Here is a 72,089-nt window from a genome sequence, read left to right on the forward strand (position 1 = left end):
GTAGTATGAATGGAATTCGGACGTACTACATCCGCCATATTGATGTTGTCACGTGTCATGCGTCGTCACAACACCGCGAAAATTTAAAGAGACCGCTCCACTGCACGAACACCGGCACCGGCAATGTACGGCGTTTTAACGTTGATTGGACAGACAGCTCAGAGAAGCCGTCAGTCAAATAATTAATAGTCAATAGTCAAATCAGTGGCGTTGCGAGGGGGGCTTAAGCCCCTGATGCTTTGCCTAAAGCCCCTGATCTTTTTAAAGATGGACCATTCACTTCACTAATAAAATATGTTTTATACATTTTAAGTATTAGATATCCAACTGTCCATGATGAAAAGCAGTCTTTAGTAGGTAGCTTACCGCTTACCATACGTTTTCATTCGCATAAACACAGCTTTGAAGCCATCGTTTGATGTTTTTCGATTCAATCACCCATGCAATCTTGTATTGCTGTTTCTGTGTTTCAAACATCCAAATAATCACAAAAGTACTGGAATAAAAGTTTATAGTTTGGATATAAACACTGTAGTCTACAGTAGCGAACAAAATAGAATAAATCACCTTTTGAACAGATTCCAAGTGACGCTTCAAAATTAAGATTGTATCAATTACAACACAATGCCAGCAGGTGGCGACTGACTGATAAAAAAGAAATTCGTTCACAAAACGTTGATTCATTCAAGAATTTATCTACATGTAATGTAAACAAATTACTTAAATTTTAAATAAAACATCAAAGATCTGGTCAGTGAGTTTTAGCATCCAGAACATATACATTTATTTTTTGCTAAGTATTCGACAAATACATCAAAAATCAAAATTATAGATTTTTCTTTTATGCCAAAAAGCATTAGGAAATTTAGTAAAGATCATGTTCCATGAAGATTTTTTTGTAAAATTCCTACTATAAATATATCAAAATGTAATTTTTGATTAGTAATATGCATTGTTAAGAACTTAATTTGGACAACTTTAAAGGTGATTTTCTCAGTATTTTGATTTTTTTGCACCCTCAGATTCCAGATTTTCAAATAGTTGTATCTCAAAAAAATATTGTCCTATCCTAACAAGCCATACATTAATAGAAAGCTTATTCATATGTTGTATACACCTCAGTTTTGTAAAATTTAACCTTATGACTGGTTTTGTGGTCCAGGGTCACATATTTGATTGTGTCAAAGTCGAACTATACTGCAAGTATACTTCAGGTCCACTTTAAATATCTTGCAATAACAAAATACTCCAAAAGAAGCTAAATAATAATTTTATATCAGTAAGTGATACGTCAATATTTATATATTATTTAAGCTAAGCCCCTTATCTCTCCCAACCCTAGCAACGCCCTGAGTCAAATATCAAATAACGTAAGTATAATTACTTATTTAGCTAGCAAATTTTACCTCAGAATAAAAAAACACCTCTGTGAACACCACGACAGAGGCTGACTTGAAGCAACAATAAAGTAATTTATTTTTATGAATGAATACACAGGACAAAAAAACAAGAATCAATGAATAAATTTGAATGAATATATACACACTTTATTTATATATATGTAACATTATGAAAAGTTGCTCTATCAGGGTTGCCTAGTTCCCCTCAACAGGTATGTTAAAGGATCAAGGAAGACAAAGGCTGGTATACAAAAAAAATTATATCTTACTTTATTATCACAAATAGTATCATTAAAACATTGAAGGTTGGCAAATAGCACTGTCCATAGGCACACAAATGGCCAATAGCAAAACCTCACTATCACACAGTGTATCAAATACCTCAATCTTAGTTAACACAGCACCCCAAATATGGAAATCCGGTACACAACAAGCTCAAACTGATTAGTACATAAGAAACCACCCCAATTCTACGCTAGAAGCTAGCTTTGGGTAAGTGTTGCACAATGTTAGTTTACTGTTTGCCAGACCATTCATCAAAAACCATCCCTTCAACAAAAAAAACAAAAACAAAGAAAACCACAAACAAAATATAAAATACACCTTGGAGGTACAATACAATGCTCACATTTATAATAGGGGAAAGCGGCAATTACACCCCGAAACACTCCATTTCTGCAATAAATCACAAACATACCATAAGCACACATAGCATAAGACCAACTGCAACAGTTTCCTCTTAACTGTATTATCCTTCCTTGGTTTACACAATAGTGTTTCACACAGTATAAGATCTCACTTACAACATACCACACAAAATAAATATATAAAATCTATTTCTACTCACAGCAATAGTGCAACACATTTAAGCAAGGAAAGGACAAACAATTGACACAGTACATCCCACGTTAATAGATTAACTCCTTACCAACTTATATCAGTGAATCACTACCTTACCCTTAGGATCCCCGCTCCTAGTTGTATTAATTACTGGTATTCCACTCGACCCCTCGGTATCCGGCTTAATCCCTAAAAAGCTAAGAGCAAGGATGATAGCTCTATTAAAGGGTGATCTCGTTAACCGAGCTCTCTGAGTTACACACAACAGTCAAAAACAGCTGCTTACCGTTACTGTTTACAGCTGCAACAGAAGTTCGCCCGTACGCATGAACAGCTCTTATTGCTTCAACTCGCCACGTCCCTGCTTTTAATTGCGAACAACGGCAATGCGCCAATCAGTTACTGAGGTGGTTTTCCCCTCGTCCCTTTCAAAGATCACACAAGTCTTGGGGTTTTGAAGCCAGAAGATCAGACTTTATTAACAAAGTAACAAAGCCGAGAGACCCTGCAGGAGAATCTACCCGATCTCTATTGGTGTCCTCTTTTATATATTTTTCTTCAAGGCGTGTTCTGTACATTTCATACATATGGTTAATGTTCCCATTTTAGGCCGTGCCTCCAGTTGACTTGTCATTAGCCATTTACGTTAAGGTCAAACCAGGAATGTGCAGCTTAGTTAAGGTGGAGGCCCCCCTCCTATAGCTTGTGTCTAAGGTCGAACCAGGGATGTGCAGCTTAAGCATTTTAGGTGTATCTGCACATTCACAGAGGCAATGCATGATTTTAATAGTGAAATAACTTGATGTATAAATGGGCATCGTCACATTGATTATACTTGATTTTAATCAATAAAAATCTTCCTCATTTCCCCCTTTGAGACGTTTTATGTCTCACTTTTCCCATAGTGCTGTTTCATGATTCAGCTTTTTTTATTTTTCAGTTACTACTACTCAGTGACTAACCAAAGTCAATATGTTTTGTCACCAAAGGGCTAAATCATGCCACGACACTCTGAAGGGGTATCAGGCCAAACGTCTCCCTTCACATTTGACTAGAAAGGAGTAAAAGACCCTGATGCCTTAATTTATCTTTTCCTACTGAATATAAAAGGATAATTGTTTAAAGCCTGTACGCGCAAATGGTTGAGCCTTCTGTCACAGTTATGTAGAATGTATGCAAATCCAGAGTAAATATAAAAGAAATTCAAATTTGTAACATATGAAACAAAATAACATCATAATACAAAGGTTCGGATTACAGATACATTCCTAATCTTCATCGGAGGTATTTAAAACCTCATCTGCCAGTTGCAAACTTAATGCTGTCTTGTAAAGCAAGTCCTGATAACGTTCGTGTTAAATCAGATTCATTTTTCATCACCTTGTTACTTTATCATTTCCATTTGTTTAACTGTGGCTTTGATTATTGGGGATTTGAATAAAATAATCCTCATACCATTATAGCAATTCCTAAGAACATTCCCATTTTGGCAAACCCTGCTCCCCATGCTCCTAATTTCAAATCAAGCCAATCCCATGTTTAACTGTCTCTTCCGGCATTTGTTTTAACTTCTGTTCTTAAATTTTTTAACTTAACCATAACTTCACTAAATGTTCCTCCAGGTGCAGTATTATTTGTTATGTAAGTCCAACATTGCTTTGATTTCATCTATAGCTTTAAACTCATTGGGTATTCCTCTAGGTTGACCAATTGAATCAATATAAACAGAAGGATCTGTTTCATGAGCTCTTCTGAGTTTGCTTTTTTTTTTTCTCTTCTAGAGCGATGTAACTCATTTTATGTGATAGCATAACCCTAGTACATAATCCTGACCAGTTTTATAGTAATGTTGACAAGAGGCCATATTCTGGTCCACACATCCACCATATGTCTGCCAATGCAATATCAATTTCATCAAAAATAGATGGTCCTTCCTTTATCTCTAAATACCCCACTTTACATTACAATATTTTCCATATTTTCCATACATTTTCCTTTGAATCTTCCTACATCAATATTCCCCTTCTTTTTCTAACATTCAAATTCTTGATATGCCATTAATTGTATTTTTCCTTTTGGCTGTCATTCGTTGGCCTGTACTGACCTAAGATCATTCCCACACAGTGAAGTTGCTGCGTGTTCAGCTCCCATACACCACTGTATGTTCATTTACCTAGGTCAGCCAGACGTCCCCCTTGGCATGGGGCAGCTGGTCAATCACTTTACTGTTCTTCTTCTTCCTCTCTCTTCTCTCTCTTCGCTTCTCGGCATGCAAAGCATGTTGTTTGATTTTCTCCAGTTTGACCAATAAAAATCTTCAACCTTCCCCCTTTGAGACTTATTAAGTCTCACCTTTTCATGTCTTTACTCAGAGTGCAGCTTCATAATTCGGTATCACTATCTGGTGACTAAGGTAGGTCACAATGCTTTATACCAATAACCAGATTATGGAACAGCACTCTGGCGCTGCTGCAGGACCAAAACTTTTCTCCCCCACATATACTTCACTTCAGGGAAGAAGTAAAAAGATCCTGTCTCTCTAATCTTTATACTATTAAAAGTTCTTTCATGACACAATTTTACATGTCTGCATCATTCTCTGTCTTTGTCTTTCCTTCTCGCATTCTCTGTCTTTGTCTTCTCTTCTTGCATTCTCTTTCATTGTCTGTTCCAAGTTTCATTCTTTTCCCACTTCCTCCTTTCCATTTGTTGGCCTACATCTGCTCCAATGTATCTTGATAATTTCATTAGCAATTCTATTGATAAATCCATCTTCACCAGGGTGACTCTTTGCGAGCCGTTGCAATGGTCTTTCCTTCGTTGGCAAGGGAGTATCGTTGCTAGCACGCCCCGAATCCCCCACTTCATGCAGTGTAGGGTTGTTGACGCTGGTTGGCGTATTTTAAGGTGGGAGATTTGGATCCAGGTGTCACTCTGCAACCATGTTGCTGCTGTAAGATTCTCCTTTGAGATGATAACTGCTCACTCGCTGCTGAGGCAAACCTTTCCCTGGCCTTTATAGAACTGCTGTTGCCTGTAAATAAAGACCTTCAGAGATTTTTGTTAGTGATATCATGCATGCTCATTTTTCCATCTGGCCAGTCGTCATTCTTGGTGTGACCTGTGGAACTGTCATGTGGGTTAAGGGCTGTCCTGGCCCCTGGGCTCTCATATTCATTGCTATCAATATAATGAGCTGGGCTAATACCCCCTTTTATACTAAAGATTGTAATTTATATTACATTAATTGCATTGTTACTAGTTTTAATTAATTTCCAATTTATTCTCAACAATTTTGCAAATTCAGTTTTCACTTTGTTATACAACTATCATTGTCCTACTATAATTGGATAATTTCTTAGGCCTATCTTGCTCAGTAGCATAGGCCTTTCAACCTGGAAAACACTCAACCCACTTTATTCATGTTAACAGTCACAAAAACAATATTTTTCATTTTGAAACAGAATCAGCTGTATCATGATATGCTGAAAAGAAAGTAAGCTGTGGGGTGGACAGAGCAAGCTTTACTTGCTTTGCCTTCCCATATAATACGCTGCGCATGTGTGGCATTTCTCTTTCCTTGCCACAACAATAACCTAGGTGCTGACCAGGAAACTTGACCAAATTCATCCATGGTCATTATTTTACTGGGCATAATTTGCCCTGTGGGCCCACATTTCAATATTTGCATACAGCTGTTTTGGCAAAATAATTGATATGCTCCAGTGTCTCGTCAGACACATCTTTCACCCTACATCACACAATCGCTCACCATCATTCATACTTGTTCACATCCATTCACACATCCCCCTATTTGGCTAAAACCAATTCTTATTTTTGTGCAACCTCAGCACATTGTGAACTGAATGATTTTTCAAATTATATTTGTTTACTTTAAATTTTTGTCATATAATATATATATTTTTTTTTTCATGAGCTTCTTTGAAAAGAGCATAAGAGATCTCTGCCTAATCTAGGATCCATGGATATCAGCATTTCTATCTCTTTTTCCCCAGTATTGACAGCCTTTGTGATTTTAATGATTTTGGAACTTTGTAGTTATTATTATTTGTTTATTTTTGTTCAATCTAGCCCCAAAATGTCCCTTAAACAAAATGGAGTGACCAACTTTTTATTTTATCAGCCCTATTTTTCCTATTAGACATCTTGTCTGCCCCCCTTTTCCATACAGGCTCAGCATGGTTATCGATAATTCAGTTCTACATTTCCTCTAGTTGGTTAATAAAATAGCCCTCTCTATGCCAAATCCAGCTCCATTTTTATCTGATTGATTTCTTTTTCAAGGCATAAGGCTGGATTGGTACCTAATGAAAAGCAGATTAAGAATGTTAGTTAAGACACAGAATTCAAAGAACTGCTGTGAGACCAGTGAATAGTCAATATTAAGTTCCTAAATTAATTAACCAAATTTGAAGCAGTCTCTGTAGTGATCATTAGATATGCAGCACCTGTGCACACGATGGGAAGTGATGGAAGTTCTTTTCTGTAGATCATCAGTCTGTTGAAGCTGTTTAGCTGTTGCACTGTGTCGTCAGTCTGTAATGGCAGCCAAAGGCCTGATGTTGGGTTGTATGGTCTCTGTTGTTTCTCTGCTTCTCCTCAATCTGGCTTTTGCTTGATCCTGCCAGAGTTTTGCATTTCCGGATGTTCTCTTCATCCTCAGGAAAAGTCTCAAGTGAAAGATTCACCTTTTCCTGCAATAAGTCAGCCTTTCTCCATACAGGAGTGTGCGCTCCTCTTTCAGGAGGAGGTTGAAAGTCCATCAGCCCCTCCCCCTTCTTCTCTCGGCAGCCTTGTCTTTGCCTCTTGCCACAGTGTTAGACAGACTCCAGTTCTTTGCTTTCCATTGTCAAGGCACTGTTCCCGACTTCATCTGAAATTTTAACACTCAGAGACCACATTAATCAATTTGAACCTTAGGAAACTATGACATCAATTGTGTCTGAGCAATCAGCTCTAACTAAATTTCACATTTCAGCCAAATCTTTCTTAAATGGTCAGTTTCATCTGGTTGAAAACAGCAGTTCCCTTATTCTATTTTAGTAAAGCAAGTTCTTCATTGCGAAAATAGCAAGCAGTTTCTTCTTTGCAAAATGCAGAAAACAGCTACCTCCATTATCTATATAATAAACAAAAATAATCCTTCTTTCTACAACAGCAAGGCATGCGTTGTAAATTAAAGATTTCCATCCTCATTTTTTTAATTCACATAGATTGTTCAGAATAATCTAGTAATGCTGAATTCATTTTTCCCAACCAACATATATTTAATCACCAAGTTCCCTTATATTGTAAAATATATGTGGCCTTTAGCTAATATATATGGTTCTATTAACTTGGTCACCCAATCTTATTCTTATTCAACATTGCAGTACACAAGTTATCTTTTAGTTAATTCAACCCCAAATCTCTGAAACTCTGTAATGGATTAACTTCCATACTGTCTCCCAGGGAAAACAAGATACAAATTTTAGCCATCTTCAGAATAAAATATTAAGTTCTTAAGCACGTGCAATCTTATTTATTCATCTATTAAGATAAATCTTTAAATAATAAATCTTATTTTAATTAATCTCTTACTATAATACTTTGCAAAGTCTATTGCTTTTATCATTTTTAAACCAACATTTTCTTTATTTATTATTATCTATTACTCCCTATTATTAGGGGCTCTCTCTGCAATCCGACCACACTAGTGTTGGTCCGGAAAGGGTACGCACATCTGGTTCCCCCTTTTATGGAGTTTTTATTTTTCAGTAAGTTCTCTCCTTCTTTTTTGAAGAGTGCTAACACTTCTATTTCTCTTTCTCTTTTTTCTTCTCTTTTTTTTCTTTTGTTTTTGACCCATACCTGTGGTTTTATAATTTTTTATCAAAGTTTCCATTTCCTCACACAGTGCCAAGTTGAGTCCCACCTGTAGGCCATTGTGTCACCATATTCTTTGTTCTCTTCTGCCATTTTTTAGAGAGTTTATTTATAAGTTCTTTACACAAGGGATACTTTGAACTCAAAAGGTCTTCGGGTGTTGCTGCCATAATTGTTTGGTACAGAAAGCCTTTATCTTTTAATTGCTTCCCACTCAAGACTCAAATTTACAAATGTTTTCCCTTTTAAATATATTTATGAAAATGTTAAATAATCAATTCACCATAGATTCTCTGAATGATGATTTAAACAGTTTATATTTAAATAATACCAAACAGCAATATCAGCAACTTTTTCTTGATACAAAATTTTACCTCTCAGCCTTTTTAACCCTTCCTAAATAATTTTAAACAAGTAATATTCATACCAATCCCTTTATTCGCATGGGGCTCATGTCCACATTCACTCATGTCCCTTTATCATCAACAGGGCTCATGCACACTCAGACTTTAAATAATGTCCCTTTAATAATAGGGCTCATATATATTTAAACTATGTCCCTTTATTTTACAGGGCTCACTTACTTTTCTCAAGCGAAACACTAACTACGTTCTCTCTGTGTAACACAGGAGGGTCACGCAGTCACTGTTCACAAGATACAGAGTTTATTATCTCACACAGCTGCAATCACTCAGACCTTACAATCACGCAGACACAGACCTTAACACACACGCACACCCACACACACACCCACACACACACACACACAGACTACTCTACACTCCTCTTGAGTGACCTGTCAGTTCTACTCGCTCTTTCACTGAAACTTTTCTTCAAACAGTAAAAAAGCAGTACCCTGCAGGATTTTTTGCCTACCCGTGCAGCCCTCTGTAACTTCCCAACTCCTCTACAGAGCGGTATCCATAGGACTTTATTTGCCTATCCGTGCAGACCTCTATAAAAGAGCGGTATCCATAGGACTTTATTTGCCTATCCGTGCAGACCTCTATAAAAGAGCGGTATCCATAGGACTTTCTTTGTTTTCACTTTACTTTATCTGCTTCACATTTATTGCTATCCTCAAGGCCCACTTAACAATAAACACAGATCTTATTCAACTCTTAAATACACTTAAAAACACAACTTAATATTCCCTGATACACTTCCTCAACACAAGGATCAACCTGGCAAGTTTGCACTCTGTCTCATTGATTCACTTCCTCTACACAATGAAGGCAACCCTCGCAGGATTTTGGTGCCTACCTATAGTAGGTCTTTAGCCTAGGACTTCCAGCGCTTCTCTTTCTGCTCTTTATCACATAACATAAACTCTACACTTATAATAATATTAAAATCTGGATTCTCTATTCTTCTCAAAACCAACTCAACAGAAAACACAGATCAATGCATGCATTTAGTGCTTTTGGAATCAAAACCCCTTTTTGTTTTAAATTTTGCTCTATTCAATTTAGTTCGCTATATTTAGAAGAACTTAAAATGTCTCACCACGAGCAACTCTGGCAAACAACACAACCTAACTAAATAAGCAAAAACTGCTTACCTTGGCCAAGTTGTTGTGTTGCTCGTCCAGAGGCCGCCCGTCGCGATCCACTCCACAGCTCTTTTCTATCCTGCCGACTACGCCAATATGAGGTGGTTTTCCCCTCGTCCCTTTCAAAGATCACACAAGTCTTGGGGTTTTGAAGCCAGAAGATCAGACTTTATTAACAAAGTAACAAAGCCGAGAGACCCTGCAGGAGAATCTACCCGATCTCTATTGGTGTCCTCTTTTATATATTTTTCTTCAAGGCGTGTTCTGTACATTTCATACATATGGTTAATGTTCCCATTTTAGGCCGTGCCTCCAGTTGACTTGTCATTAGCCATTTACGTTAAGGTCAAACCAGGAATGTGCAGCTTAGTTAAGGTGGAGGCCCCCCTCCTATAGCTTGTGTCTAAGGTCGAACCAGGGATGTGCAGCTTAAGCATTTTAGGTGTATCTGCACATTCACAGAGGCAATGCATGATTTTAATAGTGAAATAACTTGATGTATAAATGGGCATCGTCACATTGATTATACTTGATTTTAATCAATAAAAATCTTCCTCATTACTCGTCCCACTTTTAACAATCCGCGCCTGACGCGAAGATCAAGTTCTATTATAACTAACTTTTCAGCTCGCGCTTAACGCACGCTGACCGGGCCGACCACAAACAATTCCTCCACCCTGTACACTGCTTTTATCTACTTCCTAGGAAACTGAACACCGGACGTTGGCCTGCAACCAACTCCCTCTATAGGGCTGGAGTAAATGTAGATAGCCTACATCGGTGTCTACTTCCCCACTAACGCACTTAATCTGGTCACATCCACCCCAGCTTTGAGAACTCACCGTCTCGGTGAGAATATCCCCCGTTCTACTTATACCCAAGGTCTAAATTTTACTAACAAGGGAGTAGGGGTTGTGCGTCTACCCTCAATTGAGTTAGTTTGGCCCACATTACTATGGGCATTTCTAGGCAGATGGAATGGATTACTATGCTGGCCTGCAGTAGCCCTTACTGAGCGCCTTACGACCATGTTGGAGTCTGTGGGGAAGTCTTGCTCCACCTCCATGGTAGGGGTGACATAGCCATCCAGGCACGTGTGGTCCTCTGTCTCATTAGGCACGGGTATCGTCAGACCTGGGGGGCTAGGTGGATTTAGGTGGTGAGATTCGGGCGGTGTACCACTGTTATTCTCCATGTTAGTCGATGGTTCCATCAGCACAATTCCGTCCTCCGCCTCACTATCCTCTGCCGATTGCCCCCTACTTATTCCAGACTTCTCCGGCTGTTGCCGATCCGGTACTTTGTGAAGTATTGTGGAGTGGTTCAGGTCTGTCCGTGCCTTAGTTGGAATCACTCGAAGCTCTGATCTATGAATGTTCTTTTCCGGTCCAGTCCCTTCCACTGGGCAGATTTTGTACACTCTTCCATCCTGGTCCAAGGCCTCTTGCACTCGATACACTGTAGCATCCCAAACGTCTTGAATCTTATGACGGCCCAAAGGGTGGCTCTTCCTGTGGACTAATGTGCCAGGGGCCAGTGGCTGGTTCGCTGACGGAGTGACCTGCTGGTTTCGACGCTCTGCTGCAAGCATTAACCGGTCCCGTGCATGTGTGTAAATTGCCTTGAGATTATGCTGGTGTTGTAGCATCCAATCGTGAGGATGCCCAGGTCCAGTTTCCTCCTCAGTACTGCCCAAAAGAAAATCCACTGGCAGTCGAACTTTCTGTCCAAACATAAGTTCAAAGGGTGAGTGGCCAGTTGATGCATGCTGAGTGGTGTTGTACGCAAACAGAATATGGGGAAGTGCTTGGGGCCATTTACGTTTCTGATCCGGAGGTAACGAGCGGAGTAGGTCGTGTAACGTGCGATTAAATCTTTCACACTGCCCGTTACCCTCCGGATGGTACGCTGTCGTTCTGCTCTTGGCAATATTGTACAACTGGCACAACTGTTTCATGAGGTCTCCCTCAAAACTTCTACCTTGGTCACTGTGTAGCCGCTTGGGCACCCCATACAGATAAAACCAACCCTCCGTGAGTAGTTTAGCTACTGTGCTGGCCTTCTGATCACGGGCTGGGTATGCCTGCGTGAACTTTGAGAATACGTCCGTCACAATCAAAACATGTTCACGCCCATCTGTTGATTTCTCTAAAGTAGTGAAATCGATGGCTACAACCTCCAGGGGTCTGGACGCGGTCAGGTTCCCTGGAAAAGTTCTCACTTGTGGGCGGACCGCTTTTGCTACAATGCAACGGCCACACTCCTGACAATAGTTCTCGATCTCTTGAGACATACCCGGCCAAAAACATCTTTCTCTAATAAGGCGAGTTGTACGTTCTATACCTTGATGTCCGTGATCATCATGAAGACCTCTCAAGACTTCCTGTTTTAGGCATTGTGGCAAGATGAGCTGAAACATCTCTCTACTGTACCCTGGCAGCCGAACGCTGCGGTACAACACCCCATCCCGACACCGAATCCTTAGCCAATGCTTCAGCAATTTCTGAGTCTCTGAGGGCAGCAGTATCCGTTCTGCTTTTGTTGGAACTGCTCCTCGTTTCCAGAGCTGAATGAATGGTCCAATAGCAGGGTCCTCCATCTGTAAGGCTTGCAAGTCGGCCTTCTGTCGGATTGGTAAGGCACTGGTCTCTTGGCACAGGGTTTGGGTCTTCCGATCACTAGCACTCGAAGTGACTAAGGGGACCTCTATGCCTGGGGCCACCGTGGAGATAGAAACAGGGGCTGGCAGCCTGGAAAGTGCATCCACATTTCTGTTCGCCGAGCCTGGGCGGTATCTGATTTCAAAATCGAACATAGCTAGCTCTGAAGCCCAGCGATGTTCGGTAGCCCCTAACTTAGCCGTCCGCAAATAACTTAATGGGTTATTGTCGGTAAAGACTACAAACTTTGTACCTAGAAGATACTCTCTAAACTTGCTGGTTATGGCCCATTTAAGGGCCAGAAGCTCTAGCTTACGGGAGCTATAGTTGGGCATGTGTCTCTCGGTTGGTCGTAAACCTCTACTGGCAAAAGCAATGGGCTTCCTACGTCCATCTTGCTCTTGAGCTAGGACGGCACCCAGCCCAGCATGACTTGCATCGACTTCCAAAACGAACGGTTTTGTGAAATCGGCGTACGCTAATACGGGGGCGCTAATCAGGCGGGTTTTTAGAGTCTGAAAACTCTGTTGGCACTCTGGGGTCCATCCATTTCCCAATACGTTAACTCGGGACTTAGACCTATTAGTACCTGACTCCACCTGGGCAACCAGCCTATGCAATGGCGTGGCGATCTTTGCGAAGCCCTCAACAAAACGACGGTAATATGATGCAAACCCTAGAAAGGATCTTAGTTCCTTTGTGGTGGCCGGCTCTTTCCATTCTGCTACTGCTTTGACTTTGTCCGGATCCGTAGCTACCCCATCGGCAGAAACGACATGTCCCAGGTATTTTACCTCTCTTTGAAAGAAATGGCATTTAGATGGTTTTAACTTGAGGTGATTATTGTGTAGACGGTTAAAGACGAGATCCAAGCGCATCAGGTGTTCGTCAAAAAATGTTGAAAAGATGATTATGTCATCTAAATAAAGTAGAAGTGATTGAAAGCTTTGATCTCCAAAAATTCTCTCCATCAACCTCTGGAAAGTGCTCGGTGAGTTACAAAGGCCAAAGGGCATACGATTAAACTCAAAGAGTCCAAATGGTGTACAAAATGCTGTCTTGGCCTTATCTGCTTCCGCAACTGGCACTTGGTTGTAACCACTAGCAAGGTCTAAAGTTGAAAACCATTTTGCTCCAGTCAGTGCATCCAAGGACTCGTCTATCCGGGGGAGTGGGTAAGCATCCTTCCTCGTCTTTGCATTCAGGAGCCGATAATCAACACAAAGTCTAAGGTCCCCCCCTTTCTTTTGTACAATAACTATAGGCGACGAGTAGGGACTAGAGCTAGGTTTCACAACCCCTGTCTCCAACAACTGCTGAATGTGGGCTTTGACTTGGTCGTATTGGGAAGGAGGCAATCGCCGGTATCTCTGTCTAATGGGGACATCATCATTAAGGTGGATATGATGCTCTACCAAAGTAGCACAACCTATATCACCCTCCCCTTGACTGAAAACATTACTGTGTTTCTGCAATAGTACTTTTACTTGATGTTCCTGATCTACAGATAGGGTTGGCCAAGACATGTTAGAGAAATCAATTGCAGGAGTTGTTTTAATCTCGGCTGACTGGACTACGGCCACCTGTTCCCCACTACACCCTTCCACAATGTTCACTGAACATCCTGAAGACATAACCTGAGCCATATGGAGTACACCCAAGATGGTGTGCGGTCGCAGCCACACCTCTTGTGAACTCACATTAGTGACCGGTATTTCTACCAGCCCGTTCTTCACTGATAGTAACGCCTTAGAGATCAAAATACCCACTGGTAACTGGGTTTCTTCTATGGGTGGTTCCATTAGCACAGAGTGGAGAGAGAGGTTAGCAGCGCTGGGACAAACTATGGGAATAAGCTTTAGAGACCCGGCAGGAATGCGAACTGCAGAGCTCTGAACTCTAGCCTTACCTAAGCACCCTTTACTATGAAGTTTCTCAATGGACTGGCATGTGGTAAAAGCCTGTCGCCATGCTCTGCCATCTTTATCCATCAGAGAGACCTGGGCTAAGGTTGGCAATGTGTCGGCAAACAATTCTTTATAAAAGCTCTGGATTATATTCATACCTAGTAGACCAGGGACCACCCGCTTCTGTTGTTGAGTAAAAGGATCGGTTGGATCCCGCACTACTAAAATGCCCATGTTAGGGGAGGTTTTACCCAATACGGTCACATCTAATTCAAGATAACCTGAGTATGGGATTTCGTACCCATTCGCTGCTCGTAATTGGAGCCAACTGCATGGTTTAAGGGACTCCTCATGGGATTGAAAATTTTCCCAAAAGAAAGTTTCTGTTATTGTGGAAACCATAGAGCCTGTGTCCAGTAAACATGTAATTGCCTTTCCTCCCATCCAAACGTGAACTACTGGACACTGACCTATGAGATGGGGATTGGTATCTAAAGCCGAGTAACAAGAGTCTAATTGAGCCCCCCTTGGTGTTTGACTCTCCACACCAGAGGGCACTAGTTTTCCTGCGGCTGTGGAGGAGCGGACGATTCCACTACCTGATTATGAGCTGCAGCCCTCTGCCCCACCCCCGGGGTTGCTAAACTACTAGAGTTTGGATCGATACGACAGTATTTGGCAATGTGCCCTGCTCTGCTGCAGCGATTGCAAATTGGCCTGCCATCCGGATGAAACCGATATGTTTTGGACTGACCTCCTACACTCCTGAAGTTAGCTTGTGGACGAGATGAATTTAATTGTGACAAAATGGCATCTAGTTGAACCTGCTGACGCCGTAGGCATTCCTTTAGCTCTATCATTTCTGTGTTGGTTGCCAATATTGCGTTAGAATCTACACCGTGACCACCCCCAATGGTATCGAAAGAGAAAGCTCTGGGTCTAGTCCTCATTCCTTGCTTTCCCTCGTCCACCCATTTAATAGCTATGCCACGGAGTGTAACAAAACTCATGTCAGGGTCTAGTGCAAGCCGTCTTTTTAGCTCCCTTCTCAACATGTCATCCTTTACATTTTCGGCAAACTGGTCGCGTAGCACTAAGTCATGATTTGAAATACCCCCAGGTGTCTTTTTAATTACAGCGTCCATTAAAGATTTTAACACATGGGAAAAATCACGTAGGGACTCCCCCTCTTTCTGGTGTCGCTGAAAAAAACACAACTGTGCCGTCACATAGGACTGAGAACAACTGAAATTTTCAGTAAGAATCTTAAAAATCTTTTCGGCTGTATCCCTATCTGAAGCTTCATGAAACTCCACTTCAGCTTTTGCCCCCCCATCCAGATGATCATACAGAAACAACACTTGTTCAGCATTAGGCATAGGCCTAGCCTCGAGGCATCTACGGACCTCCGTGATCCATTGATCTAAAGTAATTAGGTCAACAGACAATTTACCAGTAAATTTAGAACATTTGCGCTCTCGTGGGACATAAACATACCGTGCATGAATCGAAGCAGACCCAGATGCATTACTAGATGTAGACTGTTCAGAATCAGTAGAGGCAGGTGTTATACGAGACTCACTGTTAGAAGTAGAAGCATCAGTATCCCTGTTTCTGTCCTGTCCCTGTGCCTGTGCTTTCAATTGTTCATTTTCAGCCTGAAGTTGTCGAATTTGGTCCATTAGCTCCCGTAGTTCCGTCATGCCTTGTGGAGAAGACATTGTCTCGGTTGATCTTCGATAAGCACTGGCTGCCGAATCTCGGACCACGTTCTTCCTAAAGATGGTGAACTGCCGCTTCCCCCCCTAACAAACCAACCTTGTACCTCCAAGTACCACAACGATACAATAATGAAGAAGGAAAAAAAAAAAAAAAAAAAAAAAAACCACAAACAAAATATAAAATACACCTTGGAGGTACAATACAATGCTCACATTTATAATAGGGGAAAGCGGCAATTACACCCCGAAACACTCCATTTCTGCAATAAATCACAAACATACCATAAGCACACATAGCATAAGACCAACTGCAACAGTTTCCTCTTAACTGTATTATCCTTCCTTGGTTTACACAATAGTGTTTCACACAGTATAAGATCTCACTTACAACATACCACACAAAATAAATATATAAAATCTATTTCTACTCACAGCAATAGTGCAACACATTTAAGCAAGGAAAGGACAAACAATTGACACAGTACATCCCACGTTAATAGATTAACTCCTTACCAACTTATATCAGTGAATCACTACCTTACCCTTAGGATCCCCGCTACTAGTTGTATTAATTACTGGTATTCCACTCGACCCCTCGGTATCCGGCTTAATCCCTAAAAAGCTAAGAGCAAGGATGATAGCTCTATTAAAGGGTGATCTCGTTAACCGAGCTCTCTGAGTTACACACAACAGTCAAAAACAGCTGCTTACCGTTACTGTTTACAGCTGCAACAGAAGTTCGCCCGTACGCATGAACAGCTCTTATTGCTTCAACTCGCCACGTCCCTGCTTTTAATTGCGAACAACGGCAATGCGCCAATCAGTTACTCGTCCCACTTTTAACAATCCGCGCCTGACGCGAAGATCAAGTTCTATTATAACTAACTTTTCAGCTCGCGCTTAACGCACGCTGACCGGGCCGACCACAAACAATTCCTCCACCCTGTACACTGCTTTTATCTACTTCCTAGGAAACTGAACACCGGACGTTGGCCTGCAACCAACTCCCTCTATAGGGCTGGAGTAAATGTAGATAGCCTACATCGGTGTCTACTTCCCCACTAACGCACTTAATCTGGTCACATATATGTGTGTGTGTATTTATATAAATGGATAAATACAATATATACAGTTAAAATGAATATATTATACATAGATACATTTAAATAAATAATATATACATATTCTAAAAAAACATCTAAAGATGGTGAGCTGTGTGTGTATATAAATAGAAAAAAATGAATATATTATGCATAGATACACAAATAAATAATATACATATTCTTTAAAAAAACTATATACATATTTACAGATGGTGGGCTGTGTGTGTGTATGTATGTATATATATACAGTCCACGGTGCATGACATTGTGCACAGAATCAGCAGGGTAATCATCTGTATTTTGAAGAGGGTGATCACTTTCCCAACCCCGGATGATCTGGAGGAAGTGGGGGCAGGTTTTGCCCAACTGGCTGGGTCTCCAGCTTTCTGCATGGTAGCTGGTGCAATAGACGGCTGCCACATCCGGATCAAAGCACCTGCAAGTGACGCCCCATGCTATTTTAATAGGAAGCATCACCGACCACAAGGGGAAGTTCATTGATGTCTTTGTTGGGTATCCTGGGTCGTTGCATGATGGTGCTTAAGAACAGCCCTGTTTACACTGGCCGCTTATATCCACCTGCAGGAAAATGCATCCTCGGAGATGGTGGGTATCCCTGTTTGAGCGCGCCCATCTGCCTCATCACCCCGTACAGAGAGCCTGTACAGAATCCGCACCAAACATTTGTGTGCCGGCTCTTCATGAGCATGATTACCTGTAAGACAATTTAAGAGGTTAAGACTTTGCAAATCAGTTCTTGTTCTCAGATTGACATTGTTTAAGCTTGTCTTTAGCTAGTTAATATGTAAATAGTTAGGTGTGTGTGGGTGGGCACAGCCCACAGGGTGTTGTGATGCTTAAAAAAATGCAGTAGTAGTTAGAGAGAGGTGGAACTGAGTGCATAGCTTCTGTGTGCATCCCTCTTGCTTACTGCCACTGGCAATGTGATGAAAAAGCAGTTTTATGAAAGTAACTTTATGAAAAGTTAAAGGGAAAACTAATCAGTGCTTAGTGTAGAGCCCTACTAAAAATAGGATCTGTTAACTAAGTATTTCATTTTTGTTATTTAATTTTATTATTGTTTGACCTCAAATTCATATTTGTTGTTTACATAAAAAAGTTTAAAATTAATGTGATCTTTAAAATCTGAGTTTGTATTTTATTTTAGAAGAAATGTTATCGATTAACCAATGACATGTCTTGAGAATGACCCTGAGAGTTGAAGGGGCGGGGTTAGAGGAAAGAGGAAAAAAATGAGGTGATGCAACCGGGGAAGGAAGCTAATAAAAAAACTGCGTTTGTTTAATCATATAAAAAAAGTTAAAAATACTCGCGATCTTTTGTTTGAAAGATTAGAACTGAAAGCTGTTTTATTTTCTACATCTACAAATTGACGAACAGTTGGTAGCGTTTACGAGTTAAGTGAGAGCGAGGGAGTGACGCGGATGGAACGCACGGAGACGGGGAGATGGACTGAGAGATCAAGGCCGTTCTGATACTGTGGACCAGGCCTATGTGCGTCACGAACGGAGGATTCGCGTGGACATGATATTCAGGTTCCACTTTGCAAGTTACGTTTCACAAGAAGATATTGGTGGCGATCGGATTTGCTTATCGTTTCATCTTGTCTCCTAAACGGTACTGTGTACTTGAACTTCGTGATTTCACTGGAATTTGTGAGTACTCATAACTGTTGCATATTCACGTGAGCTCCAACATTGCGCGCCAACGAAAGACTAAAATCCCAGCTGGGTTATAATTTTATTTTGGGTATTTTTCATATATTGTTTTGTTGTGAATCTTTGTTTATTACAATTCGTTTGAATTGAGGTTGATTGTGTTTATAATTTGAAAATTGGGTCATATGCCCTAAAGGGATTTAAATCCAAAGGAAAAAAATAACAAAAGAGTCAATATTTAATAAATGTAAAAGTTTATTTAATACCCGTTTCTTTCTTTTGTGATTTTCATGTGAAGGAAATATTTGTAATTTCAGTGACATTTTAATTTACTTTAGGTAACAGAAGCCATTAAGAAATCACTTTGACACTCAATTTAATTCTAAAAGAAAACTATATACTGATATCTGATACCCTGGGTTGTAATTTAATGTCTTTTACTGCTTCGTTGTAAACAGTCCTTTACAATTTAAAGTTAATTTTTATGTAACTCTCCTTTGAAATTCTATTTTATTTGTATTGAATTTTCCCTAGACATATTTATTATTTGAGCTGTTCAACAGGAGAGGGCTACATTTGTGGGGGCATCGTCCGGGATTATTCAGATTATTCAGATTGTGTTTTCAGAAGCTGTGTAGTTCTGTGGAAAGAAAATTGAAAGTGATTTTTGGGAATTCTGTCTATTTAGATATTTCTGTCTAGAGAGCTGTAAATGCTTTAAAGCTGTTTTATTTCTTTTCTCTGAGCACATATTTTTAGTTGCACAAATGGATAAAATGGAGACTAGTGAAGTTATTGCATGGTGCAGGGAAAAAGATGTTGAGCTGGACAGAGTTTTTATTTTGAGAAATGTCCCTACAGACTGTGAAGACAGAGTAGTCTATAATGTGCTGGATACTGTTCCAGGGATTGGAAAATGCAAAGTGCTTGATCGCCGCTCTGATAAAACTAAACGATGTCAGTTTGTTTTGATTGAAGTAGTTAGTAGCATTTCCAAAATGTCTATTCCTGCTGAGATCGGAGGACCTGAAGAGGGTCCCTGGTACACACAGGTTGTTCGTGTTACAGCTGAAACCCCTAAACAGAGTACGGAAGAAGAGTTCCAGACTAAGTTGATCTCTTTTCTCCAAAAAGAGGGAAAATCATTAGCTGACATTCCAAGTCCGGTTCCCCCTACACCTGACCTCAACACTAAGCTAGTTGATGCTATAAATTCCCTGGTCCAAACATGTCATGTGGCTTCATCTGAAGAAAGGGTTGCATATAGAAAGCTGCGTCCTTTCTCAGGGTTTATACCGACTCCTCCTGGGGAAGACGAGTATGAGGTCTGGGTGGAGCAGACTACTCACATTCTGGAAGAATGGCAGTGTTCTGATAATGTCAAGAAGCAGAGACTAGTAGAGTGTCTCAGAGGTCCTGCAGCAGATATTGTAAGGTTTGAGAAGACTGGTAACCCATCTGCTACGTTCAGTGACTATCTTAGTGTGCTAGAGTCAGCATTTGGCACTACTGAAGATGCTGCAGATTTGATGTTAAAGTTTCGGAGCACCTACCAGAATGAAGGAGAGAAGCTCTCAGCCTACATACTGAGGTTGGACAGGATGCTGCACAGTATGCTGAGAAAAAAAGGCATTGAGTATTCTGCCCTGAATCATCTTCGAATGCAGCAGATAGTCAGAGGTGCCCTTTCAAGTGACCTGGTGGCTATGCGTTTAAGGATGACCCATAAACTGTGTGCCCCTCCCTCTTTCAATGAGCTAATGAAGGAGGTAAGAGAAGAGGAAAATATGGTTAACAATAGGAGCTCATTACAAGCTAATGTAGCCATGTCGGTATTGCCCTCAGCCAAGAAGGAATCATCTGTAAACACTAGTCTTCCCGACTCAGATGTGGAAAAGCTGAAAAGGGAGATTAGGGCACTAAAAAATGAGGTATCGCGCTTGTCAGCTGCAGCAAAAGAACCTGTAACCCATGATCGTCCTGCCATGCACAGTCTAGCTGCAACTGCAGAGAGTAAAACACCAACCAGACCAGTGAACAAAGCAAGTGTCTTCTGTTACAGATGCGGAAAAGATGGGCATCTAAAGCGTGACTGTACAAACGAAGAAAATCTCAGGAGAGTAAATCAGCGACTTATCAGAATGAGACAGTCGTCGGGAAACTTCTCCGGGGCTCAGTAGAGGAACGGCCTGAAGCTCCGGGAAAGACACGTTCCACAAAGTGCAAAAGAGTCAAAGTCGAGCCAGCAGTTCTTCCGAGCGGGTTGGTGGGACCTAGCTCTGTTCTTCCTATTCAGGTGGAAGGGATCTATGCAAAGGCTTTGCTGGATAGTGGATCGCAAGTGACTCTGCTATACAGATCTTTCTATGAGAAACACTTGAAGCATCTGCCATTGATACCAATAGAGAATTTGGAGATATGGGGATTGAGCATGCAGCGGTACCCCTACGATGGCTGTTTGTCTCTAAGGCTTGAGTTTCCTGGATCTGTGGCAGGAGTGGCGGAATCCATAGATGCACTTGTGCTGGTCTGTCCCGATCCAGTCATGAAAGGAGATGTCAGCATTCTGGTAGGAACAAATACAGCTGTGGTGAAGAAGCTGGTAGAAGCATGTAAAGAGAAGGTGGGAGATGATTTTCTTCATACCTTGTCAGTCCACCCTGAGATCCGAAATGCTTATGAACGGGTCATTGCTGTTGAAAAGTGTGTCGATGACAACAGAAGAGGGACAGTCTGGTATCTTCATCCTAAGCCATTGAAATTGCCTCCAGGGGAGAGTGCTAGAGTGTATGGAATCCTGAAGTACCCTGCTGCTTTTTCAGATAAGACTCTGCTAGTGGATAAGCCAGAAGAATCGTCCTTTCCTGAAGAACTGCTTGTAGCAGCAGAAGTACAGTCTACCACTGTTGTCCACTCAAGAAGGATTGGAGTAACAATCAGAAATGTCTCTTCTCGGCCAGTGTTGATTAAAAGAGGAATGCCCATTGCTCATGTGTTCCCAGTTGAGGTGGTGTCGACAGTCTCTAAACCCTGTGACAGTAGTGGTCGGACTAAACTCGACAAGAATTCATTTAACTTTGCAGATTCCCCTGTTTCAGAGGAATGGAAACAACGACTGGTTAAAAAGATGCTGGAGAGGAAGGATGTGTTTTCTTCTGATGAATTTGATGTGGGATGTTCTAGGAGTACCCAGCATAACATTCGACTGACAGAGGATAAGCCTTTTCGTGAGAGGTCACGACGGCTTGCACCAGCTGACCTGGAAGATGTCAGGCAACATTTGGAGAAGTTGAAAGGGGCAGGGATTATCACTGAGTCCAGGAGTCCTTATGCTTCTCCAATTGTCGTAGTACGGAAGAAGAATGGGCAGATCAGGATGTGCGTGGATTATAGGACGTTAAATCGACGTACTGTCCCAGACCAATATACTGTTCCACGCATAGAAGATGCATTGGCCTGCTTGAACGGAAGTAAGTGGTTCAGTGTATTGGATCTCAGAAGTGGATATTATCAGATCCCTCTGAGTGAAGCTGATCAAGAAAAGACAGCATTCATCTGCCCGGTGGGGTTTTATGAGTTCCAGAGAATGCCACAAGGGATTTGTGGAGCTCCATCGACCTTTCAAAGAGTTATGGAAAAGACGGTGAGGGACATGAATTTGTTGGAGGTGTTAGTCTATCTGGACGACCTCATCATTTTCGGAAGAACGTTGGAGGAGCACGAAGAGAGGCTAATCAAGGTGTTGGACCGGTTGCAGAGTGAAGGATTGAAGTTATCCTTAGACAAGTGCACCTTCTGTCAGACCTCTGTCAACTATGTTGGACACATTGTGTCTCAGGATGGTGTCTCAACCGACCCATCAAAGATTGATGCTGTAAAGTCTTGGCCTCGACCCCAGAACGTGTCAGAGCTACGTTCCTTCTTAGGTTTCTGTGGATACTACAGAAGATTCGTGAAAGACTATTCGAAAGTGTCCTACCCATTGAATCAGTTGTTGCAAGGGTGTCTGCCTACAACGAGTCTGAAGAAGATCAAAGCAGGACTCCTTCCAGAACGAGTAGTATACAAAGCTTCTGACCCATTTGGAAGTAGATGGACTGACACTTGTGAAGCTGCTTTTAATGAGTTAAAGGTGAGGCTTACTCAGGCTCCTGTGTTGGTTTTTGCCAATCCTCAGCTCCCGTACGTCCTACATGTCGATGCCTGCTGTGAAGGGTTGGGCGGAGTGCTATATCAGGACCAAGGACAGGGGTTACGACCTGTAGCGTTTGTCAGCAGAAGTTTGACGCCTTCTGAAAAGAACTACCCAGTCCATAAACTTGAGTTCTTGGCGTTAAAGTGGGCGGTTGTTGACAAGCTACACGATTACCTGTACGGAGCTAAGTTTGAGGTACAGACTGACAACAACCCGCTAACTTATGTTTTAACAACAGCCAAGCTAGATGCTGTAGGGCATAGGTGGCTGGCAGCCCTCTCAGCATATGACTTCAGTCTCAAGTACAGGCCTGGGAGACAAAATGTCGATGCTGACGCCTTGTCGCGTCGTCCTCATGGCAAAGTAAAAGGCCAGAAATGGACAAATATCCCATCCTCTGGAGTGAGATCTCTGTGTAATCTAACAGGTCAGGAAAAGTCGGGCTATCTTGCAAATGCCAGCAGAGTTGTCACATCGCTAGGAGGATCTCCTAAGTCAGTCCCCAAAGCGTATTGTAGCTTAGCTGCGCTGGAGGCCTTCAAAATCCCAAGGCTGAGTTCTATGGATTTGTCCTGTGCTCAGCAAGATGATCCATGTCTTGGAGAGATATGGAGAGCTTTGAGAGAGAGAGATCTTTCCACAGTCAAGAAAGAAGTTCATCAGGACCTTCCATTGATCATAAGAGAATGGGACAGATTAATGCTGAATAATGGAGTGATGTTTCGGTGCACTCAAACCCCCAATGGATCTCGTCGAAAACAGTTGTGTCTGCCCAAGAAGTTCCATGAAGTAGTTCTAAAATCACTTCATGATGACTCTGGTCATTTGGGGTTTGACAAGACCTTTGGGTTTGTGAAGGAGAGATTTTACTGGCCCAGAATGAAAGTTGATGTGGAAAAGTATTGCCAGACATGTGCCAGATGTGTAAAAAAGGAAGACTCTGCCCAAGAGAGTTGCGCCTTTGTCACATTTGTCAAGTAGTGGACCGATGGATCTTGTGTGCATGGATTTTCTATCCATTGAGCCAGATTCCAAGAACATCTGCAATGTCCTTGTCATCACGGACCATTACACAAGGTATGCACAGGCGTTTCCGACTAAGGACCAGAAGGCGTCCACAGTTGCAAAAGTTCTGTGGGAGAAATACTTCATTCACTATGGACTGCCTAGACGGATGCACTCGGACCAGGGTCGGGATTTCGAGAGCAGGCTCGTACATGAGTTGTTTGACCTGTTAGGAGTGGAGAAATCTCGGACAACACCGTACCATCCCCAGGGTGATCCACAGCCCGAACGGTTCAACCGGACACTCTTGGACATGTTGGGGACCCTGGATCCGAGGCAGAAACAACAGTGGAGCCGTCACATTGGACATCTTGTGCATGTGTACAACAGCAGTCAGAATGAAGCCACAGGGTATTCGCCTTACTTCCTTATGTTTGGCAGGGAAGCCAGGTTGCCTATTGACCTGAGTTTTGGTGTGTCAGGTGATGGTACTTCCAAAAAGTCTTATCAGCGCTTCATAAAGACAATGCAGCAAGAACTGAAGTCCGCTTACGAGCTGGCAGAGGAAAAGGCTGGGAAGAAAAATGCAGGAAATAAGAGGAGGTATGATCAGAGACTGCATTACTCTCACCTGGTTCCTGGAGATAGAGTCCTGATTAGAAATCTTGGACTACAAGGAAAGCATAAGTTGGCAGACAGATGGAGTGCTGAGCCTTATGTTGTCCAGAGCCAGATGCCCAACTTGCCTGTGTTCCGACTTAAGCCAGAGAGTGACACTGGACCAGTCAAGATCCTGCATAGGAATCACATTCTTCCTATTGGACAAGAGTTGAGACAACAAGTTCCTCACAGTGTCCCGAAACCTAGAAAGATGGTTCTGCGACGAAGGAAGAATGTTAAAAAGAGTCAGAGTCCAGAACAGGAAGTTCAGGATGTACCTGAGATGCAGAAAGTAGAAACCAGAGCTGATCAAAATGCTGAGAGTTCTGACAGTGAGGATGAAACATATGGAGTATGGTTTCCAGAACCTGAAGACTGTCAGTTGACTCTTAGGAGAATAGAAACGTCTCAGAATGATGCAGTGGTTTCAGAGAAAGATGTCACAAAGAATGTGGAACACTCAGACGTAAGAGTTGAGAGTTCTCAAGAAATTGAGATCGTTGAATCTATAGAGTCTGGTTCAAGACAAGAGAACGATTCTGACAATGCAGAAAATGTGTGCCAAGTGTCAGATCACTGTGATACTGTTACAAGTCAGGTGCAAGATCTAGTGAGTGTAGATCAAAGTGATGCAAACCAGACTATCTCTGATAACGTACCTGAAACTGGTAGAAGGTCTCAGAGAATGAGAACTGTGCCTAAGAGGTTTACATATGATACTCTTGGGATGCCGAAAGTTGAGCCTGTTCTTGCTCAAACAAAAGCTGTAAATCCTGGTAGATACCAGTCTACTGCATATTTGTGGTTGAATGTGTCCCCAAGAAAGTTGAGTACCTGTTCAGTTACTTTAAGCCCAAGACAGTAATTTGAGTCATTTGTCTCATATGTGCTTTTATTGTACTAAATTATCTGAAGAGATATGTATTGTGCATATGTGAGTAGGATACTGGGATGTAACTGTAAAAAAAAAAAGGAGTTACTGTGGTGATACACATTTCATCCTTGGGATGATTGGTGTATTATCTCTTATGTTCTTCCTCGTTATGAGGGCATAACGATTCTTGGTGGGGGGAGAATGTAGAGCCCTACTAAAAATAGGATCTGTTAACTAAGTATTTCATTTTTGTTATTTAATTTTATTATTGTTTGACCTCAAATTCATATTTGTTGTTTACATAAAAAAGTTTAAAATTAATGTGATCTTTAAAATCTGAGTTTGTATTTTATTTTAGAAGAAATGTTATCGATTAACCAATGACATGTCTTGAGAATGACCCTGAGAGTTGAAGGGGCGGGGTTAGAGGAAAGAGGAAAAAAATGAGGTGATGCAACCGGGGAAGGAAGCTAATAAAAAAACTGCGTTTGTTTAATCATATAAAAAAAGTTAAAAATACTCGCGATCTTTTGTTTGAAAGATTAGAACTGAAAGCTGTTTTATTTTCTACATCTACAAATTGACGAACAGTTGGTAGCGTTTACGAGTTAAGTGAGAGCGAGGGAGTGACGCGGATGGAACGCACGGAGACGGGGAGATGGACTGAGAGATCAAGGCCGTTCTGATACTGTGGACCAGGCCTATGTGCGTCACGAACGGAGGATTCGCGTGGACATGATATTCAGGTTCCACTTTGCAAGTTACGTTTCACAAGAAGATATTGGTGGCGATCGGATTTGCTTATCGTTTCATCTTGTCTCCTAAACGGTACTGTGTACTTGAACTTCGTGATTTCACTGGAATTTGTGAGTACTCATAACTGTTGCATATTCACGTGAGCTCCAACATTGCGCGCCAACGAAAGACTAAAATCCCAGCTGGGTTATAATTTTATTTTGGGTATTTTTCATATATTGTTTTGTTGTGAATCTTTGTTTATTACAATTCGTTTGAATTGAGGTTGATTGTGTTTATAATTTGAAAATTGGGTCATATGCCCTAAAGGGATTTAAATCCAAAGGAAAAAAAATAACAAAAGAGTCAATATTTAATAAATGTAAAAGTTTATTTAATACCCGTTTCTTTCTTTTGTGATTTTCATGTGAAGGAAATATTTGTAATTTCAGTGACATTTTAATTTACTTTAGGTAACAGAAGCCATTAAGAAATCACTTTGACACTCAATTTAATTCTAAAAGAAAACTATATACTGATATCTGATACCCTGGGTTGTAATTTAATGTCTTTTACTGCTTCGTTGTAAACAGTCCTTTACAATTTAAAGTTAATTTTTATGTAACTCTCCTTTGAAATTCTATTTTATTTGTATTGAATTTTCCCTAGACATATTTATTATTTGAGCTGTTCAACAGGAGAGGGCTACATTAGGATGCAAAATTATGATACATTTACATTTAATCATAGCTTAATGCAGTATATATACAAGGATTTTTAAATTATATAGTAAATAAAAAAGATAGAAAATCAATAAGAAATCCACGATAAATCAATAAATCCACAGAAATCAAGCATTAAATGTAATGCAGTAAAACCTTTGCTTGAAGTGTTAGTGTGTAAGTTACTACATTCAGTGTCAACAGCACCTGCATTTAAGGACATTTTACGTAATTTGTTTACTTACTCAAAACCTTTGACGGCAGCATTTCTCCTTCCAATGAAGAGGGTTTCATTCGCCACTCTCCACTGAATAAGGAGCCGAGTGTGTTCATCAGTCCCTGTAATGTCAAAACAGTAATCATTAGCAATGATCAATCTAACTTGCATTGACAAGCTGAAGCATAACGTTACTTATTACTAGCTTGATATGCAACCAACAAAATATAAACTAAAAATGAACACTAGTAAAAAGGAAACAAATCGTTTTAATTTCGTTTAATTTTCTAATCTCATTAAACTGCTTAACAACTAATGTCTACGTAAAAAAGCTGTTAACAAGCTGATGTACAAAACAACTTCTTACAGCCGATTCACGAACTCACCTCATCGATTTACAATGTTTAAACTTTCAATAAGTCATCCGTTTATTTAGATTGTGTTAAACAAGTGTAATTTAATCACAATAAACAACGTTTTATCCTGAGGTACTTACACTTGAAAAGAGCCGCGTCTCCACTTTCCGCCATTTTTCGAATATGACGCCTCCTCTCGCGGAGCCTCATGGGATAGGAAAGTGTCCATGGTGTGCGTACTACAGAATTCGGCTGGAAGCAGTAGGTCATCCGGGTACTTCTCGCCTACTGAATTTCGAATACTATGAATTCGGACATACTACTCGCCTCGCATACTGTTTTTCGCGTACTATATAGTAGGGTAGTATGCGATTTCGGACGCAGCCTAAGTGTATTTAAATATAATCATCACCAACAATAAAACTAAATTCATTTCGCTACCACATGCTGAAACAATTCCTATTGGTTGTTTTACCTTACTGCTCTGATCATGATTGGTTCATCTGGCTGTCATTCAGGAAACTGACAGGTGAAACTGCGCGCGCTGTTGTAATTTAAAAAAATTCGACCGTTACGCATTTTCTTCTGAGGCTGTGAGCTGCGAAGACTGTATGAGAGCTGCTGCTTACCGAAATTATTCAGTTGGTCCCGAATTATTTGATATTTTCCTATTATATTTTTATTTTGAACGTATTTGAATTGTGAGATCCCAAGGGAGAACAAAAACCGGAACACAGAGGAAATAGACGTGATCTGCGAATCCCTGAAAACATACAGCACTGGCTAAATCAGGTAAGACAATAAGTATTTATTATTACCTTTTAAAAAATAGTACAAGAGTTTACAAATTGGTAAAGGACATGTAAACTGCAGAAGTTAAATACTTGAGTGTGTGTTTGTGCTGCTTTATTATCACAGACAGCAAAAGTTAGAAGCTAATCGCATTTAGCGCGCTAGCAATGTTAGCTCATCTGGTCGTAAAACGTTATATATCTGGTGTTGTGTGTTGCTAGTATTTGTTAATGTCTTTTAGAGATTCACATTTTTCGATATAAATGCCATGCATTACTGCAGATGTGTACTGCATTTTAATCCTATAATAACAGTCCTAAAGATGACATACTTTATCTTTCTTTTCTGAATATCATATAATGGCAAATATCTTTAATTAAAATTAATTACGATTGTTTAAAGGAATGGTTTAAAACGAAAAACAGCTTTTTAAGAAAATTTCAGTAAATCATTTATTCTTTCTCCTTGTAGAGTCATTAAGGATCCAGCTTTTTGGCAGTTTGGTATGGAATTGTTCATCTGCTACAACTTTGCACTGTCAGTTCTGGTAGAGATTCATTGATCTTTTGTCATAAGTTTATGTAATGTAATACAAATGTACTCAATATGATTTTACTTGTTTCACTAAGTATACTGTTTTGTTAGAATTGTGAAAACCATGTTGTTTTAAACTTTAATCTGAATACGTCAAAATGTGTTTAATAAGGTGTTGTGCACTTTAGCCGCTTTTCCACTATCGTGCCGAACCGTTCTTAGAACGGTTGGGTACGGTTCCAGTTGTGTTTCCACCTGAGCCTGGTACGGCACGGCACGATTACAAACCGTTCTCGGCCCGGAATTCTCGGCACGGTTAGACAACCGTGCTGAGCCGGGCTGGTAGAATGCGTGTGCATGACGTCTATGGTAGAATGCGTCTGTTGCCTGGCTACCAGTTTCTGCTAAGCGGAAGTGTAGTAAACATACACGGTAAATATAAATAAAAATGGCTGAGACACTTTGGTCTGTAGATGAAACATTTGCTCTAATTGATGTTTGGGCAGAAAGAAAAATTCAGCAACAGCTGGAGGGTGCAAAGAGAAACGAAAAAGTTTTTAAAATTATAGCGCAGTGTCTTGCAGAGAAAGGCATTAAGAAAACTTCAAAACAGTGCCGGGAAAAAATTAAAAAACTTAAACATACATATCGCGTCCAAAAGGACAATAACAGTAGAAGCGGGGCTGCCAAAAAAACAGACAAATTCTATGATGCGCTGGACAGAGTTTTGGGATGCCGCCCAGCCATGCGGAATGAGGGAGTGCTTGACTCCTCCCTGTCAGCTTCACAGCTGTTTGAATCGATCGTTGAGAGTAAGTACCAGGTAACTTAGCTATTCATGCTTACACATTTGTGATGCGATCTGGGATGTAACCCCTGCTGACCCACTGAAAGGCAATTTTCTTATTGCTTTTATTTATCCTTTTTAATGAAATAATATACAATATAAATAGATTACATGCAGGAAGGAAATTTTCTTATTGCTCTTATTTATTCTTTTAATGTAAAATGTACAGTGTAAAGATATTATATATGCACTAAGACAATTCGCTTATTGCTCTCATTTATTTCTTCAGTGGAAAGTGTACAACATTGTGCAGAACAATAAATTTATTTAAATAGTATTATGTTTTCTATTTTCATTTATTTAACATTGTTTCAATGTTTTTGAATTGTATTTATTTTCCATACATCTCTTTTTGTTTTTCATACATTGTGACTAAAGTGTCTCAACAGGCAGGCACGCACAACATCTGCTTCAGGGATGAATCTCTCCCGCTCTGGAAGAGGTGTGGAAGGCTGTTGATATTGGGGCACATCAGAGGCCATCCATTCTGGTCTGCACACCTCATTGTGTTGTTCGCACAGATTATGCAGAATACAACATGCTACCACCATCTCTCTGGCCAAATCCAAATCACAGTCATTACGTTTTAAAAGGCAACGCCACCTTCCTTTCAGTCTGCCAAATGCAGTTTCAACCATTACTCTGGCTCGACTAATCCTAGCATTGAACATATCTTGTTGTTCTGTCAGTCTTCCTGTGTCTGTGAAAGGTTTCACTAGCCATGGCTGAGCAGGATAAGCAGCATCACCAATAATGTAATAGCCGAGATTCTCTCCTCCAATGTGTCTTGTGTGTGCAGGAAACAATGTCTGTGTGTTCAAGAGGTCCCACAGTTTGGACAGTCGAAGTACACGGGCATCATGTAGGCTTCCCGGTCGCCCAACACAAATATTCCAAAACTGCCCCTTTCCATCCACAACAGCCTGTAAGATAATCGAGTGCCAACCCTTGCGATTCACATAATCATTATGGTGTTCCCTTGGTGCGATTATCGGTATATGTGAGCCATCAATCGCACCCACACACTGTGGCACCCCCCATCGTCTTTCAAAATATTCTGCCATCTTTGCAAGGTTCTCTGTAGATGGGAGAGGGATGAGTTCAGCCAGCAAGATGTCTGCAGCTGCAACGCAGAACTCTTTTGTGCAACGCCAAACAGTTGTTAGACCAACTCCAAAAAGATGCGAAATTGTCCTGTATTCTGAATTTGTTGCCAATTTCCAGAGGGCGATGGCTATTCTTTTATGGTGAGGGATAGACAGACGGAATGCAGTGTCTTCTTTTTCCATAGCAGGACGTAATCTCTCGCAAAGGTATTCAAATGTGTTCTTAGACATGCGAAAGTTGTCAATCCATTGCCTTTCTGTAAATCGTGGAACACATTTTTCCCACCAGTCATTTCCCCGGCAGTGGGTCCATACTGTGGGTGAGCATCTTGTGTTTTGCAACATGCGAAACATCTGGGGAAAAACACCAAAGTGCATACAATACATTAACCACTGCTAATGATATTTAAATCAGTATTATGCAGTAAGCATTATGCAGTACATTATTTTTTTGTAATTCTTGTATTAAAATCTAACTTAAATTGTTATTAGCAATGTATTCCATAGGGAGTGTAGTACCTGATTTTATAAAAAAAAAATATATATTAAGGTTTGTTTTGTTTGTTTGTTTCTTTCAGTATAATAACAATGGCATTTAAATAATGGAATTTAGTAACAATATGTAGTGTTTTTCTTTGGCTATAATTTAAATGGCCATTTTATTGCTTAATGAATTTTATTATATGTATTACTTTGCTGAAGTTAACAGTGACTACGCTTGTAAAACTGTAAAATACTGCTCGTTGTTGATCAAAAATTGTGGTATTTGTGTGTTATACAAATGATAATCAATACGCTCAACACAGTTTTACTACGCGCAGCGCCATCTACAGGCATTGGTTTACTTTTACAAACGTAATAACAAAGTAACATTACATTTACATTTACTCATTTAGCAGACGCTTTTATCCAAAGCGACTTTAAATAGGGGCACTTAAGTATGAATAAATACAAATTATTTGGGTTGTTAGTTCATTTTTCTACAAACTGAATATGTTTAACTCATTTTTGTCACCAATGTCCATTATATAGGCTAAGCTAATTAAAACCCACATTATAGTTCGATAATAATATAATACTATACAGTCTAACATAATACAATTAAATTACAATAGCTCATTCAATTAATACTGTCAGTAAATGTGGTATTTTTACCTTCAGTGTCCGTCTCCGGTGGCATGCATATCCCCTCAGCATTTGTTGGTGTAAAGTTTTTTTTTTTTTTTTTTCCTTTTTTTTTATTAATTTTTTCACAGAAATGTACAATAGGCAAAGACATTAACAACTTCCATTAATTTGGATCTTAAGAAAATAAAAAACTACAATAAGCAAAGTATAGAAAATAAATAAATAAATTAAATAAAAATAAATAAATAAAAATAACAATAAAAAGCTCAAATGTCTAAGTTTCAGCATAAAAGTTTTCATTGTACAGAAGTTTTCATCCATGAAATCCAAACAGCATAATATGGGCAATCCCAGGGTCCAAATAATTTACAAATGGCTCCCATACTTTGTAGAAATGGTCCGTCTTTGAATGAATTATACAAGTAAGGTATTCCAATGGCAATAGCTCCATTAACACCTTTTGCCAGCCCTTCACTGAGGGGGCTTTATCAGAGGTCCACTGCAAAAGAATGTTTTTCCGTGCTGCAAACGTCATGACATTAAAGAGCCTTCTGTTAGCCAGAGAAGTTACTTTCCTATCAGGCAATCCTAGTAACAATGACACAGGGTTTAAATCTAGATCCAAACTCAAAATCTTTTCCATTTCACGAAGTATGTTACACCAGTAATCTTGTATCAAACGACATGACCATAAACAGTGAGTCAGGGTACCAATTTCGGTCTTACATTTAAGACAAAACGGTGAAAGGGAACTGTTAAAAGCATGTCTGCGATTAGGGGATATATGTATTCTGTGCAGTATCTTCAGTTGAATTGCTCTTGCACGGTTACAGACTGATATTTTTTTTGCACATTCCCAGACTTCCTCCCAAACATCCTCATCAATCAGAATTGATAGTTCCTTTTCCCACTTCTTCCTAGTATTCTGTGAGTCTGTGCCATTCATAGAGCATAAAGTGTTACAGAAGAGGCTAATCGATGTTCTCCCAGTTGTTTGAAAAAGCAATCTTTCAACTGGAGATATTTCAAAGTTGTCTTTTAAAGTTGTGCTCTTTTGGATGAAATGCCTAATTTGTAAAAATCTGAAAAATTCTGATTTTGATAACTCGTATTTATCCTTTATTTGTTGAAATGACATTAAATTATTATCAATAAACAAATCTTGTAGCTTAACAATGCCCTTTTCACGCCAGAGCTTAAAGCCAGTGTCCATCATTCCTGGTTGGAAATCTGGATTATTTAAAATTGGAGAAAAAACAGAGGTAAATTTAGACCTACCCTCCAAGCGTCTAACTAACCGCCATGCTCTAAGTGTATTAAGAGTAACAGGATTAACACAACTTTCTTTAATTATTTTAAAACTTTTAAAAAACAATAGGTCTGATAATGAATATTTGCATAAGCTTGTTTCAATATCTAACCATACCGAGGAGACATCTTTTGTTATCCAATTAGAAATATTTCTCAAATGTGCACCTAACTGATATGTTCTAATATTCGGTAAATCTAACCCCCCCTTAGATCCTGGCAACTGTAAAACTGACATCTTAAGCCTTGGTCGCCTTTTGCTCCATATAAAAGAGCTCAACCATCCATTCAAATCTTTTAGGACTCTTTTAGAAAATACAACTGGGATCATCTGAATAGGATAAAGCAACCTAGGTAGTACATTCATCTTAACTAACGATATCCTACCCAGCCATGAAACTGGAAGGGAGTTCCAATGATCAAGATCCTGTTTTATTTTTTCAAACAAGGGTGTAAAATTCATTTTATGCATCTGATTAAAGTTAGGAGTCACAAAAATTCCCAGGTACCTAAATCCCACAGGGGACCATTTAAAGGGAAACGGAGGTATAGTACTTGGCATATTAATTAAGCTACCAAGGGGCATGGCTTCAGACTTAGTTAGGTTAATTTTGTATCCAGAAAACAGACTAAATAGATTAATAATATCAATGAGAGGAGGTATTGATGACTCAGGTGAAGATAAGAATAACAAAACATCATCCGCATAAAGGCTTATTTTATGCTGTGTTGTACCTATAGCCAAACCTTGAATGGATGTAGATGATCTAATAGCCTCTGCCAGTGGCTCTAATGCCATCGCAAAGAGGAGGGGTGACAGGGGGCATCCCTGCCTAGTTCCCCTATGTGTACTAAAACTGTCCGATCTAAGCCCATTGGTAATGACCGCAGCCCGTGGATGATCATACAGTATTTTGATCCATTTTACAAAAGTGTCTCCTAATCCAAACCTTAGCAGTACCGAAAATAAATAAGGCCATTCTATGCGGTCAAAGGCCTTTTCGGCATCTAATGAAAGAACCAAACCATCCACCCCTCTCTGCTTAAACACCTGAATTATGTTTAAAAGACGTCTAACATTATCACATGAGTTTCGGCCTTTTATGAAACCAGTTTGATCTGCTTGAATAATTAATGGTAATATGCCTTCTAAACGAACAGCCAAAATTTTGGCCAGTACTTTGCGATCCACATTCAGCAAGGCTATAGGTCTGTATGATGGGCAGGATTCTGGAGGTTTCCCTTTTTTAAGGATAACTGATATGTTTGCATCTTGTAGTGTTTGAGGCAGTCCTTTACCTGACAGTGAATCTTTAAACATCTCAAACATTGGGTCTAACAACACATCATTAAATTCTTTATAAAACTCACTATTAAGACCATCAGGTCCTGGAGCTTTCCCATTTTGTAACATCTTTATTGCATTCAACACCTCCTCTCGAGTAATAGGAGCATTGAGAATAAATCTTTGCTCTTCTGTAATTGTTGGCAAACTAATACCAGAGAAAAAATCATCCATTGCCTTTGAAGATGTATTGGTTAATTCTGAGGTATAAAGATCAGTATAAAAGTCTTTAAAACAAGTATTAATTCTTTCGTTATCATAATATTGATTACCATTAGAGTCAATGATAGATGTAATGTATTGAGAGACAGATCTCTTTTTGGTAAGATATGCCAAGTACTTCCCTGGTTTGTCTCCATGTTCATAATACTTTTGCTTAACATATTTAACTTTTTTCTCAGCATTTTGTGTCAGAAGAGAATCCAGGGTTGACCTGAGAGCTGTAATCTCATTTAGCAATATGGGAGAAGGAGTTTTAAAATACACTTCCTCTTTCTTTGCTAAATCTTTTTCTAATACTTCCTGCTTCTTATGTTTTTTCCGTTTCATATTAACTGAAAATGAAATGATTAAACCTCTGGCATAAGCTTTACTTGTCTCCCATAAAAGAGATGGGTCATCTGTAGATTTCTGGTTTATATCAAAAAAATATCTTATCTCATTTCTAAAGTAAGATGTGAAGTTGTTGTCTTTCAAAACGGTAGAGTTAAATCTCCAATGTCTGATATGTCCAAAATCGCCTTTCAAATTAACAGTAATTGTTACACAAGCATGGTCTGATATAACTATTTTCCCAATACAACTATCGGATACGATGTCCAGTGAGGTTCTTGGTATAAATAAATAATCTATTCTTGTGTGACTTCCATGGGGTGCTGAAAAATATGTAAACTCCTTGCTCAGGGGATGGAAAAATCTCCACACATCTACAAAACCCAAGTCTTTGCAAACTGCATTTAAAGATTTTGCTTGTGGGGAGAGTGGGGATATTTTTTGGGGAAATCTATCCATAATTGGATTTAAAATACAATTGAAATCCCCTCCTACTATAGAATTTTCATTATTCATAGCTGAGAATTCTACAAATATTTTAGTAAGGAAATCGGATGGGTGTGCTGGAGGGCAGTATACATTCATCAAAGAAATTCTGTGTCCCTGAACAAAACCTTTAATCATAACATATCGCCCATATTTATCATTTACCATATTTTCCAATTTAAAGGGTACCTTCTTACTTATTAATATTGCTACACCTCTACTCTTTGATGAAAATGATGAGAAAAACACCTGTCCGAAGCCACCTTGCTGTAGCTTCAAATGTTCTATATTGTCTAGGTGGGTTTCTTGAAGAAGGGCAATGTCAATCTTTTCTTTTCTAAGATAGCAAATTATTTTTTTCCGTTTTATAGGGCTATGGAACCCCCGAACATTCCATGTGCAAATTTTCAGACTGCTGTTTATTATTTTATTAATTTATAACATGCAGGGATATTTGAGCTTTGTACTGCAAATTGCTCCACCAACTTCTGTACCTACAATCCTTAGGTTATTGAGCTGATCAAAATAAAAAATAAAAAAATAACACAAACATGAACAAGCGAACATTATCAAACGAACTTGGGTGTAATCCCTGTTATTTAACTTACAAGGGAATTCCTCCTTATCTCTAAACTGGACATCTACAGCCTCAAATGAAATGCATAACAAACAAAAAAGAAATAAAAAGATGACGAGGCTATCCCACTTCAAAGCGCTCCTGTCCTTAGACAGATTTAAATCCAAACCCACTCGAGCTATTAAAGACATGCTTGCAAATAAAATAGAAAACTTATAACATGGGGCTGTTAAGATATGTACTCTGTTTTAAAGAATAAGTCACCATAACGTCCCACTTATAGATGACACACCTGCACAAATTTACTCCAAAGCGTCCACAAAAGCAGATGCTTCTCCCGGGCTACCCAGTTTCTTGGGTTTTCCGTCGACCATCACCCTCAATATTGCCGGGTACAAAAGAGCATAATCGACCTTTTTCTCCTTCAGTCGTGCCTTCACCTGATCAAATTCCTTGCGTTTCTTTACCAACGCTGCTGAGAAGTCATTAAAGAATAAGACTCTCGGCAATTTATCACCTCCGACGCGTCGTGCTGCATCCATAACACGTTGTTTATCCGTGAAGTTGTGGAACTTCAAGATCACAGATCTAGGGCGTTGATTCAGACCTGGTTTCGGCGCTAGCGACCGATGCGCTCGATCCAGCTTGATGCGCCCAGCTTTAGTGGCGATTTGAAGATGATCAGGAAGCCACTTTTCAAAGAATTTAACCGGGTCCGAGCCCTCAGTCCCTTCCGGCAGTCCGACAACTCGAACGTTGCATCTGCGTCCACGGTTTTCCAAATCGTCGATATGGTTTTCCAAGTCATGCACCTGTTTCTCTAAGGCAGATGTTTTTACATCCACAGATGAAGTCAAGGTCTCAACAGCAGCGAGCCTCTCTTCCGCGTCACTAATTCGCTGACTCATCGTTTGAAGTTGGACTGTTTGGTCATGTATTGCTTCCAGGACCGTACTAATTTTAGTGTCCATAGCAGACATGATATTTTCTGTCATCTTTTCCATTGCCATTAACAAGTTCGGCTCCGTTTCGTCGGCTGAGGTGCAGGCCTCCATATTAGCTTGTTCAGCCTCGACGGGTCCGGTTTTTGTCGATTTTTTCGCTTTCCTAGGTTTACCACCAGCCGGTTTTGCAAAATAATCTTCTAAACTCATTCTCAAATCAAAAATCAGCCCCTTTGATAGGCTAGCAGGCACTTAAAAGGATAATTAACCGATATTTTACGGAGCTCGTTCGGGTTGCGTCTAAGCTCTACTGCGCCATCTTTCTCCCCCCTGTTGGTGTAAAGTTAACCGTTGTCGTCTTCTGTTTATTTTATTTTTCGCGTCCACGGCTGTGTCCTTTTTTCTCTTATTTAACGAAGCAAATATCAGGTAAAAAAACAGTCCCAAAAACAGAAATATCTGTTCGTCCTCCATATTGCAGCTAATACTTGCGCTACCAAGGCAACGACTGACGCATTTGTATTTACATTCCAAAGAGTTCCGTTATCTGCACCACAGTGGAAAATCAAACCGTATCCGTGCTGACTGGCCTGGATCGGAACGGAACAGAACGGTTACGCATTGAGAACGGTTCGGCACGATAGTGGAAAAGCGGCTTTTGTTTCCAACTCCACTGTTATTGGACTGTAAAGTAAAAATATTGTACAAGATTTTTTTGAATTGAGTGTTTTCAGTTAAAGATATTTAACAGTATCAACACTGGTATTTTATGAAATGTTATGTTTGGTGTTTATGTTTATGCAGGACAGCACAGAAAGCACACAAGTCGAGGAGAGAGGAGGGGACAGCATCAGAAAGGACCTAGAGCTGGGACTCTTTCAAAGATCCCCTGAAGCACAACCATGATATATGCACAAGGCTGTTGTTTTTATCAGAATTTGAAGAAACATTTTGGCTTAAAATAATAAATACATTTCATTTAAGGTATTTCCTGCATAAAGAATTTTATGACGATTGCTTTTTGATCCCTTCACCACGACATGGTTTCTTATTGCAGGTTCCATTCTCAAAGTCTTTTGCCCATTTGCACTGCACAAATGTACACATCTCTTATAATGAGACACATTTGTAAACCTGTTTTCACAGAACCATAGTTAACCACCAAATAAGAGATCAAGTGGTTTTAGTCAAAAAAGGTTTCTCTTGTGCAGCGCAAAATATGCATGTTATTGCTCAAAAACTTTTGAGTCTTTAACCTTCTGGGGTCTAGGAATTTGGAGAAGTTTAAACCCTGACATCTGTGTTTTTTTTTTTTCAGTATCTGAAAAAAATACACTACGAGTCAAAAGTTTTTGAACAGTAAGGTTTTTTTTATTATTATTAAATAATTTCCTTCTGCTTTATAATATTTGTGTTATTTAAAATAATATTTAATATTATTTAAAATATTTTAAAATGTAATTTATTCCTGTTACTCCAGTCATCAGTGTCACATGAACTTTTAGAAATCATCCTAATATGCTGTTCAGGAAACATTTATTATTATCTATATTTAAGCTGTAGATTTTTTTTCCTTCAGGATTCTTTGATGAATAGTAAGATCCAAAGATTAGCATTTACTTGAAATAAAAATCATTTGTAAAATTATATACTATACTTCAAAACTTTTATTTAGCAAGGATGCTTTACATTGATCAAAAGTGATAATAAAGACATTTATAATATTACAATAGATTTCTATATCAGATAAATTGTTTTATTTTCAGTTCATCAAAGCAAACTGAAAGAATTCTACTGAGCTGTTTCCAACATATTTTTCTGAGCAGCAAATCAGAATATTAGAATGATTAACCGAAGGTTAATGTGACTTGATCATGAGTAATGATACAAATTCTGCTTTGACATCACAGGATTAAATTACATTTTCAAATATCTTCAAATGAAAAACATTTTAAATAGTACAAATATGTTTTATTTGTCTGTACTTTGGATTGGTGAGCAGAAGAGACTTAAAAAAAAAACTTTTTTTTTTTTTTTTTTACTGTGAGAAACTTCTGAGTGGTAGTGTATAATGTCTAAAGTCTGATTACTTTGTATTCATCACAAACTGGGCTACAATAACATGTGAGCAGAATTAATGTGTTTGCATTGTTTTTGGAAAATGTTTTAGACAGGTTTTTATTTTGATTTATACAGTGTATGTTTCCAAAATAAAACTTGTTTTATAATATTGATCATGTGTTAGTTTATTGAAGTTCATAGTTAAACCCAATTGCGGCTAATAATTTGTTTTTTTAACTAATATGTATGTACAGTGTTGATCTAAATGCAAACTTGGTTGTAATTTAATGTACGGTTGTGTATTCACCGTTGTTGAAAGGTAAGACAGTGAAATTAAGTCGCGATTTCAACGGTGAATCAACGTCATAATATCAACGTTGAAATTTTTTGCAAATCCGAAAGGTTTTTCACCGTTGATTCAACGTCGACAGATGACCGTAACCTGAAAGGTAAGAGGGTGAAACAAAGTCGCGATTTCAACGGTGAATCAACGTTGTTATTTCCACGTTGAAAAGACGTCACAATATCAACGTTGAAATTTTTTGCAAATCCGAAAGGTTTTTCACCGTTGATCCAACCATGGTACCGGACGTTGTTTCAACGGTGAATCAACGTTGAAATGCCGGCTGGGTTATATCACTGACAACAGTGGTCCGGCCAGGATATTGTCATTTAAAAGTGAGAGTTGCAGCCCACAACTGATGTTATTGTTGTCGTTTTGTGTTTTGGTCTGAGGCTCCACCCTCCAGCTATCTACCAATCACGAAGTCAGTAGAGTTTCATGAGACGGGTTGCCAGCTATGCTCTAGTTAGTTACAGCTGCTGCTAAGAACGAGTCGGATAAAACATGTATAAAGTTACGAAACCTAAAAGACCTCGTTATAAATCCGAAATACGTTGTGACAAAGTCCGAAATAAAACAAGGATTGGTATAGGAGATGCCTTTGAAAGATGGAGACGGCTGAAAACGGAGAAGAATTTGAAGATAGACGCCAACGTTGCTAATTTTCTCCTTGACAGGTAAGATTCATCTATGTTTGGCTAACTTTTCTTCCGTAGGCTACACAGTGGATTTTCTGCGGCCGCCCGTGCTAAATGCGTTCATAAAAAGCTTTATATCGCACCACGAGCAGGGTATGAAAACAATCTCTGTTCCGACTGAAATGTGGTATTACAGTACATCTTTACGAAATATTTGGCTAATCGCCATCTGTAAATTTTTGCGATACATAATTACTTCGCAAAACATCTCTTGTGAAGCATAAACATAATTAACAGAAGAAAAACAAATTACTGTGTAAGACTCGTCACTTGCCATTGGAAGCTCCTTGTAGCAGCCTACTCCTGCAGCTTAGCTGGCAACCTCGAGTCGGGGGGAGCGGGAGGGGATACACCGTTCTACAGTATTTTGAAAGTGATTGCAGTACCAGTTTTAACCACAATCCTACATACGGTTCCTTTAAGTATGGTAAACAGTTGTGTTGTTATGTAAAACAATGTTTTAAAATTACCCTTACACGTTTCAAAGGGTAACACTGCAGTGTTTCCCACAGACTTATTTGTGGTGGCATATAAATGCAAATTCATTCTCTGGCAGCAGGAGGTGCTGCTGAAGAGTATAAGGTTTTCTCCGGTAACAGTTATGCACATGCAGTGCTCCGCTTACAAACGCTGTTTTATCATGCGTCGCATGCATGATGAAATTAATATTACATGAAGACATGTAATAAAGTCAGTCTGATTCCTTCAGAAAAACAGATATATAAAACATCCACACCAGGTTTTGATTTTTAAATGTGCAGTGCTCATGTTTATTCAACGAAGTCAAAGTCTTTTGAAAAATTTATTTGTGATGGTCAGTTTTGATATCGTGTTTATTGATATTGTGTTTTTTTTAACCAAAAGATCCTCTATTGTGTGGTGTGTTTATGATTATTTAACTGCTCCTGATCGAGACAGAGCATCCCCGAAATTAAATCACAAATATAAAACATGTTTGATATTTAGGATTGTTGATTGGGCTCCCTCTGACGCCATACCCCTGATAGCCAACGAGAACGACAAAGTGACACTAAGTTTCTCATCCAATCTGAAACGTAGGAAAACACCAAATTCGTCTTACTGCACATGCGTGAAGCCTCCAAAATTATACAGACATAATAAGTTTTCACGCAGCTCTTCTGGCAGGAATATTTTCCAGAAATATCTCATCATCCACTGACGCGTCTATATCGCGCTCATTCATATTTTATCTGAAAAGCAGTTGTCGTCATGTTTTGCAGGAGAGCAAGTGTGAGTAAATATTCTATCATCATTTAAGGACTGTAATTTGAGGAGTGTACAAGGTAAATCTCTTTAGCAGCAGTGTGACAGTGAATAGCACAGGTTCAATTACTGCTGTAAACATATCTATTGGTACAATATGCGGCACATGACTATGGCCGGAGTTTTTAGAAATAATAGTTTTCTGTGATAAAAACGGGGTTTTCGTGTAAATGAGAGACCAAACCGCAGGGAAATATCTGCGCTTTCCCTTCGTGTAAACAGGGCCTTAGTATATAAGTCCTTATATTGTCCTCCACACATAAAAAAACTAGAATGGCAAAAATCATGAATAGATGTACTTATTTTTCCTCTTTTCGAGGTTGTGTATATTTTATAAATATTTGTTACCTTAAACTTGGATTTTCTTATCACCATTGTAAATACGAAAAGCAATTGAGTATTTGTCTTGATGGACATAATTCCTCAATAATTCAACAATTTTTCCGGTAAGCAGTTTCGGTTTCTGTTTGTTTCATTACTCCACACACCTTGTTTCTTTAGTAACAGACAGCCAAAAAAAAAAAAAAAAAAAAACTTTAATTTGTCTTTATGATTTTTCTTAGTGTTGACTGTCTTAATCCCTAGATGTTAATTATAAAAACAACAACAGCGAAATAGGAAGTCATAACAATGACTATAAGTCTGTCCCAATGATAATAGTAAGGACAAAAAAAAAGAAGAAAAAAAAAAGAAGAAAAAAACAGTGGGTCAATATTGAAGACAATTTTGCTTAAGTGAATCACATCAGCATCAATCTCTATTCCTCCATTGTTCATCATTGTCAGGGTCTTGTCTTATTGTATGGAGAACTTTTCTCTGGCTATTGAGGAAAAAAAGTTCAAACTTGTATCAAATTTTGGTTAACACATGTACATAAACTTTTTAATTTTTGAGGGGAAAAAACTACGTTCAATAATGAACATCTCAAAACATGCCTTCCCTATTTTAGCATACGTCTTTTGGCTCAGGTTTTGAACAGAGCATGTTCATCTGGGAAGCTTTTTGTGTAGCCCTCCAGCAATCTCTCCCCCTGCTTCAGCATTAGAAGGAAGAATTCAGGATGAAGGAGGGGATCCATATGGGAAAACACAACAGAAACAAAAGGACTGTAAAACAAATGAGAAAAAAATGGGGGGGAAACACAGAAATTTTTCTGGTTCAGCTATCTGCCACAATGCGTGTAGGAATGAGCAAAACAACAAAGGAGTAAAAGTGAAAGTCTTTAATGAATCCTTTGACTAGGTAAACACAGCAGACAACAGACAGGAGGAAACATGGGATGAAACATAAACGTATGAAACTAATGGTAAAATTAGTGAAACACTTGTAGCCAGACAATGAAACAATAAAAACAACCAAACTTATAAAGGGGAGTCAATGAACAATGACAGGTGGGGTGAATTAAACATGTGTGCATTATGTCCTTCCTGTGAAGTCTGAAATGACAGATTTTATGAGACCTTTTCAATTACGTATATATGAATGATACAAGAACTCTTTGGATCAGTGCCCAGCTAGAATCTGTCTCAATGTGATGTACTTGGACAGAAGTCAATTTGCTGACAGTGTGCACAAATTTCAGCAGCCAAGCTTGAAATTTTTAGCACATTGTGTTCATTTGTAAGCAGCTCTGTAACTGGAAGTGGAGGTTTGTTTGAACCATCTCCTGGGAGAACAAGAGTGTAGTATAACACTGTTTTATACAACAGTTCTTTCTGGTTCTCAAATCTGATTGTTTGAGAACCAGTGTTTCCCCTAGGTTTACAGCTTTTTTTTTGGGGGGGGGGGGGGTGATGTGGGGTTGGGGGTGCGGCGCGACGCGGTGCGGCTGTTCAGACTGACACCGACACAAACACAAGGAGTCATGGTGTTAATTTGTTTCTTTTAATGACAGCAGTAAATAAATGAACAATTATTTAAACTGTACAACCGTACAAGCTAAAAATTAAAATTTAATTTCATATCTTTTTTATCCACAAAGTGTGCAGCTTTTGTCACTGCAGTGTATCTTTCTGGGGTTCTGGAAGAACATTTCCAGAGCCTCTTGGTATGGAAAGTCAGAAATGTCTGGCCCATTTATTGAGATCCGCATGCAGGCTGCAAGATGGTCTCCTTGCAGCCTATTGCGAATGTTTGTCTTGACCTGCAAATACAATAACTGTTAAAATTTAGCTTAAAGCAGCAAATGCTGTTGTAAAAAGTAGTTATTACCCTGTTCATGGTTGAGAAGTCCCTCTCACAGTTTACACTGCTGACTGGGACCGTCAGGGCAATAGAAGCCAGCAGGCTCATAGTTGGGTACAGGATACTAAACTCCTCATATTTTGAGGACAGTTCAGCTAGGATGGCCGGCTGTGCCTTGTTCTGAAAAAGTTTGAAATAATATCAGTAACAGTGTAGTGTCCATGATAATGTTATGTGAAAATGTCACATTTTTAAGTTACCTTAAATGGACCAGAGACCACTTGCTCCTTGAAAGAGGACCATTCTTGATAGACTGTGCCAAAATCGACATGGGAACAAAACTTTTCTACTAGTATCCTCAGTTTTATGTGTGCAGTGTCGTCAGGGAGTGTAGCTGCTTGTGGACCGAGTATCCCAAATGCAGACACAACTTCAACCTCACAGAAACGTCTCTCGAGATGGGCAATTAGGCCATCCAAATATGGAACCATCACCTAATCAAACACATGAAAAATGTCAGTAAACTATTAGTATAAATAAAACTGTGCAACAACTAAATTTACAGTTACATTTATAAAGTCAGACAAAAGGCACAATTCATACCTGTAATTGAAATCTTTGCCAGAACTGCTGTCTGTCTCCTGTATTATCCCCTCTTCTCCCTCTCTCCTGTTCAGCAGAGATGCAGAATGCACCCAGTCCTGAAGGGTCATCCAATGTTTGGGTCAACTTACTCAAGTGTGAGCCAGGTTGATGACCACCAGAATCTTTTATGCCCTTTATTAAGGCCACAGTGACAGGGACCTGGAAGAATAAGCATATTGACTCATGTGAAAAGAATAATTGTGCACCATATGTTTGTGCAAAATAAACAAATATAAAACATAGCAGTTGAGCCGAGTTATTTAAGTTACCTGCTCTTTGATTGTCAGGAACATGACATCTTCCTTTTGGAAGAGCTTAGAAAGCCGTGCCACGTGAGGGAGCACATCAGCTTGCAGGTGAAGTGCGGCAATGAAACGATAGGTGGCGAGGAATGAGTACAGTCCCTTAGCAGTAGGACATTTGCGGGTCTCTACTTCCTCTGCCAAGGCACTCAGTACAGCAGTTATGTTTCTTAGGAGGTTTTGTACTGCTTCATGTTGGGAGAGCCATCGTGTGTCCTTTACTTGCTAGTCAATGACAGACAAAATAGCTGTTTAAAAAATGAACATGAATGCAATTAAAGTATCATTCATATGAACGTTTGTTTGAGGCATAATTTATTTACCTTCACTTTTAGCTCACACACACCAAGAACCTCTGCAGCGGCTTTCAGAGAAGCAGAGCGGTTTGCACTGTTTCTGAAGTACAAGTGCAACTGTTCCAAGTGGTCTCTAAATGTAGCCATATAAGGAACCTTTTCAGATGCATCCTTACAGGCTAGAGCTAGCCTATGTGCAGCACAGTGGACACTTAGTAGCCATGGCCATTCATCTGATAGCTGTTTTGCAACTCCATTTTGTCTTCCTATTGAATACATTTGTTTATTTATTTAACAAAAAATAATACTGAAAACTGTTCAATTATGTGCAAAAACAAGGTATGACACCTGTCATTACAGCAGCACCATCGGTTCCAAGGCCAAAGATTAGGTGTGTGGGGATGGCCTTTGTATGAATAATGTTCTTTAGTGCTGCCACTATTGAATCTGCTTTCCCGTCAGTCAGGCAAATCAGATCCAGGAATTGGCAGAAGACCTTTCCTTCGTTGTCCAAGTACCTAATAAGGTCCATACGATAAATTTTATGCATTCCAATCTATATATTGAAATTTTACTGGTCAATGAAATGTCACACTTTAAGTAGACCTAACTCACATGAATGTCGAGCTGTCTGCTCACAGAGACATCTGTGGTCTCATCAATCTCCAAGCCTATGGCTTGTGACTGAGAAATATCCCTCAGTATTGGCTTTTCAATGACAGTGGCCAGAATTTCCAGCATTTCATCAATTATTCGATGTGACCTATAGTTGGTGCTTTTGCCAATCTAAAAAAATGTGGGAAAGCTTAACATTTAAAGATGCTTGACAATTAAACAGTATATTTTAATGCAATATCTATTTTGTCAATATAGTGATCACATAAGACAAAAAAAAATATGGTAAACATTTACAAAAGAAGCGTACGTTGAGCTTTTCGAAATAGGTGCAGCCCAAAAGATTAGCTAGTTGCAGCAATGCTGGATAGTTGGTGTGGTGGGCTATTTCATGCTTTATTAGCCAGTACAAGCACTTGAACGCCCCCACCACAGCCTCATGCTCCAGGACCACTGTGGGCTCAAATGATGCCAAGACAGTGTTGCCTGAAATGAAATGCATCATTAGCCTTGAATAGCCAAATATATTATTGATCAAATCTTAATAAAATAATAGAAATACAACAAATATAATATAAAATAATAAAAATAAATCATTAAATATTTTTTACCTGCTGTCAAACTTGACTGACGCTGACAGGCTGTTTTGTGATGCTCAGATGCCATGTGTTTGTCAAGTTTGTCCTTTCGGTAGGACTGGCAAGGAGACTCTATAAATGGCCGCGTCTGGTTTCCTCTCACAACTGCCTGTTTATGCTTTCTACATATTCGACAGAACATTCCTAAAACCAAAAAGACATATTTGCAGTTTTGTTGCTTTGATGTATTTAATTTACGATGACTGTTATTTGGCGTGAGACAGAGCTGAAAAGCATGTATCTAAAGCTGCATGCATGAGGGTTGGCAACCCTGATGTCTATTTATTTATGCATGCCCTTAAGAAAAAAGAATTAAAGTGTGCCATTATATTTAAAAATTTAAAATAGAAAACTATACTTTTAAAAATTAGAAAGTGGGCCAGTTTGTCTCAAGCGCTATTAGTACACAAGTACACTACTAGTACATTGATATTAGTATACTTAATAAATAAAGTACACTTTTATACTTGACCTTTACTTAAGTATACTTATAAAAATTTAAGTATACTTCTTTTTCCTAAGGGTGTATTTACTGACTTACTTACCAAGATCAGTCTTGTACAGCCAAGGGGAGTATTGCCGCTCTGACAGCCAAGTTGGGTCAAAGCCTGTCATCCGGTGATGACTGGACTTTTTCTGCCTTTCAGGGGCATGCTGCGCAGCACTGGGACCCGGAGCAGGAGAGCTACTCCGGCTGCTACACGCAGAAGAGCGAGTGCTGCCATCGTCACTACACTGGGAGCGTGTAAAGAATTCTGATATTTTTCTGTTTTCTGTAGGTTGAGGCGACATCCTAGCCAGCCAAAATCCATGGGTGTTACGTAACTTCAACGTAATCTTATGATCAAATTTTCGTTGCTGTGACGTAACCTCGTGACGTCATCTGCCGGTCGTGGTTATGTTATGACCACTGATCTATAGACGTTTTTCCTGAACGCGGAAGAAAGTCCGACTCTTAACTGAGTCTTCCGGTCTGCATTGTTTCTAGTCAAATTAGGGTATATTCCGAGCTAATAAACTAATGTTTAACCCAAGGGCGTAGATTTGCTCTGGACATTGGTGGGGATCTATGACTATGGTCTGTTTCATTTCCTTAATTATAAAATTTCTAGCACTATTTTCAACCGTTTATTCAAGCAATAATATATAAATTATCTCATGTATGCTTGTTTAAAACCAGGGATTAAAAACGAATTCCAAGTAAAAACAGTAGGTTACTTTTTTCTTAACTTTTATGTAGATCGAAATAAAATAATTCTTGATCATAATATCGGAGAATCACTGACATAATTTAGAGTACTTCAAAAACGAAACTATTTAAATCTGTATAAAGGAAAGACAAAATAAATCACAACAAGAACAATCTGTATTTTTCTTGTAATCAGGAACATTTCTTTTGACAAAATTACCTAATTAAAGCCGAATGATGTTTGACAGTGAACGCATCTCCACCGCATAGCCGCATATAATCGCTGGTGTCAGTCGCAAATATTAAACATGCGGGTCGGGTACAATTTTCTTTTTCTTTTTGCGGTCCAAGTTGCGGGCGGGTTAGTTGAAAACGTTGGTCGGGTTCGGGTTGTTTATACATTGACCCGTGCATCACTGATAGCCTGCCCTGCTATAATGAATGTGCGTCAAAGCGGTAAAAAACAAAACAAAAAAACACTAGAACACTGTTAACACTGTGAACTTGAAGTGACTTACACTTTTATTTGAAAAAAAATTATTATGTCCAGCTTCTTCTTTTTTTTTTTTTTTGCTGCCGCCATTCTCACATTTATGTCACCCAACACACCTTCTTGCACGGGAAAAAATCCACTGCATTTGGCGCTGCTTGTATCTGATCTCAGCCATAGCCTCTCACATGATAGCAGGGAAAGGCACAGACAATCAAAATGTTCATATGCGTTTTGGGGGCAGGAGGACTCAAGGAGAGAACGTGATTTATCCTTTCTGCGTGTCTAGGTTAATGTTGACAGCGCGATTTTTTTTAAGTGGATTAAATTATTGGTGGGGACATTTCAATGGTCGGAGGATATTGGTGGGGACACATCCCCTCCGTCCACCCTAAATCTACGCCCCTGGTTTAACCTATTAAAATGTAATTGCAGAGACGGGTAACTGATCCAACACAAAATATATTTCTTTATGTACCTAATTATGCAGGAAATAATCAACACAAACATATATCTGGTATTAGTATCTGAAATTGATTCGATTATACAATAAATAATACAATACAAGCATCTGTTACTGTATTGCTTGTTGTATTGAAATTCAAATCATTGAAATAAAGCTTCATGTCTTTAAGTCCGTACCATATATAGTCAGCGTTATATTCTCCGAGTTATGGTGTGTATATTTTTAATGTGCCTGACTGAGCAACATCTATTTCAGACTTCAGATCAGCAATTTCTGTATAATGATTTACTAACATTACGTTTCCATACGAGTAAAATGTTATGTACGTTAAATTAATTATTAATTTAACGAACAAATCATTACCTGCTTCAAAATGATTACTGTTAACGAACGTATTGTTGAAACTTGTAGTTAGCCTACTGTACGAATAAAAACAAAATTACATAAACAGTATATGCAGGGGCGGAGCGGGGGGGGTGGCTAATTGGGCTTAAGCCCCGAATGTTTTGTCAAAAGCCCCGAATCTTTTAGGTTTTTAGCGCAATTTTCCAGCGAAAAAAATTGCGATTGTTAACTCATGATTTCTGTTCTGTGCGCAGTCCGCACGAGCGCGAAGGTGCGCGCGGCAAAAATGACGTCATCACTCAGCTTGTTTGAGTGAGGGAGAAACAAAGAAAATAGAGATGAAAAGAAATGAAATATGAAAGCAGGTGAATTGGAAGAGGGACAAGAGATGAAAATGCGTTTAGCAGTAAGGAGTGAAGAGCAGATGAGTAAAGGGGAGCACAGATGCCAGAAGTAAATGTAAGAGAATAAGATTTGCATTTAATCTTTTTTGCATCTTAAGTTTGTGATCAGAAACACTTATACTTTCTTTGGTTTATACTTTCTTCTTTCAGTGGAAGACATTTCCAGAGATAAGTGGACCATGAGTATGAGAAGAAGAGGAGAAACGTGACCAGTAGTCAAACAAATAAAGTACCATAACATAATAATATATGGTCATGTTGTTTATCATACTGTGCTATTTCCCAAAGAAATATAATATAATTTTAGTAAATATTATTTTGTTAGCCTGTTATTCGATTTAGAGTATTGAAGACCACATTTACTTGGCACTGCAGCATTTGCTGTTTGCTAGTAGAGCAGCCTAAATTATTATGGCATGGATTCTGATGTAGCAAATTTGTCAGCTAAGCACAAAATAAACAGAACTGAACTCCTAAGATTAGTAATGATGTTTACACCAAATTCCAATTTTACCTATGTAGGCTAACTTAAAAAGTCAGATAATGGTTGCCTCTTTTTAGTTGCCAGCGGTGAAAATGTGTCATCCTTAACATTTTTGGTGTTTTGGATTCACTACAGCTTGAGAACAATTAAATTCAAAATAGGTTGTAGGCTCTACTGGGTGAATTTTTTTTTTTTTACTGAGTAACTATCATCATTTTTCCAGATAGTGTATAGATTTTTAGGCATTCTATTATCTCAAACAGCCTGAAAAATAGTGCATTTAGCTGACGTAATTGGGAAAAAATCTACACGGGGGAGCATGCCCCCGGACCCCCCTAGGTTTGGGCTAAGCCCCGAATGTTTACATCGTCTGGCTCCGCCCCTGAGTATATGTATACAAATCATAAACCTTCATTCAAAATTCTAAATGCGCACTTTGTCTTTTGTAAACATATGTTTAACATTGGATGTTTATGTTTATCTAATGTGCGTGACTGTAATGTAGGCTATATGAGCGTACATTTTTAATAAGCAGAGGGAATTCCCGACATTAAACAAATAACCTTTCATGCTTAGGACGTTTGCATTGTGAAAATGTACAGTGAGACTTAAGATATAAAAACGCTGATTTGTTATGTGATGTTTTCTTAATAAAATCGTATAATTTCCTATTCATTCAATAGAATGTGCGAATACTAGGGAATAGGCTACTAATATGGCGGCGCGGTGGCTTCACTTTTTTTTTTTGACGTCATGAGCAATCAGTTCTCTATTATAGATCAGTGGTTATGACACGTAATGTATTAAAAGTTTAGTAACCAGTTAGTAATATAAATAATTTATTTAATATTCTTTGGGCGGACATGCAGTACAACTAATTTAACTTGTCCTTATTTGCCTATAGACGTTTTAATATGAATGACACATAGCCTACTCAGAGTTTAAATACTAATTATTTATTTAGATAAAACCAACATATTAACAGCAATATACTGACAGAGCAACATATCAAATCGCGTAAAAACAGACGGAGTTACGTTCCTCTTCAGGCGCGGTGTTTTGTCCCATTGCCCAGGTTACTTTTGAACACCACCAATGCTGCATATACCTTAAATATAATACAAAAAAAGTTTTTGTTTTTTTTTGCACTTCACTGTGTATTTTTATATAAAAGACGGTTATTATATTTTATATAAAAGACGGATCGCGAATCATTTGAATTAGAAAGTTCAACTTCAAAGCGCGTATGGCGAATCATTTGATTAAGATGATTTTAAAGCCCGTTTTGCGAATAATTTGATTTAGATCGGGACGTAAGAGCGGCTTTGCAGGACGTTTTATCCCCACCGTGGATAAAAATAATTCAGCAGAAGCATGGATGCGTAGACCAGAGGGTGGGAAATCCCCCAACCCCCCCCCCCCCCATCAAATCGCACCATGGCTGTGTGGAACTCCACCGTGCACTATTAAGAGAGCTGAAATTTGTAAACGCGTGACCATGAGACAGAAATGACATGCCGTTGTGTAAATAAGATATTACATACGGCTATTGGCGCTATATAGAAAATGAAATTGACTTGACTTCAAGGGGGGCGGGGAAAGCCGTTGGGAGGGCGGGGCGCCCCCCTAATATAATGGTAGGGGAAACACTGAGAACAAAAAAATGGAGAAGTTGAAGGTGTACGAAAATCTCAGACAACAACTGGATAATGGTATGTAATGGGGCTTTCTGCTGTAATAATGCAATTATATTACATAAAGTGTATATGTACATGGATTGGAAACTTCTGCTTTTCCTGATGTGCAGATGAGATTACTCAAAAGGGCTTTGATTCCAAAGTAAAGGATTTATTGCTTGAACATGGTGCAGAAGGAACATCAGGTATTTAGTTTTTTATCTTTTAATATTGGCAAGACCTATATTATTTTAATTAATTTTCTTCTATACATTTTCTTTTTCTCTTTAACATTCTAGAGCAAAACAAAAAAACAGAAGGCATTCATGGGTAAGATGACAAAAATTTACAGTGTCCGACAGAAATGTTGTCACCCTTAAATATGAGCAAAGTTGACCTAGTCTTTAACTTTTAAAGAGGTCATGACATGCCTTTTCATCATTCTGATTTAAAATATCTAAAACCTGTGGACTGACCTGATGAGGAGAGCTCAGTAGCATAGACCTCTGAATCTGAATAATGGAGGAATAGTCTGTTCCTCCATTCTTCAGATTAAAGTATTAAAGACACGCATATAAATGAGTAACAAATAATTGATAAATAGATATATCTTTGGTTATTATTTTGAATAAAAGACCAAAAAGATAAATACATTTTCCCATACCTTGATTTGCTCATGTAGAAAAAAAGTCAGTTCAGCTGTCATTATAGAAGAGTTGTTTTGTTTGCTTTATTGCCAGTTATTTCATTTCAATGTGGTTGTTTAACGGAAATCTAATGTCTGTTTTACAGATGCCGCACACATTTTTACCAAGGCCAAACAATTAATAAAACCACAAGTGAAGAAATGCCAGTTTCCCCTCCGTCAAAAGGGAAAACCCCTTTTAAAGGTTAGTTGTGGCAATTATTAATTCGGCTTGAAAAAGCCAATCGACTGATCTACTGCAATCTAGGCTTTATATTGTTATTGGTTAGCTTTCTCAAGCCAAATAGCAGAATTGCTAATTAAAATTATTATTATTATTTAGCTGAGACTAAAATATCTGACTCTAACTCGCCAATGTCACACCCCTGGACTTTGAGTTGGTTTCTCCCATCCATTTCCCCCCGCTGTTTTCTGTTACATGGTTTGTTCCCATCATCACCCACACCTGTGTTTGTAATCAACATGTCTATTTAATGTGTGTGTTTCCACTGAAGTCTTGTCGATCGTTAAATGTTACCACGTTGTGTTCCTGTTTCTGCCTGCTTCATTTGGATTATTAAATACCTTCACTTTTACTCCGTCGTTGTTCGTGTGTTTAGTGTATAATCGTGACAGAACGATCGACCGCAACAGTTTATTTTTCGTGTATTTCCCCGTTTTGTTTTGCGTCTTTTTTCAGTCTTTTGTTTCCGTCGTGTTCATCACCAGAATTCACCATGAAACTCGCTTCAATCAACGTCCGCCCAAGGAGGGGAAACGCCATCCTGGAAGGCTATACCACCTTTATATTCCAGGATGGCAGGGATCTTGAGGACTACGTGGAGGAGTTTATTAGCATTTGCCATCTTGCTAGCTGCGATGACGTCTGCCTTATGGAGGGATTTTGGTGTGGACTGGATGAGGATCTCCGCTTCGTCATGCCCGAAGGTGAACCATGCTGGACCCTAACGCAATATATTAACATCTTGCTGAGTGCTTGGGGTTCAGAGCTCTGCCTTGACGAAGCGGAGGAGGATTACAACGCCGTCCAGTCACACCAGGCAGACGTCTCGCAGCGCGACCCGGAACCCAGCCAAGTACCATCCCGACCCGCGGAATATCAGCCTGAGCCCACCGCTGACGGGGAGCTACCGCCCGCCGCGACCAGCGTGCCATCGCGAGGAGGAGCGACAGAGCAGCTGATCGTCACGGAGCCAGAGTGGCACGAGGCGTCAGACCAGGTGTGTGAGCCGGCTGCAGTAACCGCGACGGTGGAGAAGAAAGTGGAAGTTGAGAATGCTAAGGACAGCATTACCCACTGCACCACCACTGAGGGTGAGCTTAATGAGATTCCGGGAACTTTTTCTATGGACAATGCTATGGACAGTTCTGTGATTAATATGGACTATTCTGAGGATGTTTGGACTGAACTTTCTAATATCTCTGAACTTACTACCCATCATAATTTCCCACCCACCCTCCCTCAGTTTATTAAGGATAATGTGTCAGCCATGCCACCACTGCCACCTGTCAGTCCTTCTGCTCACCCTCAGCTTAACATCTGTGCAGTGGGTTCGCCACAGGTCTGCCAGTCAACATCGGCGTCATGGCTGGAGGATTCCTCATCTCCGCCTCCAGCCTCAGAGTCCCGGACTCCGCCTCGGCCCTCCGAACCTGCGGCTCAACCCCGTCTCTCAGCTCCCTCGTCTCCACCGTCGCCCGTCGGTCCACCAGCTTCACCGCGCTCCATCGTCCTTCCGGCTCCGCCTCGGTCTGTCGTCATCCCACCTTCGCCTAAGGATTCCACTCCTCCGGCTACGCCTCGTTGCTCCATCCCACCGGCTCCGTGGAACTCCTCCATCCCTCTGGCACAGCCTCAGTCCTCTGTCGCTCCGGTTCCGCCGCGGACCTCCGGATCTCCGCCTCCGCCTTGGTCGCCAGAGCCTTGGGTTCCACCTTGGCCCTCCGGATCCTCGGTGTCGCCCGGGATCATCGGCTCTCCGTCTCCGCCTCGGGCTCTACCACCACCTGCTCCGCCTCCGTCGGTCGGCCCCCGGGAGTCGTCAGCCCACTCTCCACCATGGCTCCTCCCTCCATCGGCTCCACCGTGGGGTTCCATCTTGGCTGTGGTCTGGGTATCACCTGGCTCCTCCTGCTCCGGATCCCTCCCGTCTCCTCCTTGGCTCCTCCCTCCGTCATCACCACCATGGATTATTCAGTCACCACCCTGGACTTCATTCCTGGCCCCCCTTCCGGAAGAACGTCCTCCACCCAAACCCCCTCCTAAAGACTTTGTAGTTCGGTCGGCGCGTGGACGCGCCGTTTCCGGGGGGGGGGTGTAATGTCACACCCCTGGACTTTGAGTTGGTTTCTCCCATCCATTTCCCCCCGCTGTTTTCTGTTACATGGTTTGTTCCCATCATCACCCACACCTGTGTTTGTAATCAACATGTCTATTTAATGTGTGTGTTTCCACTGAAGTCTTGTCGATCGTTAAATGTTACCACGTTGTGTTCCTGTTTCTGCCTGCTTCATTTGGATTATTAAATACCTTCACTTTTACTCCGTCGTTGTTCGTGTGTTTAGTGTATAATCGTGACAGCCCTAGGGCTTTTAAGCTAGAAACACCATTAGATCTATCTAATGAAACTGTCTGCCTATCCAAAATTGCATTATAGCTTTCATAACTAGTAAACTAAAATTAAGTTTTATCAAGGGTTTTCAAACTTTTCTACTTTATTTTGTTGTGCCATTGTGATATGTATTTAACATGATTGTGGAAAATTAAAGGTATTTGAAGGTAAATTAAAGGTAACCTATTATTTCTTTTGATACAAGATAAAAATGGCTAACATGGAGTGGAAACCAAGAACTGCAAAAAAACCAGGCAGATATCAAAAAATCATCCTTGAAGAGGCTCCACCACAAATAATTGTCACAGGCACCGAGGGCTATGATGAGCTCCTAAAACTTGGCCAGGAGACATTTTGGTCCGACAAAGAGAGAGAGGGGAGTGTGTTTACTCTCTGCCAAGCAGATGGGACAAGGTGGACGAAGGAACACTTTGATCAGGAATTTGGATCTGTAGCAGAGATCCCAACCATCTGGAAGCGAATGTTTTACATTGGATGTAGAGAAATGGGTATTGTAATGTTTAAAATTACATTTAATGTGCATGTTATTAACTTGTTCTTGTCTTAATACAGTACCAACTGCATGTTGTATCTACAGAGGTCATTTGCCTTGGTGAAAACATTTCAATATCAGGTATGTACCCAGGGCCGTTTAAAGGAATTTGGGGGCCCCAAGCAAAATGGACATGGAGGCCCCCCGCACGCACGCACGCAAAGGAACCACAGCATAGCCATACAGTTTAAATTCACTCACACTTTATATAAATCCATCTGTTCAGGTACAGAATGCATCACAGACTGTCTGACACCTAAAATTTGACAGGCACTACTGTATATAAAAAATTCTGAAATGTCCATGGGCAAAAGTGACTAGTATTTACACAGTTTGATGGGAATTCAGTAGTGATTTGCACTGTTTTTTTCTAACAATATGACAGCACACACTTATCAGTTTAAACTCTGGGCTGTGCAGGATATCAGTTATAATTATAGAGCTTGTGGAACCTTGTGCTGAAGAGGAAACATCAGCACTGAGAAGTGATGCATCTGTTGATGTTGAGGATGAAGTTGATGGTGTAGCTGGGAAAATAATAATAAAAAAATCTGAAATTACAATTTCACTGTTGGCATATTGAAAGAGGTCACTTTTAACAGCTCAGCTCAGGTCAGTGAGAGAAATTCACTCTACCTTAGGAAGAGCCTGAGGGCTGATAAATTTAAGCAAAGCACCTTGAGGGAGAAAGAAAAGATGGTAACACTTTATAATAATAACAATCATTAATAGAAGGTAAATTGACAGTTAATTAATCTTTAGTCTTTAGCTATGCATTTACTGAATGAGCATTGTGCAGCTGTTCGTCCGACTGTACTGTATTTTATTTTATTTTTCTAAACTGTTTTAATTATTCTTATTTCTTTTTATTATTTTAATTTCTTCTATGTAAAGCACTTTGAATTGCCATTGTGTATGAAATGTGCTATATAAATACACTTTTTACTGTTAACAAACAATGAAATTATAATTAAACGTTTACTAATTATTAGAAGTGCTGTGAGTCGACTACCAATGCTTAAAAACATCCCAAGCTAATGTTTGATGCACAGAATTTATTGTGTGGTTTTCCTAAATAGATTATCACAGTGGAATAGTTAGTATAGCATGCTATGCCACTTTCATCAAAACCTATTACAAAGCTATAGCAATGTCATGTCATTAAATATGATAAACAGCGATTCTGGAACAGATCTGCGTCTTCCTTATCCAGTTAAAAAACATATTACAGTATGTAACCATATTCCGTCCGTTCAAAAAAAAAGTTGCTCTAACTGTTCGTTACAAGCAGCATTTGCTGTCAGGCAGGTAGCTTAGCTAACATTCATAAACATATTTCTGCTAGCCTACCTGCTGTAAAATTGCACCATTTGTACAAGACAAGTAGAGCTATTTTATGTGTGTAATTTATCACTTACCACTGTCTTGTTTTTTCTTATCCTCCTCTTCCTTTCTCTTCTTTCTTTTTTGGCTTCCTGAAGCATAATTCCGCTTCATGACTGCCGAGGAAGTTTTGTATTTTGCCGGCAGCAGAGATCGCGTGGTTGGCTGGCTGCTGTCAGCGAGGGGGGCCCCCTTGAGGGTGATCCCGATAACAGTGTCATTGCACTTTAGTGCATTCACTATCAATGGGGCGCTCACACAGTTTGTCGCTGCATTTTATTCTTAACCAGTCGTTGTCTTGGGGCCCCAGGCCAGCTTGGGGCCCCAAGCAATTGCTTGGTTTGCCTGCCTTGTCGCGACGGGCCTGTATGTACCATACGTTTTGATGACACATTTTAAATGCAGTGTATGTTTTGTGATGCATAACAGTTGCTCATTAATTATATTGTTTAGTATGTGTTCCATTTATATGTTTCTTTCCCTTCTTTTCCAAGGAACTTGTGAAAGTGAAGTTGACTCCTCTATGGTAACTTCAGTTTACTAATTTGTAAATAAACTAAATTATTACTGTTGAATATTTGGATGTTTAATAAGACAGATGATCTTGATGGTTGTTTATAGGATTTCCAACCAAAGAGATCCAGATTTTTAGGAAGATCTACAGACCAAAGTGTAGTGAGGGGCTTAGGTTCAGGTCTGCATGCTGGGAGATCAGAAAGCACTGATCCAGTTCCAGGTTCAGAAAGATCACGTTACATACATGCATACCTACCTACATACACACCTAAATACATTAATTCATCCATTTATTCAGACAAGCATTAGGTGCTTATTCAAATTCAGAACTGGTTGCAGTAAGATCCACTAGTGCTGATAAATCCTTGAAGGAGTAATTCACCCCAAATTAAAATATGATTTGAATTACAGCTAACAGTAGCCATGGCTGTCATCTCCAATGAGAAAAAAATTAAATAATAATAATAATAATAATAATAAAAACACTTCCAAAAGCCAAGTTATAGGTTTTAATGTGGCATAGAATCTAGATTAAAAAAAAAATTGTCCTCATTGCATTACAACACAAAAAAAAAAAACATGTTTTGACTATGAATAAAGCTTTAATAAATGTCAAGATTTTAAGAATATTGCAAACTAGTGCATTCATCAAAAATTCTTATATTTCATTACATTGTCTTTCCTTAGTTATGTATGTATTAGATTTGCCACTATCAAGCCAGTTTACATAATTTTAAATACTGTAAACAGCAACATCATAATTTGGAGAGGATTGCGGTCTGTGGGAAAAATATGTCTCAGCATTTAAATAACTTAGTCAGCTGTTGTATTGTAATTGTTACTCCTGGTCATAATTTTATAGTTTATATGTGTCAGGGTTGCTGGGTGACACAGAGCTCTAGTGAAAGTTCAATAGCCAGGAGTATCCAAAGAACGTATTTATTTCCAAATGATAGACAGAGAATCCGAACAAAAACCAGCACACTAACTTTAAGACGACACAATGACACAAAAGGGCAAACGACTTATAAAGGGTAACTAATGATGGAACACAGGTGACACAGATGACTAATAATCAAAGACAGGTGATACAGATAATGACTAAACAAGGACTAAACCAACTGATCACAAACAGACGGGGGAAGACAGAGGGAGAAACCAAATGACAAACAGTGCAAGGCAAAAGACAAGAAGTGACAGGTGAATTGTGACAGTACCTCCCCCTCCCGGTAGGCGCGTCTCGCGCCGTGATGGAAACACCGGGGAGGGGGGGCGGGCGCCCTGGAGGCTGTTACGGAGCAGGACCTTGCTGAGTTGGGAAGGCCTCCAGGGCGGAACAGGAAGCCATGGCGGGTCAGGCGGCCATGGCCGGACAGGCAGTTCGAGCGGCCATGGCGGGTCAGGCGGCCACAGCCGGACAGGCAGTTCGAGCGGCCATGGCGGGTCAGGCGGCCATGGCCGGACAGGCAGTTCGAGCGGCCATGGCGGGTCAGGCGGCCACGGCCGGACAGGTAGTTCGGGTGGCCATGGTGGGTCAGGAGGCCATGGCCGGACAGGCAGTTCGAGCGGCCATGGCGGGTCAGGCGGCCACGGCCGGACAGGTAGTTCGGGTGGCCATGGTGGGTCAGGAGGCCATGGCCGGACTGGCAGTTTAGGTGGCCGTGGCTGAGCAGTCCCCGTGGCCCTGGCCTCGGTCCTCTGCCACATAGATATATATACATAGATGCCTCATTAGCGACTGTTTCTATGGGCCGTTATACGTAAGCCATCCGCCATTTCACTGCGGTCTACTTGACGTCATTCACCCATAGATCTCATAGTAATCACTGAAAATTCGAAAATCCACAGTCCTGCACAGCCGTTGGTCTGCGAACCTACAGTATGGTGAATGACGTCAAGTGGACCGTTCCAAAATGGCGGACGCATCTACGTGCTTGGAGCGGTCCAATGCGGTATCTATGTATATATATCTATGCTCTGCCAGGCCACGTGGACTCGGGGTATATAGCCCCCCCCCCAAAATTTTCTTTGGGAAATTCAGCAGTTCATAGGGGGGAGGCTCTGGAAGGCTGGCCGGGATCAGCTGAGACTCTGGACGGCAGGACGGGATCAGCTGAGGCTCTGGACGGCCGGACGGGACCAGCTGAGGCTCTGGACGGCGCTCTTGAGGAGCGGGCTCTGGACGGTGCTCTTGAGGAGCGGGCTCTGGACGGCGCTCTTGAGGAGCGGGCTCTGGACGGCGCTCTTGAGGAGCGGGCTCTGGACGTCGCTCTGCCGGCGCGGTCACTGGAGGGCGCTCTGCCGGCGCGGTCACTGGAGGGCGCTCTGCCGGCGCGGTCACTGGAGGGCGCTCTTGAAGGCTGGACTGGACCAGCGGGGTTTCAGGAAGGCTGGGCAGGACCAGCGGAGGATCAGGAAGGCTGGGCGGAACCAGCGGAGGCTCAGGTAGGCTGGACAGGACCAGCGGAGGATCAGGAAGGCTGGGCGGAACCAGCAGAGGTTCAGGAGGGCTGGACAAGACCAGCGGAGGATCAGGAAGGCTGGGCGGAACCAGCGGAGGTTCAGGAGGGCTGGACAGGACCAGCAGAGGATCAGGAAGGCTGGGCGGGACCAGCAGAGGTTCAGGCAGGCTGGACGGGACCAGTGGAGGATCAGGAATGCTGGGCGGAACCAGCGGAGGCTCAGGAAGGCTGGACATCTTGGGGTGTCTCTGGGTTGGCAGGTGGCCGGGACCATTGGTGGGGTATGTGGAGGTTCTTGGCGTTGGGTGAGCTGACGCGATGTGTTGTGCTTCTGAGGGGGCTGGATGATAAGACTTAATCGGACTGATTTGATCAATTTCTTCAACTTCGAAATCAGACCCATTCAAAAACAGAATGAGATTGACCAGCTCGATCAAGGGGAATTGACAGGTAGGAAGATCGCAGCGAATCATGTCTTGGTCCAGCCCCAACAGAAACACAATGCTGATACAGGCGTCGGGCCAGCTCACCTGATGGGAAAGCTCAATGAACTCCTCCACATACCTCTCCAATGACCGACCACTCTGCTGTAGTCCCCATAACCTTTCCTCAGTCATATTTAATTTGGTGTCGTCTTCTGTCAGGGTTGCTGGGTGACACAGAGCTCTAGTGAAAGTTCAATAGCCAGGAGTATCCAAAGAACATATTTATTTCTAAATGATAGACAGAGAATCCGAACAAAAACCAGCACACTAACTTTAAGACGACACAATGACACAAAAGGGCAAACGACTTATAAAGGGTAACTAATGATGGAACACAGGTGACACAGATGACTAATAATCAAAGACAGGTGATACAGATAATGACTAAACAAGGACTAAACCAACTGATCACAAACAGACGGGGGGAAGACAGAGGGAGAAACCAAATGACAAACAGTGCAAGGCAAAAGACAAGAAGTGACAGGTGAATTGTGACAATATGTGGGCTTACTTTTTTACCAGCAAGTTGTTTAATGGTGAAAAACATCAATGTTTGTCAGTGCATAAAATTTAGTAGTGCCAAAAAAACTAGTGCCTGTTTACACCACAAATAGTTTTAAATGCACAGTTGGTGTAAATGAACCCAGAGCGCATACATAAATTGTGTGTATGGCTAGTTTTTGTCTTTCTGGGGCTTTATGTCTGTCATCTGTCTATGTATAGATAATTTTAAAAAATTGTGTTACTTTTTCCCTTTTGTGTTTTAAGTGGACAAAATAATACCATATGCCACAGCATGAGGGTGAGTAAATCATGGCAGAACATTAATTTTAAGGGAATTTGATTGATTTTTTTCAGAGCAAAGTCCAAGTGGGTACACACCTCCAGAACTTGTTGCAGAGAAACCCATCCAAAAAGGCATAGGATCTGAAGACAAAGGTGGACTTCCACAAAATCAAGTCTTTTATGTGTCGTCCAATGTTGTCACCATATTACCATCATGTAAGTAATATTGCCAAGACAACAAGTTTGCAGTATTTTTTGTAAATTAGGATTAAAGTAAGTAATATTTTAAATGCATGAAATAATAGCATTTTTTCCCTTTCAATTTTATTACATATAGTATATGTTCCACGCCTACCCTATGTGGATGAGTCCCTGATCCATTACACAGAAGAGAACCTATTGGGAGAAGGTGCATTTGGAAAAGTATACAGAGGTTACTTTCAGGGCACACCTGCTGCCATAAAAAAGGTTCTATATGGCACCGCAGGACTACCAGACCAAGACATCCAGCATGAAATTCTTGTTTCACTGTAAGATTAATTTTCATAATTAATTATGTCTTATAATTAAACATAATTTTTAATTTAATCTTGTATTAATATTAACTGTTGGGAAGAATGGAACAGTTGGCAATAACAGCATTTCTACTAGTTTTTTTTATTGTTGTCGTTGTTTAACAGTTTTGCTGTGCATAGGGGGTTTTGACAGTTTGCTAAATGTCTGTCACATTTCATTGTAATTTATAGGCGACTGAGCCATCCCAATATCGTTCGACTCATGGCTGCAGCCCGCACTGACAACGCCTTCCTGCTGGCCAATGAATATATACATGGCACAACCCTGGATGATGCACTACACAATGACAATTCTTGTGTTAAGGTAAAAAGAAAAAAAAGTCACATTTTTCATTGAACATTTGTCCTAATATTTAATAGGGTGATTGTAATTATTAAATGCCAAATCAAAATTTAATATAAGAATACATTAAGAGGGATATCCAAAGAAATGCAAAGCAGACAACATAACATAACTGTCTCTGAATGTATGTGGTGAAGGTTATGCAGTGTTGTGTGTGTATTTCTGTCTTGAGTGAAATATGAATCAAATAAATGATTCAAATTTGCATTGTATGTTTTGTTAGCTTGAAGGAGATGACAGTTATTTTGTTGCACTGGACATCTCAATGGCCATTGAGTACATTCACTCAAAAAATGTAATTCATCAGGATTTAAAGCCAGCCAATGTTTTGGTAAGACTTTTCAAGTTTACCAGTAAGTACATATAAAAAAATACTGTGGTGGCCAAAATTATTAGAACACCTTGTATTTTTACAAGTTAAATATGTTTGCTGTAGTGTGTCAGTAGGAAATATCAGTTTCCTTTTTCAAACATTCAATTAGCCATTAATTGTAATAATCCAGTGACATTTTTGTTTGCACAAGGAGTCTGACAACAGCCAGTGCTCCACAAAAAGATCTGATCTCATCATCATCCAGTCTGTCTGGAATGACGTGAAGAAACAGAACAAATTGAGACAAGACTAAATCCAGAACAACTGTGGCAACATCTCCGAAAATCTTCAAGAAACCTACCTGCAAAGCTACCTGAAAAACTAAATTCAAGTTTATTGATAAAGAAAATCTATTCATGACATTCTTGTTTTACAGCATTTTTAAAACAACTGCCTAAAACTTTGAACATTACTGTAGCGTTGCAGGTAGGTCTCTTGAAGATTCTTGGAGACGTTGCCACAGTTCCTCTGGATTTAGTCTGTCTGCGTTTGTTCTGTTTCTTCATGTCATTCCAGACAGACTGGATTATGATGAGATCAGCAGGGGCCAGTTGCATAAACTTAGTCTCTTTGTTAAGACAGTGTCTTAAGAACTCGTTTGACCAGCTAGCAGATAACTAATGGGTAATCAGTCTTATATTTTGGATCCAACTTAGACTAATCTAAGTTTTTATGTAACCAAATTTTCAAAAATTTGACCAGTCTTAAAGAAAAACAATTAATGACTAACTTTTAAGTCTGTCTAAACCTTTTATGCAACTGGCCCCTGATCTCTGTGTGGACACTGGCTGTTGTCAGTCTCCTTGAATCTCACTGGATTATTACAATTGACCATATGCACGGAGCATTCTTTTGAACTTCCGTATTAAGATAAGACAGCTCGTTAACTTCAGTTTAAGCTTATTTTATATGTGCTATATATAGGTGGTCACTCTTGAGACTCCTCTACTGCCTCGTTCTTATCAGAAACTGAGAAAAATTATAATTGCAACATTATAAATAAATAATGATAGCGGCATGAACATTCAGTTTTATATAATTTAACATATAATTTAAATGCGGAGCCTGGTAATCCCAGGAGAGTACCTGCACAGTTGTACATTTAAATGCTGACAGCTAAACACTATCTATAATGTGTTTAGGTTAACATTAGCTAGCTAGCAATACTTCTCTTCAAGGACATCTTAATTGTATTCTTGATAATCAGTAACTTCTCTTTATAGTCATGAACACATTTTTTAAATCTTGCAATTATTAATCTTGCAATTATTTCCCAACTACAGCTGTGCAATAAAATTCACTTCAAAAACTCATTTTCATTTTCAGTCATAAAGACGACATGGGTAAAAATGCCTTTTCACGGACAACAATGTCTTTTTTAGGCTAAACATTATATGGAATTATCCATATAACAAAAAGATGCCATTAATATTTAACTAATTTGTAGTGAACTAAATATATTTAGTTCACTACAAATTAGTTAAATATTAATGGTATAATACTTAAATAATGCACTCAATATTAATCAATATGAATATTCATATTAATATGAAATATTTTATTTTATTTAGTAACTACATATTTGAAGTTTCATCTTGAACTGTAAAAGCTATTACATAGCCTTTATGTTACCAACACAAACTTGTTACTGCTGTGGTTTTGCTACTCTGAATTTAGTCTGAATCATTTAAGCTCTGTTTTGACATCAGCTTGTCAGATGTTTTGTCTGGTTATTACTGTCAATCATAGCAATGGCTCTTGGCGCATATTTAGCCGATTTACTCACATATTTTTTGCGTATGTCATTCTTGAAACGGTATATATGGACGTTTGGTCCTCATAGACAAACAACACTTTTCTTTGATTGTGAATGGATTATGTAGAGAAAACGAACAAAGTACGCTCCTATTATGGCACAGTACAGTTGACCGGAAATTACTTGGCTGGCTTGTCTAAACAAGGAAGTAATCCGTGCATATGGTCAATTGGCAAAATGAATGTTTGGAAATGTAAACTTTTATATTTTTGACTGACAATGCAGCAAAAGATAGAAATAATTGATTTTAAACCATTTTTTAGCTGGTGAAAATACTACTGTTCTAATAATTTTGGTCACCACTGTATAAATGTACCATTTTACATTCTATTTTGTTACTCTAAACAGATCGACCAGTTCTCCAAAAAGGCTGTACTGACAGATTGGGGCCTTGCAAATATAAGGGACACCATCGTTCTACGACAAGGCAGCAGACTCATTGGAGGGGGCATAGGGCCAATGGGGGGGACTTTTCTGTATATGGCCCCAGAGTGTCTAATTGAATTTGAACAGGCTTCCATGAGTTCTGACATCTGGTCTCTTGGAGCAATGTACCTTGAGATTTTCACGAAATCGGTACCATGGATGGCAAAAAACCAAAGAGAGTTGTCCAGTCTAATGGCCAAAAAGGTGCCACCACATGCTTTACAACATCTCAGCGACAAGTACACATTTGTTAATACAATGTTGCATTATGATGTACCAACAAGACCCGAAGCTTCCTCTGTGGTGCTGTCCCTCAGAGCAGTGGAGGGTCCAGACTTAAAGGGCCGTTATGGTTACGAATGGTAAATGTAAGGAATTTGAATACCAAACATGTTAAACCTCACTTACATGGACAGTGTAACATTTCTTGCCTGTTTCAGTTGAGTTTGTACTACAAATACCAATGTTGGTAAAACTTTAGCATTATGATCAGCATGATTTAGCATGCTCTTCTCTCTGCCTAACACTGCTGTTTGTTGTATTATTCGTTTCAATTCATGTTGACCTCAATAAACATGTTCTGCAATTTCATTTATTAATCATTTGGTCTCTTTATTTGGATTTTGTTTGTTAGATAAGCAGTTACAAAGTCCCTGGCTCATTGGCCAGTAGCTGGTATATGTTATTAGCCTCTGCAAATGTGGACGGAATGGAGATGCCTCTTGTTTGAAGGGCTGTGGTGAATTTCTCCACCAACATGAGGTAAGATGCCAAAGACCCTTCTGGTGATGATGGGAAGTTTGTATTTTGAAGAATAGTCTCTGATATTGTTCTGAATGCTTCGTTCGCCACCAACAAAGGCTCATTTACTCCACAAACAAGCTGTTCTGCATACTTTAGGAGATCGTCGTCTACATTGCAGAGCACATCAGCAAAGCCTGCAGAAAGATAATTTTAACATTGGCTACTGCTTTTCTGAACCATTTTAGTTAGGATGAAACCGATACCTTCAGGTGGGGCAGTAAAGAGAAGGTCTGGTTTTCCAAATGGACCTGGAACATTCCTTTGCTTGCGAATGTCGTGAGTGTTCCACAGTCTTTGCTCTATGTTCAGCTGTCTCTCAAGAAGGGGAAGGTGTGTATATTGCAGGCAATTTCTGTAGGTTAGCATGCATTGATTATTATTTTTTTATTAAATGTAAGCAGATACATGAGGGTGGGTTTTATTTTACATCTGTACAGGATTGTCCAAATCGAGCATGCCAGATTCCATCATGGCCTAAAAACACATTTTTTAGAAAAGCAAATAAATGACAAAAATGTCTTTAATTTAGTATCAATAAGCATGTGCCATACATTCCAATTAGTCTCGCGTAGCCAGACCTTCAGACTGACGGCTGAAGGTCTGGGATTCATGGCAGCTTTCATTGGCCAAGGCCCGCCCATAAGGCTGTTTGACCGACATGTCCAACAACCAATCACAGTTCGTTTCGTTCAGCGTCACGTTTCGGTGAGTAGAAATGCCCCCACAACAACAAACTGGCATGCAACAAGTCAGTCATTGAAATAACCAGAATTGGAAGTTAAATAAGAAGAGGGAGAACCAGCATTAAGTCAGTAATTTGTTCGCGATCGTCGCAAGTGTGTCTAACAACAATGGCGTCTGCATGAGCACATTTTAGCAAAACGGCGAGTAAATTAGTCTGCATTTTGTTTCCCGGCGGACCGAAAATATATGCGACACTCGCGTCTGCCGGAAATCCGGTCAAATTCAACGAATCAGATGACGACTTCGACATTCCTGAAGTGTTTCCAGTTAAGTGTACCATATACATCAGACGTTTAGCCAACGTTCCGTGGGCGTGACGTCTGAGGCTGAGACTACATTCCAATCGACAGACAAAAACAGTTTCTGTTCACCTCAAATGTCACCTGCCATTTTTTGATCCATGTTTTTTTCAGCATACTGTTGAAGCATTCAGCTCGCTAATAAAAAAAATGTTTCTTGTTATAAAAAATATATTTGGCATGCATTATAATACATAATAGCATTTATGCCCACATGCCTGATTATGTACTGATGTGCCCACTCTGAAGGAATCTCTTCCTTGATCACCCGACTCCCGAAAGTGAAATGCCACTTGCATCTGTCCGACGAGAAGATTTTCCTTTCCTCTATCTGCTCTTATGAAACGTGGGCAACCTATAATAAAAACAATGTTTTTAATAATAATACTTGTGTGGATATATGAGAAGATCTCCTACCATGTATTGTACAAAATCAAATATACGTACCACTGTGTTCCTGAATGGCATCAAAGAAGTACCTTGCAACAAAGGTTTGCTGTCGGTTGGAGGTGCCAGCCTTAAGCCAAATAATTTTCCGAGAAAATCTGTTAAATTGATTTCAGGTAGGTTAAAAAACAAAAAGTTAGATTACATCTCAGAGACTAAAATTACAAGACAATGAACTTCATTAAATATACAGGTTGTATACCCATCAATACCAAGATGTACCCAGATTCCAAAGAATTTCAATTTGTCATTTCCTACAACAAATGATAAAATATGCATTACAGTAAACATTTAATTTAATCAAAACATCAGTCAGAAAACTATTTAACTAGAAAACTCTGTTTTTTATACCTATATGACTTTCTTCAGCATCTTTTACACAAATAATTTTTTTTTTTTTTTTTTTTTTTTAATAATAAAGGTAAACACAGTGGTAGAAATCTCTACAATGTGCTATCTCTACCTTTACCAGCCTGTCGGTTAGACTCCACCCCTTATTTTAGTGTTCTTAGCTGGGTCTGTCAAAGCCCATGCTGTCTAATCCTGTCAACACCTTCAATTTGCAAAAATATCGGCTTAGGCTGTAGTTTAAATCAATCAATAGCATTATGTTCATACTGTAAGACAGGGGTGCCCAAACTCAGTCCTGGAGGGCCAGTGTTGTGCAGAACCAACTTGCCTCAACACAGCTGCTGTGAAGTTTTTAATTGATTGATTTTTAATTCAGATGTATTTAACTGGGGTTGGAGCTTAACTCTGCAAGATATCAGCCCTCCTACTGTAGGGCTTCCCTTAACCCTAACAAATCTCTTTGTTGTCCACTGAAAGAAAATCATATGATTTTGAAATAACATGGGGAAGAGAGTTTGAGTTCATCCCTTTAATAACATTATTCATATTTACTTAACATTTAATATTTACCATCAATATGGTAAATATTAACAGACATAACACATTAAGTATATGGGGGGAGGGGGGAACAAAACAAACCGACAAAAAAAAATCACATCTTTAAAAATAGGTATAATATAGGTACCTGTAGCAAGGCTGGATTCCTCTGACATCACGAACCCGTTTGTGCATTGCACGGATTCCTTGCCAAGGTGACCAGTGCCTCAGCTCACTCTAAATAAACATCATTTTGGATTATTACTACAATAAATAGTTTGCACACACCCAACAGGAGTAGGATTGTACAGGAATTGTCGGTGGGGAAAGTGAATGAACAGTGCTCTCTTTAACTCTCATTACCCATGACTGAGGTACAAGCGAAAAAATGGCTGGCCACTGTTCTGGGTGTGTGTTTGTTTAAACAAAGGCACAAATTCTGAGTATGGGACACCATAATTAGCCACATGTCATGCCACATTCACTTAAGAAAAGCCTTATTGATAATATATTAAAGTATTATCAGGGGTTTTACCCTAATATATAAGGGGTAATTTAAGGCAGTTTGTTGCAGCTGACTATAACTGAAATCAGAAGGTTAGTGGCTTTCCAGGAGCAGCAATCTAGGACACTGCTTTAAGACATACTGTACCATAACAGCTTGGCGAATTTCATTATGGGGCCTGTCAAAACTCCTCCGTCTCAAACCAAGTGATTTTAGCAATCTTCTTAGGTGCCTTTCACTGCAAGATGAAAGCATAAGATACTGTAAACATTTCACATATTTTGATGTATTGTATATTTTACATCAGTAAAGCTTAATGATTACCTAATTTTGTATCCAGAAGCACCAAGAAAAGAGCACATTTCTCTTTGTTTGAAGCCATTGTCAAATAGCAACTTTATCATTTCATCTAAATATGTTAAGGCATATTAATGTGAAGTTTTATTTTTTTAAGTCTGTAGAAAGTTTTAAAATTCAGTAGTATAGCAAACAGAACATGATAGTATTACAGCTATCAACACATATAGCAATACATTTATAATATAAGAAACAAACAAACAAATCTCAAACCTATTCTGGAGTACCCCCAGCTATGCACATTTTGTATGTCTCCCTCATCTATCACACCCAATTCAACTCATTAGACTGCAAGACCTTAAGTGTGTGTGTGTGTATGTGTTTGTCAGATATAGGTAGATATACAAAATGTGCAGTGCTGGGGGTACTTTAAGGAGAGGTTTGAAAACCACTGATAAGACATCTATAATGCAGGATACTTATCTCTGTATCCATTCTTGATTGACTGAAACAAACAAATACATATTAGTTGTAAGACAGAACCAGTGTTTTTGCAAAATCATTTAATTCAACAACTCAGATGAATTTGATGTAACCTTACGAAAATTAACCATGGTTTGTTTTATAGTGAATGGGCAAAAACATGTTTTTTTAGTGACTTTATACATTTGTTTAACCACAGTTTTACTACAAACATGGTACAATTATGGTTAATGTAGCAAAACCATGGTTACTCTGTGCATACCATGGTTTTTGGTTTTATTTGCAGTAAAACCATGGTTATTTTTCGTAAAGGTAAGTTTGTCAACGTACAAGCTAAACGTAGCTAGTTGCAATATTACAAACTTTTAAACGTGCAAACAATACTCATGAAATGCATGTTCTCCTGTGTGTACAACTGAATTAGTTTAGCATTTAATTAAAATCGTTAAAATAAAATATATCAGGAGTGACTTACCTCCATCTGCCATCATCTACCGTTCCACACCAGTTTGCTTGTTATGAACCGCGTGACGTCATATGGGGCGGGGCAGCGCGACACGTCACACTTCACCTGAGTCCGTTTCGGCTGATGTCACTAGCTGTGTCTCATTTGGAAGGCTGCGCCCTCCGGAGGTCGCATTCGAAGGCTGCATACGTCATCGAGGCTGTCTCATTTCAAAAAAGCAAGTAGGACACTCCGAATGCGACCTTCGAATGCGACCTTCTTTCACAGAAATTCGGAGGATGCATGAGGTGTATCCTTCCCTGCTACAGATAACCCACAATTCTTTGCGTGAGTGTCAGCAACCGTCATTTATTTGAAAAAATGGCGGCTCCGGCAGTTCTAAATGCAAGCGAAGACGTGGCGTTTAAATGTAAGTATTTTTCAAGTTCTTCTTCTTTTTCTTATTTGCATTACCTCAGTAGGTACGTGTTGTAAACGGGGTTACAGGTGTACAGTGGTTTTTAAACAGTTAGAACAGTACTTCACTAGCAAGCCGAGAAATTATTAATTTACCCCTCTGGTATTGTACATATCAGGTCACTTTCATATTACTCACTGTAGAAACTACCCAGAGACAATAACCTTGTAATAATTTTATAATAAATTCGCTTCTACGTTTAGTTTTATAAAAATGTATGTTCAATATTTTAGTTCACTGGCATTTTTATTTTAGATGTAGAGTATTTAACTAAATTATGCACCATTTCTGTCTATATGGAATATAGAAAATACACTTTCTAATTAATAGTATTATATTCTAATAATATAAAACTATTTTTAAAAATGGGTAGGTTTAGGTGAATAGAATATACAGTTTGTACAGTATAAAATAATTCTGACTATGAAACGGGCTCTTGTTGATAGGAAATACCTGTGTGTGTATTATCTCTAGTATTATCAAAGACTTTAATTTTTTTTTGTCAAAATTTAGATTTGTTTTGTTCAAAATCATTAAGTATTGCTTTTTGCATTATTATTACAGTTAAAAATCTATCTAAAATGACCAAACACTACCAGAGGGCAAAAACGGCAGTCCTAACTACATGTAGAAATGAGTCATGTTAAATTTTGTTTTGAATAGGGAGCAAGGAAAATACAGAGAGATTTATTAGATTGAGGCAGGTACATTCTGATCTCTTCACTGGAGCCAAAAATACAGCCTTAAACGGTTGGAGGTAAGATTTTAGAATTAAAGAGTATGCAGTCAGTCTTCTTTCTTTCTTTTGTTTTGATTAGCTTGTTCAGGTGTGTTTGATTAGGGTTGGAACAATCTTATTTCTAAGGATAAAAATATTAATTTTAATTTTATAATTATAGATTCATTCTGCAGAAAATGGACTTGACCAGTAAAATTACACCAGCACAAGCCCAAAAAAAAAAAGTGGGACAATTTAAAAAAAATAAAATAAGGTAAGCTAAGATGTACCTGTACCCCTGTACAGTCCCATGTCTAAGGTATCTCACCTCTATAAAATTAAAATTTTACTTATTTCATTTTTATATATTTTTTTCTCCTAGACTATATCATGTTGATAATTTGCCCAACCACTATAGCCTTAACCTTGACAGTTGTACAAACTTAAGATCTTTAATGCCTTTAAAATTTATGCCACCATTAACCTTGTTTGGCTTAGGAATGCAAACATCCAGGGTCAGGTGAGGGCCTAAACAATGGAAAGCCCACTGCTGAAACCTGGCCGTGGTTTGTTCTGATGGATGTTGGGTCAAAGGCCCTCCATTTCCCCCCCAGTTCTCATTGCTTCACTGCCTGATGACGAACCACGGCCAGGTTGCAGTTCTGATGAAGTTACACAGGAAGCAGAACAGGAGGAGAGGCCAGGGATAGAGCAGTCAGGATGATCAAGAAAGAGAAAAAACAAATCAGATTCTCTTCTTGAACTACTGAAGGAAGACATGGCACGCCAGCAAGAGTGGGAAGAAAGGAGAGATGCAGAAAATAGGGCAAGGAGTGATAGGCTCTTTAATTTACTTGAGAAACTTATTGATAAAATGTAACAAAAATATTTACTACTATTAACAATATTTACTTACAAATGTTAATTAAAATCAAAATACAATGTTATTCAATTGTTAATTCTAAAAGATAATTCTACTGTCAACATATGACTATATGTAAAAAATAAAACTGAAATTAATAAAAAAATATCTTTGGTTAAACATTAACAAAAATAAAAATAAAGAAAGTGGAAAAGATGCCATGTGTTGTGTGAGTTCTCTTGATGACTTCCTAGTAAGCCTAAGAACACAAAAAACAACAACAGTATACTGGGTTAAGGTTTGTAAAAAAATCATGAAAAGTGAGTTATTTGTAATGGTGTGTAAACTTATATTAAACTTAACTATAGGTAAGTATTTAGTTCATATTAAAATCAGTATTTGTAGCAAATTATTATATTGTATTCATGTGTGTTCAACTTACTTTTCTTTTTATATAGGATGATGAATGTAGTCATGGTCCAGGTTGACATCCTGTAAGGCAGACACTTGGTTGCACAGTCTTGAACGCCATGCTGCACCAGATACTGCCTCCCCTGGATTGCATGCCACCACATCATCGTCCTCTTCCTCATGGCTGTCATCCGGTGTTACAATATCACCAACACCAAGGCAGATGTTGTGCAGCATGGTGCATGCTGCTATCACCTGTATACACACAAATATGAAAATATCATTCTGTAAATTGTTCTTTCTGAAAGTGAAGTTGTGTGTTAAAGAAGTTCACTTCCAGAACAAAAGTTACAGTTAAGTTTTCAGTCGTAAAAGAAATTGTTTTTTGAGTCAAACATTTCAGGATTTTTCTCCATATAGG

The 72,089-nt window shown here is 39.5% G+C and overlaps 2 protein-coding genes across 2 annotated transcripts; one reads left to right on the forward strand and one right to left on the reverse strand.

Annotated features, from left to right (window-relative positions):
- Positions 1–19,746: 19,746 nt before the first annotated feature.
- On the forward strand, positions 19,747–20,928 carry LOC141325977 (paraneoplastic antigen Ma1 homolog). The gene has a single exon (XM_073834694.1). It carries the CDS (start codon positions 19,747–19,749, stop codon positions 20,926–20,928), a length of 1,182 nt encoding a protein of 393 aa, XP_073690795.1.
- A 9,116-nt stretch (positions 20,929–30,044) lies between these two features.
- Positions 30,045–31,022, reverse strand: LOC141325978 (uncharacterized). Its single transcript, XM_073834695.1, has one exon. It carries the CDS (start codon positions 31,020–31,022, stop codon positions 30,045–30,047), a length of 978 nt encoding a protein of 325 aa, XP_073690796.1.
- Positions 31,023–72,089: the final 41,067 nt, after the last annotated feature.

Source organism: Garra rufa, chromosome 2, assembly GCF_049309525.1.
Source record: "Garra rufa chromosome 2, GarRuf1.0, whole genome shotgun sequence".
In the NCBI taxonomy this organism is placed as follows: Eukaryota; Metazoa; Chordata; class Actinopteri; order Cypriniformes; family Cyprinidae; genus Garra; species Garra rufa.

Excerpts from the sequence above, each read along its gene's own strand:
- LOC141325977 (XM_073834694.1), top strand. The coding sequence starts at position 19,747 with ATGTCTATTCCTGCTGAGATCGGAGGACCTGAAGAGGGTCCCTGGTAC.
- LOC141325978 (XM_073834695.1), bottom strand. The coding sequence starts at position 31,022 with ATGTCTAAGAACACATTTGAATACCTTTGCGAGAGATTACGTCCTGCT.